General features: G+C 45.2%; 1 protein-coding gene across 1 annotated transcript; it reads left to right on the top strand.

The window, feature by feature from the left end:
* The first annotated feature begins 15,061 nt into the window (after window positions 1–15,061).
* On the top strand, window positions 15,062–24,081 carry mchr2b (melanin concentrating hormone receptor 2b). The gene is made up of 4 exons (XM_063189703.1): window positions 15,062–15,688; window positions 19,712–19,903; window positions 21,130–21,334; window positions 23,587–24,081. The coding sequence occupies exons 1-4, from the start codon at window positions 15,279–15,281 to the stop codon at window positions 23,890–23,892; spliced, it is 1,113 nt and encodes a 370-aa protein (XP_063045773.1). The 5' UTR covers window positions 15,062–15,278; the 3' UTR covers window positions 23,893–24,081.
* The last annotated feature ends 48,008 nt before the right edge of the window (window positions 24,082–72,089 follow it).

The following is a 72,089-nucleotide window of genomic DNA, read 5'->3' on the forward strand; positions in this document are numbered from 1 at the left end:
ATGCATTTCAAAGTCTAGTTCCTGGAGGGACAGCCCTGATTTTATCTTCAGTCAGAACAGTCTGGGTGACCGATGACAAGGACACATGTACCAGACAAACAGAGTACCTGATGTAAATGAGTGTAACAAGTGAATCTATATTACATTAGGTAACACTTTATAATAAGTACCCCTTTTTAGGCATTACTTAAGGGTTAGTTAAGCCTTATTTTACCATTAATCATTATGTAAGTATTATTTCTCATTTCCTAACTATTATCTACTACCGTTAGTAAATGGTTAGTGTGTGCTGATGTAACTTTTCGCTAAGCAAAGTTAAGCATGGAAAGGTTTTCACTTTAAAAGTTCCCCAGATATGCAGAAGTAGTGAGTTGTAACTTCTTGTTAATGCGTAAGCAATGCCTAACAAATCATTTGTTAACGTTTTGTAAAGCATGGAAAGGTTTTCACTTTAGATCAGTTCCCCAGATATACTTAAGTAATGAGTTGTAACTCCTTGATAATGCATAAGCAATGCTTAACAAGTCATTTGTTAACGTTTTGGAAAGCATGGAAAGGTTTTCACTTCAAAAGTTCCCCAGATATGCGCAAGTAGTGAGTTGTAACTTCTTGGTAATGCATAAGCAATGCCTAACAAATCATTTGTTAACGTTTTGTAAAGCATGGAAAGGTTTTCACTTTAGATCAGTTCCCCAGATATACTTAAATAATGAGTTGTAACTCCTTGATAATGCATAAGCAATGCTTATCAAGTCATTTGTTAATGTTTTGGAAAGCATGGAAAGGTTTTCACTTCAGAGAAGTTCCCCAGATATAGGCCTACTTAAGTAGGCCTAATGGGTTTTAAATCCTTGATAAAAGCATAAGCAATGCTTATGAAGTCATTTGTTAATGTTTTGGATAGCATGGAAAGATTTTCACTGAAAAAGTTCCCCAGTTATGCGTTGAAACTTCTCGATAATGCATAAGCAATGCTTATCAAGTCATTTGTTAACGTTTTGGAAAGCATGGAAATGTGTTCACTTTAGATCAGTTCCCCAGATATACTTAAGTAATGGGTTATAATTCCTTGATAATGCATAAGCAACGTTTATCAAGTCATTTGTTAATGTTTTGGAAAGAATGGAAAGATTTTCACAGAAAAAGTTCCCCAGATATGCGTTATTAATGCGTTGAAACTTCTTGATAATGCTAACGCAATGCTTATCAAGTCATTTGTTAACGTTTCGGAAAGCATGGAAAGGTTTTCACTTTAGAACAGTTCCCCAGATATAGCTAAGTGATGGGTTATAAATCCTTGATAATGCATAAGCAATGCTTACCAAGTCCTTTGTTAGTGTTTCGGAAAGCATGGAAATGTTTTCACTTAAAAGGTTCCCCAGATATGCGTTAGTAATGCGTTGAAACTTCTTGGTAATGCATAAGCAATGCTTATCAAGTCATTCGTTAATGTGTTGTAAAGCCATAACAGGTTTTCACTTTAGATCAGTTCCCCAGATATACTTACTTAATGAGTTTTAACTCCTTGATAATGCATAAGCAATGCTTAAGAAGTCATTTGTTAACGTTTTTGGAAAGCATGGAAAGGTTTTCACTTTAGATCAGTTCCCCAGATATACTTAAGTAATGGTTCGTAATTCCTTGATAATGCATAAGCAACGCTTAACAAGTCATTTGTTAACGTCCAGAAACATCCATGAGGGGCAGTCACATGAGCCTCAACTTAGGCCTAGGCCTACTGTTTGCCATGCTACCAGTCATCACACACTAACCATTACAAAAGGGTTAAATAAGACTTCACTGATGCTAAAGCAAGAGTTTACAAACCGTTACCATACATGCCTAATAGTACTTGTTAATGGTTAGGTGGTAGGAGACAACAAAGAGATAATGTTTTTTTCATAAATAAAGGTGGGTTATCAGACATTTTAATGATGGTTTACTAATGCTTATCAGAAAGTTAAATCACCATAGACGAATGATTAATTAACAGTACTTAATAATTTCACAGAAATACATAATGACTGACTCGTGATTCACTAAGGGTTAACTAATGCTTAATTTTGTTTAGCGAGTAGTTACATCAGCACACACTAACCATTTACTAACGGTATTAGTTAATGGTTAAGAAATGAGAAATAACACATACATAACGACTTACTCGTGATTCACTAAGGGTTAATTAATGTTAAAAATAAGGATGAACTAAGGTTTAACTTTGCTTAGCGAACCGTTACATCAGCACACACTAACCATTTACTAACGGTAGTAGATAACAGTTAGGAAATGAGAAATAATACTTACATAATGATTAACTCGTGATTCACTAAGGGTTAACTAATGGTAAAATAAGGCTAAACTAACCCTTAAGTAATGCCTAAAAAGGGGTACTTATTATAAAGTGTTACCTTACATTAAATTGCACTTAGCTGACGCTTTCATTTATTCAAAGCGACTTACAACTATTATTTTTCAGGGTATTGGTTACAGTCCTTGGAGCAATATGGGGTTAGGTGCCTTGCTCAAGGTCACTTCAGTCATGGATGGAGATGTAAGGAGAGGTCAGGGGGGATTCGAACTAGCAACCCCTAGATTGAAAAACCAACTCCCTAACCACTAGGCCATGGCTGCCCCATAGTGCCGCCATGATTACAGTGGTGAGTGCAGCCGTGGCATAATGGTTAGGGAGGTGGACTTAAGATCAGAAGGTTGCAAGCTCAAATCCCACCCTTACCTCTCCCTACACCTCCATCTGTGGCTGAGGTGCCCTTGAGCAAGACACCTAACCCCACATTGCTCCAGGGACTGTAACCAATACTCTATAATAACTGCAAGTCACTTTGGATTAAAGTTCTCGGTAACACTTTATTTTAGGGATACATCTATTAGCACTAATTCATACAATGTTCCTTTATAAGTAACTTGTAAGGCATGTACAAAGCAAAATCAAACATTTGTTAGGCATGTATTCGCAAATGTCTTGTTCATGCACAATAAGGGATTTATTACCAATTTAACCTTAGTAAGGACCTAGTAGGCCTTAGCTGTTGCTTAGTACATGCCTTACAAGGTACTTATGCAGGCATTAACATTGTATGTATTAGTGCTAATAGATGTATCCCTAAAATAAAGTGTTACCAAGTTCTCTTTACCAAGAATACCAGCTTTTACCCTCAATTAGGTGTTTCAGAGTTCCCCGCTTCAACTGCCTTCACACATCAATCGATTCTTTTGCTAAATCAGTCGTAAGACTGAATAGTGTTATCACTCCATGTTGATAAGATCTTCAAGTTTATGTGGGTTGCATGTAATGTATGTATGCATGTATGTCTGCATAGGCCTATGTCCTCTGTTTTTTGTCAGTTGTGCAATAGTCTTGTGATGTGATGCTATGTGTAGGCCTATGTCCTGTCTTAAACGAGTGTTGCTCAGGGACGCAAAAAGGATTTCAGTGAAAACTGTCAATAAAGTATAATTGTATCGTATCGTAAGTGTAATGTGTAATCTAATGATTATTATGTACAAAGTGCAAATAGGCTTGAAATAAACCCTCAGTATTATGGCCATTGATGCTTTAGTAGCTGGCGTCAGGGGTGCTGCCAGCACAGCTACTGACACTATTGTATGGATTAAATGTGTTTTTTTTTTTTTTACTATGACTGTTTCTACTTTACTATCAAAGAATCACATTCATTGTTTGTAATGGGCATTAACTGTGGTTGTACCACCTTCCATGGCCAACCGGTAGGGCACTCGCCTGCCATGCGGCTGACGGTTTGCCATGCGGTTTGATTCCCTGCCCGGGTCCTTTGCCGACCCCTCCCCGTCTGTCTCCTAATTCGCTTCCTGTCCACCTCTCACACTGTCCTGTCAAATAAAGTCGAAAAAGACCCAAAAAACATGAAGGACCCATTGCCATCGATCCTCTAATTATCAGGAAGGTATCTGTCTTGCACATTAGGAGATGGGCTTGGAAACCAGAAAGGTGCTTAGTAGGCCCAAAAAGGAGAAGATAATTGTCTGCAGGGGAAGTAAACGTAATTTAAAATTCTTTGGGACCAGTGCATGTAAAGAAATTGACAATAAAGCCGACTTGACTTGATAATTGAAACACCTGGCCTGTGGAGAAATGACAGAACTCTGAGATGTTTGAAGGCCTCAACCTAACTAACTGATTATCATTTTCTGATGAGGCCTGCTGCTCCCTTTGGCTGCATTGTTGTCACTGCACTGTGAGAGAAATAAAAGTTTCTTAAGCGATCTTCATTTTGGCACTGTGGGGGAATCCTTAAAAGTTCTTCGGTGGACCTGTCAAATTGGTTCTTGGAAAGGTTTTCTTGAGCATTCCTCAAAGAACCCTAGAACCCAACGTTTTTTTTAAAGAACTTTCATACTGACTTGAGGGGAAACTTCTGATACCTGTAGGCCTAGTTCTACAAGGAATCTTGGGGTTCTTCCAAGAACTAATTTGTCACCTGCAGATTTCTGTAGAGAGAACCTTCACTTACATATAGGTCCCTCTCAGTGTGGTCCCTGTAGATCAGGGGTGGGGAACCTTTTTCATTCGAAGGGCCACTTCAAATTCATCCGAGGGCCGTAAAAGTCCTCTGAGGGCCGTACTATGAACAAAAAACAGGTTTTCCCCCTGCACTTCATGGCCTATGGCAGTGTTTCCTGACCTTTTTCGTCTCACATACCCCCTAAGCCTTCTTGTTGTGCCATGAGTACCCCCTCATTCATGGTCTATACTGTATCTCTTGCTATCCCAATGTGTCTATGCCCCATATATTTGTTATTATTACATTTTCCCAAGTATGCCCTCCAGTGTGCTTGCGTACCCCTAGTGGTAAACAACGTACCCCTAGTTGGGAAACACTGACCTACGGTATATTGAAGGCAGTCACCTTTAAAGCAGACACCTTCTCTAGGTCCCCTGAATATAACTTATTTGTATTATTGCATTTATTAAGATTTCTTCCATGAAAATTACATCGGGGGCTGGATAAAACGGCCTCAAGGGCCGCAAACGGCCCTCGAGACATAGGCTCCCCACCCCTGCTCTAGATTTTCATATTAGAACAAATATGCACCAGCTGGTGGTTTAGAAAGTGGTTGAGTGGTTAGAGTGTAGCTTAGCATTGCTCCTGCTGTTCAGCCACTGAAATAATAACTTTATTTGTAAAGCACATTTTCATATACAGAATGCAGCTCAAAGTGCTCGAACATGTGCTCGAAATATGAATGGGAGTTAGAGACCTACCACTTTTACGGCAAAGACTTGCCAGAACAAACAGCTGTTGTGTTTTTAATTCAACACTTTCATGCCCGTTTTTACCATCTGCACAGGAAATCCAAGCAAGAAAACTACTGAAAGGTAGCATCACATCGCACTAGGAGATGAGTAGGGTTCTATTCATTTGCACAGAATGAAATGCAGCCGCTACGTAAAACAGGGAAAGTAGCTTTATCAAATTTCAATTACTTGGTTGGGCTAAAGTTTCACCCCCACAGCTGTTAGCAACTGGCTTCTGAAATTAGAGGTGCATATTAGCATGCAATAGCAGATGGAAATGTGCAAAGTCTTGGGTGCTTTCCTACACAGAAACTGGATGAAAACTCAGATCAAAGTTTTCGTCTCGAAAGTTCCTGTTGAAATGTTTTAAGTAGCTGCCACTGCCTGCTGAAGTTTTACCAACTAAATAACTAACTAAATTCTAGGGGCATACTATACTGTGCTTTAGTACATAGACTAGACATATGCATGCTCATGCACACACACACAAACACACACGTACTGTACATACACACACACACGCACGCACAAACACACACACAGGGCCGCTGCTAAGGTTTTGGAGGCCCTAAGTGTAACAGGTTAGGCCCCCCTGATAATGTAATAATAATAATAATAATAATAATAATAATAATAATAATAATAATAATAATAATAATAATAATAATAATAATAATAATAATAATAATAATGCGCGGCCATGCCCTCCTCAAGTGTATGCTATATGCATGCAAGCTGCATAGAAGAAAAATAAGGTCAAAAACTTCCTGTCTGGTGTAAGTAGAGTTGGCCAGAATCAGAATGACACGGTGCAGTTTATGTGCCGAAGCTGTGAAAGTATAACCTGATTTACATCATCTGGTTGCGTTCGGCTACGTCACGCGGGGGCGTTCCCATGCCTCACACAGGTATGCGAGAGCATATCAGATGGCAAGAGTCAGGTAAGTGAAAGTAGTGTTTATGAGAACTAGAGAGCTATAACGCGGGCCAACCGTGGAGAATGTCGTCCATCCCTCTCTCCTTCTCTCTGGTGCCCCCTCGCATTCAGTCTGTTAAATGCGCACATCGCGTGTTTCCCCTGAATGTGAACACAGCATATAGTGAATGGATAAACAGCCTAGTCGAAAAACACTGGCTGTGCAAGACACAAACCCTGTTTGAAGTAGATTGTTATGGAGTACGTGGACATGATCGCAGTGAGTGTAGCGAATTGTGGAATGAAGGACCATCATCATCATCACAGACATTCGAGTCAATTATCCTGCATGCGTCGTGAATGTCTTTTTTTCTTTCCTCGGAGCGCCTTTGCTAAGGCACGGAGCATTCCTGTCAAAGCGTTCGATAAACACTTTTATTTGGGCACTGTATTTCGTTTTTGTTTTGTGACTAATTTAACTTTGGCTACAGCAGGAAGATTTTCCTTTTAGCTTGCAGCTGGGACTTCTACAATGACGGGAGGGAAGGCTGTCCAACAGCAAATTAGTAGGCTAAACAACAGAAAATGTTGGATTTCCACACCTTGAACAACGCTAATTTAAATCCAATCTTAAACTGTTTTGAGCAGTTCAGATGACCATTAACACTGTGTTACTTAGCCTTTTAGAAGTTTGTCAAATGGCTCGCTAGCGAGTCCCTACACCTAAATTCAAATCACGTTGGAATTTCATTTCCTTTGAAGTATGCACCAACATTTATCTCATTTGTTTCAGCTATAACAAATAATTGGTTTAAGTAAGACTCGTGCTTTGGCTTCATTGTTGATAAGTGACCACTTCTGTTCTGTCGTCTTGTGTCAAAGCTGTAAGACGCCCGACTGGTAGCTACTTTGTTGTTTGCAATGCAATTTCCTATTGGCAACTACCGAAGTTGCTAACTGCTAACAAATACGCTTTCCAGAAATGCACCCCAGAGAAGACGCAAATCGGGCTGTTCCATTTCAGAGCAGTGGGTTTGCGCGAATTGAGTATTGGGATACACATTTTTCAAGGTAAAATGATGTGCCTGTTCATAACTATTAAAAAATATATTTTGCAATGTAATTTAATATATTTGTCACGACAGTTTTGAGTCAATGTGTTGGGAGGCCCCTATTTTGTACCCAAAATGCTGTGGCCCTACGCACTCTGTGTATTCTGCGTATACAGCTGCGGCCCTGCACACACACACGCACACACACACACACACACACACACACACACACACACACACACACACACACACACACACACACACACACACACACACACACAGCAATGTGGCATGAAAACATCCTTCCTTCCCAAGATGATTCTGCATCAAGTCCTGCGGTCTGGCACCAACATGGCCAGGTAAACATGTGGCATGAGGTCCAGCAACTACAAATGTTTATCTCCACATGCCAAATGGTCTGGTGGGAGTGAAAAAAATAACATCATTCGCTCAATCTAGTATTCATCTGTGACCTCGTATTTACAATCCGTGACCACAGACTCGGACATTTACCAACAAACAGTACAACACACAGCACAGTGTAAACCAGTGGTTCTCAACCGTTTTTGAACTAACGCCCCCTGGACCTCATCATAAGATTTACAGCGCACCTCTTAGTATTAAAAAATAAAATGACTAATGACTCCCACTAATGGCATCTAAGTTTGCGACCTCTCAGCTGTCTCCTTCTCAACGCCCCCTCTAGAGCTCCCTAACACCCCCGGAGAAGCACTAGTGTACACCATGTGCAAATGTTAGTAATCCCAGAACATGACTTAATAACCTTAGGTTCCAGATTATGTTTTTTTTTATCCTGTCCTACCAAACTCCAAGTTGACTCCATGCCTTATAGCAGTGGTTCCCAACCTTTGTTGGCCACGGACCCCATTTTGACATCACAAATTTCTGGGAACCCCATACATTTTTTTTTTATCATGAGAAAAAACAAAACATGACTACACTAACTTGCAGGCAATTAAACCCACACATACTTCTGAAAGAGTAAGATTGTATGCAATGTTTCAACCACAATATGATTTTTTGCGTTATGTTAATAACTAAAATGTATGAGTATTTTGTTGTCACACCAAGACATTTCAGGCCAGGGCCGGCCTGAGGCATAAGCGAACTATGCGGTGGCTTAGGGCCCCCAAGCCACCAGGGCCCCCCGTGAGCAGCGAAGTTCCAGGAAGAAATGAATTGTCCTCTTGTTTGCCTAGCCATATTTTCTTCTCATGTGCCATTTACTACGATGAATGAAACAGGAGCCACTATATATCGGGTATGGGGGGCCCCAGATGAAAATTTGCTTAGGGCCCCATAAAGGCTTGGGCCGGCCCTGTTTCAGGCGATCCCATTTGAATTTCAGGCAACCCCACATGGGGTCACGACCCTATAGTTGAAAAACGCTGCCTTATAGGGTAGGGTGGGAGAAATAAACCCATCCTCTGGGTTTATTACACTGGTTTGCACACCGTGGTGTGCACATACCATTTGCCAATCTGTGCCAACTACTGCACTTTCATGGAAGCAACCAGGGCTGGACTGGGGTCAAAAAGCGGCATGGGCATTTTTGCCTTACACCGGCCCATCTCACAAGTCTACAGTCCATACTGAATATGTACCAATGGTCCGAACCTTCTAAATAATGGGCCGATCAAAATACCCAAGCACATGCCGGTGTAACGGAGGCTAACTAGCACAGAGTTGGCGTGGAACGTTGGTAAAACCTCCCTCCGATAGCCTCATACAGTCTCGTGCCGTTGGGCCGAGAGACTAGTCTCTTGGCCCAGCGGTATCGTACTGTGTCTCCCATTGCCGTACCGTTGTAGATGACGAGGTCGCACGTTCGATCCCTGAGGGGGGTGAACAGGTGCAAGATGACCTCCGTCACAGTGGTGCCGCTGACCCAGGATGCGAGAGAGGTTTAAGGGGGAGAGTGTAACGGAGGCTAACTAGCACAGAGTTGGCGTGGAACGTTGGTAAAACCTCCCTCCGATAGCCTCATACAGTCTCGTGCCGTTGGGCCGAGAGACTAGTCTCTTGACCCAGCGGTATCGTACTGTGTCTCCCATTGCCGGACCGTTGTAGATGACGAGGTCGCACATTCGATCCCCGAGGGGGGTGAATAGGTGCAAGATGACCTCCGTCACACCAGCCCCTGAGGACAGTCGGCCCACCGGGAAAATGCCCTGTGTGCCAGACTACCAGTCCAGCCTCGGAAGCAACTCTGGGAATTTGGCTGTGAACACAAACATTCTCAGCGAGACTCTTTCACCCATGCTAAGAGGGTTACATTTTTGTCTGTTTCACTGATGAAAAAATAACACAAAGAAAAGTCATAATGAAGGTGTTGCTCTGAATTACTAACGCCTCAAGGTGATAGGCCTACTTTTCTGGAAAAAACAGTTCGCTGGTTGACTTTTAAATAATTGAAAAGTATTAAAATATGAAAATAATTTCCAATTGGAGTGCTACCTGCAACTCTCCAATTCTTTGAAGGGATGGTGCTCTTTGGTGACAGGCTTACTCCATTTCAAAAGCAGTAAGATATCAAGGCACCCATCTTCTGTGAGGTTAAAATGCCTTTAATTTATGAGCACAGTACAAATACATTTTATTAAAAAAAAAGAGGTATCGCACACCAATAAAGTCTTTCTTGAGGTGCTGGCTTCCTGAGCATACAAATGTTAAAGAAAATGAAGTTTGAAGAAGGCCAGACGGCCGAAACGTCACTTCACCAATAAAACATGGAGCAGAGTGTGCGGCATTCTTTTCATTTTCTTTAACACAGTACAAATAAAGGCATTCAAGTTACAGAAGATAAATATCTTGGTACCTTACTACTTTTGAAATATCAAAACATGTTGAATCCTGCTGACGAAGTGAAATAGAAAAAGAGTGGTAAAGAGCACAACACTCCATTGATTTCTTGACCCAGGTCACGACCATTGCAGCTACCTGCTCTGGAATATATAACACTGGATTGTAACAATAAATCAAGGTCGTCCATCACCGCATACTACACATTCGTGACGCAAATAAGTCATCTGGGGTCTAGTGTCGTGTCTCATCAGTCTGTATGTAACGGAGGCCAACTAGCAGAGTGTGGTGTGGAATGTTAGTAAGCTTCCATCTCGAAGCCTCATACAGTATCGGTAGTACCGGGCTATCGGACTGGCCCTTTAGCTCATCTGTATTGTGCTACGAGCCCCATGCCTGAGCTGGAGTGTTGACTAGGGGGTGGCGGGTTCGAGCCCCATGTGGCAGACTGCGCAGAAACACTCAGTTAGGCCCTTGGTACGCTTGCTGCGAGCTGTAAATTACACATGCCACCGCGAGCAACTGAATGCACATACTTGCTTTAAAAGCGCGTTTGGCTGCCGCATGTGAAATTTACATTAAATATACATGTTACCGCATTTATGCACAAACAGATACAAAAAACTGTATGCACAAACAGCTGTGGGCGTTGAGGGTGAGTGTGGCGTGGAACGTTAGTAAACCTCCATCCCAAAGCCTCATACACCAAACTGGTAGTTTGGCTCAGTGGTATCGTGCTGCGTCTCCCATGCCCGAACTGGAGTGTTGACTATAGGAGGTGGTAGCCGGCCGCGCCCTCCTAATGATGCAACAGCTTCAGTGTTGCTACCAGTCAGGTCAAGCAATGCAAGTACTTTCTGAGTTTCCGCAAATACGGGAACTCCTCCCACTTTGTTGGGAAACAAAAATCATTAGCAAACCTAGAGAGGCCATTTGGGAAATGCCGTTTGGGAAATGTTAATTGTTATGCTCTTGGTCAGACCAAGTCTCGAAGAGATTTGAAAGTCGATGATAATCAGGCTAAGGATGTGAATTGCCGAGTGGCAGAGGAACACCTCAGTTACACACACTGAGGGCTGCACTTTCTGAGTGATGTGCCTGTCTCAAGCCAGTCAAGTGTACTTTATTGTTAAAGTTCTATGCAACAGGATTAGCACAGAAGTTTGAAATTGCATTTGAGCAGTCTCCAATGTGCAGTTTAACTGTGTCTAGTTTAACTGTGGGCACGAATTACAGATATGTGGGCACAGCTTGGAAAAAAACTACTTCCAATTGACAAATGTGTAACCATAGATTAATAAAATAAAGGTACGTATTTTTTTCTATAATCTGGCCCTACATGGACTTTTAGTCATCTGCAGTTCACATCTGCAGTGACATCTGACTGCATTAAACGTAATTTCAACGTGACAGCAGAAATGTAATTTCAAATTCTTTGTATGACCAGTGCATGTAAAGAAATGGACAATGAAGCCGACTTGACTTGACTAAAGCTTCACTACACTCTAAAAAGAGTTGTATCAGTCAGGGGGTGACTTGTGCGTGTCTACAATCTGTGCTCTTCAAATAGACTTTGCACTGCCATCATTTAGACTAGTGTTTCTCAACGGGGGCGCTACAGCCCCCCAGGGGGCGGTGGGGAACCCTAGAGGGGCGTTGAGAAGGACACAACTGAGTGTGGCGGGGTTTAGTCACCATTGGGGGGCATTAGTCTATTTTATTTTTCAATACTAAAGGGGCATTGGCAGGCTTATGATAAGGCCAGGGGGCGTTGGGAGGCTTATGCGGAGGTCAAGGGGGCGTTTGTTCAAAAAAGGTAGAGAACCCCTGATTTAGACGGCACATTAGCATGTAAAGTACTTTGAGGCTCAGTCTCCATGTAGTCTTGACACTGGCGTAACGCAAGTACTTCAGGCCCCCCTGCAAGCTACCAAGAATGGGCCCCCGAACAAAAAAAAAGACGGCCTAATATCATGTGGAGGGGGCTCGTTTCTTCAAGTCAAGGGCCCATGTGGGTCCCCCGCCTAGTATGGGCCCCCCTGCGTCGCGGGGGTATACATACTTTACGCCCCTGAGTCTTGAGTCTGTCTATGCAGTGAAAAAAAAATGCAGTGTTAATTCATCACCTAGAGAGCCGATTTGATATATTCTAGATCAGTGGTTCTCAATTGGAGTGGTCTTGGGACCCACAATTTTCTATGAATATCCAATTATGGCCCAATTTTCTTGACCCTGCTACTGTCAACCTAGCCTGGGCGAAAGCCGACTGTTGACTCTGTCAAAACAGTCTGGCAAAAACTAAGAGGAATCCATCTCCGTGGAGGGTGGGAGATGGTCTGAGCTTACTCTGCCATTTAAATTCATTGGAGTTCCGAATTAAAATTAAAAATAAAATTGGGCTTTATTAGTGTGTCGCAAAAGTATACAAATAACCAGACAAAAGTGTGAATAGTGTTACCATAACCAATCAGTAACAGACTCCGCAGGTGAGTTCTGAGTCACTCTTAACTGTTCGCTCATTGGCTAAACAGTGAGCGAACCATGCAAGCTGGCTTTCGCCAGACTATGTGCGGAGCCAAAATCTTTGGGTGTGAGTACATAGGATGGCATCGCCAGGCTACTGTCAACACATAAGTCAGTCAGAAAGTAGTTTGCTTTTTCGAGCATTTGCATGTACGTAACAGAGGTCTGTTCATTTAGTCCACAAGTTAATTTAATATATAACCATGCATTTGCATTTTATGTAAGGGTTAACGTTCGGCGAGAAGGTCGCTACCGTGGAATAGCAGCACGACAGAGAGAATCTTTAGACCCCGACGCGGAGCGGAGTGGAACACCGCTAGGCAACAGCTAGGTAGCCAGGACAACAGGTGTTGTCTATCACAGCAGCTGATTAGAGTGACAAAAGACCGGACCCCCTGCGGAGTGATATGAAACATTCGCTTTAGCCACTGACTTGTATACAAGCCAGTGGCTTTAGCAGTGAACGTCTTGTTGCCATTGACAGCGGTAGCCAGGACAACGGGTGCTGTCTATCACAGCAGCTGATTAGAGTCTTGATGAAAAGTCGCTTTAGCAGTGAAAAGTCTTGTTGCCATTGACAGCGGTCTGTTATAGACCAACCCGTCCGTTATCGAAAAATAACAGACGTCCGAACGTTGGGGAGCCCCGTTGAAATGAATGGAGCATTCGACAGATGACGTCACAACCATATAATAAGTTGTATTAATGTATTCAATAATGCATCTTGTTTAAATTGTGGGACTGGCAATAAAAAGGGTTAATTGACATTTTTACACCACAGCTCCGTGACCCACCAAGAGGGCTTTCAGGCCGACCAGAATGGAGCCGGTGCCGGTGCCCGCACCAGTTACGTTTAGCACTAAAGTGCTTATCTGCGAATCGTGTTCATACCGGGCTCTGAACTTTTTCCGCACGTGACTGTGTTACCCGGATGAACCTACTGACGGCCACGCTGTCGTCACGGTTCGCGGAGAAAAACCCAGTATTTTGCTGCTTGCATTGCAAACCAACTTTCCGGTTCACGAACGCTAAAAACTGTGGCGTGAACACGACGGCCGGGTCATGATTAGGTGCAGGAACGGACACCAGCACGGTTCTCAGTCAGCCTGAATGCGCTACAAGTGACCATGACCCCTCCATGACCCACTTTTGGGTTCTTCTGACCCACCCGGCCGGTAAGAAACATCGTTCTAGAATGTGTGTGACGCGGGAGCCTATTCCTAACCCTTTTGTGCCTACATATGCACCTATATGGGGGAAAAAGAAAATACAGTGGGGAAATTAGCAAAGACATGTTTTGAAAGTTCTCACAATGCACCTTATGCAATCAGCCTATGAACATAAATAGCAGTGGACGGCGTCAGAGGTGAAAAGTTGGAGGATATACAGTACGTAGGCTACACTTCGACAGTTCCCAGTTGAGCTAAGTTCTGTGGAAGTTGTGGAATGTTGGTATAGCCCTTGAAATTACATAAACATATTCTTTCAGGTCAATTTGTCTTTACTGTAGATATGCAGGCCTACTGTGTGTGTGTGTGTGTGTGTGTGTGTGTGTGTGTGTGTGTGTGTGTGTGTGTGTGTGTGTGTGTGTGTGTGTGTGTGTGTGTGTGTGTGTGTGGAGTAAGTGTTCCAGTGTTCATTCAACACTTAGGGTGTAAGAGCAACTCTATGGGTGTTAAAAGTCAGCTCTCTGAGTGTTGAATTAATTAACACGGCAACAGTTACTGTGTGTGTCTGTGTGTGTGTGTGTGTGTGTGTGTGTGTGTGTGTGTGTGTGTGTGTGTTTGTGATGTGTGTGTCTCTGTGTGTGTGCGTGCGTGTGTGTGTGTGTAATGATTTATTATGTAAGGCAAGATCTCACTCACAAACACAGACAGGTGACCTAAACTTGACGCCACAAAATTCCACAATACATGTCATTACCTTGTAAAGGACAAGACATCGTAAATTATCATAAATTACACCAGTATCATAAATTACACCAGAGCATATAATTTACTCAAGAATGTACTTTTCCTAGAAATGGGATGCATATAACAGGCTGGGGCGGCTCCAGAAATGTTGGGCCCCATGAAAGATTTGAATTTTGGGGCCCTTTCAATTCACAGGCATTTCATTAAGCATCTGCTGACTGCCTCATTATTTAATTCAAATGCGTCCTCCTAGGGATAGGAATAGGAGGCAAATAAATCAATGGGATCATATTAAACCCTTTTTTACACTTGAATAATTAGGCCAACACTTTGGGCCTTGCATTGAATGAATGTAAAGTAGGCTATGTTCTGCATCTTACCACCAGTGTGGGCTCTTCTGATTCCGAAGGAGTGGTCTAGAATGCCTGCCGGTGTTCTGTGAAGGGGAGTTGCCTAGAAATCTAATGAGCTGATGCCTACTATAAAGGAAGTGTTTGAAGAAGGCTTCTTCGAGAGAATAGTGCTGTGTGCATATTATACTTAGAATGTGATTAATTCCAAACGATGGTTAATTCACAGAGCAGACAGTGAGACAGTCAAACTAATGGCAAGAATGTCCATGCCTTCATCCGCCTGACGTAGGCTATACATTAATCCTCCTGGAGTGAACCTCATCAAGGAGATCTGATTAGTGAAGAAGTCTGACAGGGACTTGCGCAGTTTGAGCCACCGGGCGACAACTTCTCGCAAGACTGAGGATGAACTCTTCGGAAATTATATGCATGTACGAGGAATACGGCAACCTAACGACCAACTCCACAAACTCATCATGTATGAACAGAAACATACCATCCTTCATCGACATCGCATCCTTCATGCACATCTTCCCTTCCATCTACGGCATCCTGTGCACAGTCGGGGTGATTGCCAACAGTTTAGTCATTTATGCCGTGGCAACTTGCAAGAAAAAGATGGTCTCGGACATTTACGTGCTCAATCTGGCTATTGCTGACCTGCTCTTCTTGCTTGTGATGCCTTTCAACATTCACCAACTTGTCAGAGCCAGGCAGTGGGTGTTTGGGAATTTCATGTGCAAAGCTGTTGTCGTTGTGGATGTTAGCAATCAGTTCACAACGGTGGGCATAGTGACGGTCTTGTGCATTGACAGGTAAGGGGCACTTTTGTGGTAAATGTTTGGTTCATGTCATTGCGCACGTTTTTGCGCATGAGACGTCGCTGAATTCCTACAACTTTTTATGACTGAAAAGTGTTTTATTTATGTATTTATTATTTTTAAATTCATGTTTACAACATCATTGAAACTGTAAATCTTTAAATCGACACCCACGTGATTGGAAACAAAACTGAAGTCCTGTGCTAACAAGCCCTTGCGCATCTACACTGATCGCCGATAAATAACCCAGCAGTTCCAAGAGTCTGACTTTTTAAAAACATCATGTGCCATCAATTACACTTCCTGGAGTTAAGCCATATCAGCGGATCAAAATAGAAACTGACAAGCATGGAGAGGAAGATTGAAAAGATAGCCCTGTTTGGCTATAAAAACACAATGTAGCAGCTATTGAAATGACTAAGTAACATTTATTGAATTTCAAACAGTATACATTATATGCATTACATTATTACATTAGATAATATATGTATTATATTGCGCGCAACCAAGTCGACCTGTAATGTCAGAACACGTAGGCTACTTTGACAGTTCTTAACCCAAAACATCCTTCACCCATCTCTTGGTCTTGGATGACCCCCAAGGCATGGCGAGTGGATACGCAGAAGTTTTCTTGAATGTTGGTGTTTCTTTTTTTATTACCTTTACATAACCAGAGGGGGGGATTCAATATATTTTTATGAAGCCCCGTATAATAACGTTGACAGAACATAGCATGCTCTTGTAATGGTCATCTCTATCTCATAAGCTTCCCCTCGGGCTCAGGGGCTTCTGTCTGTCCCGTGTCCCTTTATATGGCCGAGTCATGTGCTCCTCTATGCACAGCAAACACAACATTGTACTGTCATACCATAAATGATTCGTGGAGGACAGCGTTATGGTCTGGCACTGACACTGTGAAAGGTGAGGCAGAGAATCAACTAACAGACATGATGATCATGTGGCTCTGATTTGTTTATCAGGGGGTGAAGCAGCTTGTTGTATTGTAAGCACAGTGAAACAAGGGCACGATACTGAAACATTCCAACTTAAAATCCAATAAGACACAGCCTGTGATATGAACAAGCTGTTAGCAGAATGGCAATAACCGAGGAGTAATGTACTACCAAAGGCCCTGTGTCATAGTGGTGTAGTACTATGGTAGTAAAGGTTTTTAAGTGACTATTAGCCTACAGTGTTTCACTGGTGGAATGGGGATACACAAGTATTTACCAAAAAGATCTGCGCATCACACTGTAAGGATCCCTTGAAATTGGTTCTTTTACTCATCACAGGATGCTAATGTGGTAAACTAAGACATTTATTCATTTTTAAAACTGTTAATTGCAGTGATTTCTGTCACATTACGCATGAAAGAAAGTGTTTCATCAGGAGTCTACGGTAATGAAGCATCATAATTGTAATCAGTAAATTAATTAAAAACCAAAATGGCAATCAAGCAGCAGAACATTGTCAGAAAGGACTCCAAAAATACACAACACTCAGGGAAATGGCTGTAAGAAATGTCATAGAACACTGAAGTTAAAAATATTTTGTTGGCCTTGCGAACAAAACAAAACCTCATTTCCCCACAGGGACATATAAATATTACGCCCCCAAGATAACATCCTCCTCCTAACTAAATAACGTGTGTGAGTGAGTGAGGTGGGGGGGCACTCGAATGGATAGGCAAGACGCTAAGAAGCCAAGCCTTTCTCTTTTTCTTTTTTTTCATCCTGGAAGCTGGATGTCTGTGTTGTTTTAAAAAGCCATGAAGAATGGCTTTGTTGTAGCACACAGCCAGAGGTCAGAACAGTAAGGCATCACGCCTTCCCTTTTTATGATGATACATCACCCTGATGAAATCAGCGTTTGTTTCAGTCCGACCACAGGGGGTACAAATGGGCATTTCCAGCTGACCCTGCTGTACTACAAGAACATGGCTAAAGGTGATTGCTTTGAAAAAAAAAAAAGGCCAAGGCTTCTTGCGGTCAATGTTGGAGGAAATAACTTGCAATGGCAAACAAAGAAGGGTCCCTTTGAACTCTGGCTGTTGCTCCTTTTTTTTACCCCTGACTTGACATGAGCAGTGTTGCCAGATTGGGCTGTTTCCCGCCCAATTGGGCTGCTTAGGATGGCCTTGTGTGGGTAAAAATGGCATTTAGCAGAAAAACCCGCCCAATTTTCGCCATAGAAATCAATAGAATTGGGCGGGATTTTGTGCTTCTAGGCGGGTTTTGAGCCTTTTTTGGGCTGGAAATCATCAGCCTCATCTGGCAACCCTGGACATGAGTCTATATGAGGGAGTCATATGAATGAGGGGTATGTTGGAGTGCTCCTGTCAGCTTGGTTTAAACTTTGAAAGGCATTTGGAAGAAAAAAGGGCAAGTTGGATGGATCTTCTGAGCTTGTGAAAGCTTTGCTGGAGCAAGTGTGTGTGTGTGTGTGTGTGTGTGTGTGTGTGTGTGTGTGTGTGTGTGTGTGTGTGTGTGTGTGTGTGTGTGTGTGTGTGTGTGTGTGTGTGTGTGTGTGTGTGTTTGCGTGAATGCACGGGTGCGTGTGTGTTTTAAGGGGGTAATAGTAGAACTTTCTTCACTGATGCAACGTTGTGCAACTCTTTTATTTACATCTATTAAAAAACACATCTACATCATCCCACTCAAAACCCAGCATCTGTGCTATGTTAAAAAAAAGACCTCCAACATCTGTGCCTCCACCTCTATCTCCATCTACCTCTGAGGTATGTAAGCAAGAAACTAGTGAAATATTATCCTGATTTACTCCTTAGAGTTTTCCATAAGAAACTGCAGCACAACTAAGTGTTCAGTGTTTCCCATACACACATAGCCCAATCTATGGTATGGTACTGCACCACAGAATTAAAACTGCCACAAACCGCCACAAATTCGCTTTTGGGTTGTTTTTTCTTGGGTCATCTTTTGTCTTAGATGCCATTCTGCATCCACAGTATTGTGATCATACTTGGATTGTGTTTTCCATGTTTTTATAGAACCTAGGGTTAGGTTCTTGAGTCTGTAATGAATATATTCAATTCACTCGAAACCAGAAAAGAGAACACACTGCAGTGGACACACTGCATCTCAAAGTCAAGGTCAAAGTCAAAGTTCTTTTTACTATTTGTGCATGAACAAGTAGTCCATGCATATAGGAACTCTGGTGCAGGACATCTGAGTCAATGAATAGACATAAATAGAAAGAAAGAAGAAGACAAAAGACATTCCGGTGATCCATGTAGAACAATCAAGGAATTTAAAAAAGATCTAAGAAACCGAAAGAATCAAAACATGATTTTTTTTTTTAAGTTATTATGCAATTTTGCCAGTAATGCAATTTTGTCAATCAGTCTGACTGTAGCGGGGGAAGGAGGTATAATAAAAAACCTTGCTTTTTTAGAAGGGGTACTGTCCGCTCTACTGTGTCTCGGGTTGTATGTGCAGTGCTTGTGTTTGAGCAGAGAGTTAGCAGGATGGAGAATGATTGTCTCTGCTCTCTTCTGGCACACACAGTACATGGAGGGAAGTATTGTGCCTATAATCAGTGGTGTAGTGGGGGCTTTTAAAGTGGGGGTACGCAATTTGTGAGTCATCAATTTATTAGGGAACTTATGTCAACCCCCCCTCCCTAGTCCCTACTGTCCTACTGTCATTTCTTCTCCGTTTTCATCTGTTTGGTCCATCACCTGCAATACTGTAGTGTGCTTATTCTATTCTTTTTGTATTCAAACATGGACAGAAGGTTTTTTTTTTAAATCCCACCTCAGGAGAAGTGGGTGGATAGCGTATCCCTAGGGGTTTGTTGTCCCGGACCCAGGGAGATAGGGGGCCCAGAATTGGGTCTCCATTACGTTGTATGTATTGGGTAGGGGGCCCTTTCAGATGATTTTACCCTGGGCCCAGCAAAAGCTGTCACCGGCCCTGTGTATGTGTAAACTTAAAAAAAGAAGAACATCTTCAACATCTGAGCCTCCATCCACCTCCCCCTCTCTACTGTACTCTGTAGGTATGTGGCCATAGTGCATCCCACGTCAGAGAAGAGGACCATCCAGTGGACCATCGTCATCAACCTGATGGTGTGGGTGGGCAGCTTCCTGCTCACGGTGCCCGTCATGATCTATGCCCGCGTCATCCAGGGCAAGAAGAGCACGCACGCCATCTGCATGATGGACCTGGACGGGCCCCAGGACATGTACTGGTAAGGCACCTTACATTACATTACATTACATTACATTACATTCAGGTCTCTAAATTAACACCAGCCAACCCGCCAAATTCTGGTGAAATTTCAGTTTGTCTGGTAGAAAAGACCAACTTACTAGCCACTTTGACCCACTGGTGCGTGTGTTTGGCTTGTGAGATTTACATCTATGAGCCATTTTGGCTGGTGGTGAAAAAAGGTAGATTAGGGCCCTGATTACATTACATTACATTACATTACATTACATTACATTACTGAAAGGGGCACAAGGTAGGATGACGTCGTTTGCGCGGCGCCCGTGGCATGGCTGTCTCAAAATCTACACTGTAATGAAAGAATGCTGTTCAAATAAACTGGCTGTGAGAACGTTTTTCATCATGGAATGCCAGCAGTTAATACAAAGTGTTTCCCACGACACTCGTTCGGACCGCTCTGTCAAAAAGTTGCATTTTGGGGTTTTCTGACAGTGGACCGTGGAAGTGGTTGCGAGAGTCATCGTTCACTTACGAAAGATTCACATAACCATCGGCTGACTCGGGATTGAGTATTAATTACACTTTTACTCCTACCTGGAGCCCCTTTAAAGGACCAGTGCACTCTTTTGAACATCCAGCCCCTTTTCTGAGTTGTCTACAATGTTTTAGAGTAGAGCCCCCCTAACTGTTTAATAAAAAAAAATTTCTGTCTTTATTATTTGGCTTATTTGGATGTTGTGTCAATTGGCTTTACAATGGCCTTCTATGCTCAAATATGTTCTCAAAAACCACCCTAAAAATTTGTTTGCGAAAGTATGCATCTCACTAAGTGGTGAGGGCTGTTCACTGGTATTATCTGTGTGAAGTTTCAAGGTGAAATATGGCTTCTGTCATTTGCCATTTTGTGAATGAAAGAAAAAGAATGTATTTACAAAATGCTACATAAAAGGGGACAGAATCAATGTTTCGCTACAAAAAATGTTATGGAATACCAGTGAGTACCCCTGAACACTTGGTGAGTTGCATTCTTGAAAACAAATGTTTAGTGTGGTTTTAAGAACAGAATGCTCTATTTATGATAGGACAGTGACGTAGGGACATACAGGTAATGAGTGGGGAGAGAGAGAGAGAGGTGGGGAAGGACTGGCAAATAACCCAGGCCGAAATCGAACCCGGGTCAACCTAGCGTAGTTACCTACCAGGGCCAATTCGATTTGTTATTTAACCAACTCCCTACCCTCCCTCCAGGTACACGCTGTACCAGTCGATGCTGGGCTTCATCGTCCCCTTGGTCATCATTATCACCTTCTACTCGCTGACGCTGTACCACGTGTTCCGCTCGGTGCGGCGCGTCAAGCGCAAGCAGTCGGTGTGGGCCAAGCGGGCCACCAAGACCGTGGTGATGGTCATCGCCCTGTTCCTGTGCTGCTGGTCGCCCTACCACGTCATTCAGGTCATTAACCCTTTCCATACATACCTTTTTTAACCCCTTAAGACATGGCATTATAAATTAGCTGTTACCAGCATGGCAATGACCAAGTCGTAATGTATTACTAAAGGCCCCGTGCACTGTCATAGTAGTGTAGTACTATAGTAGTTAACTTTCAATGTCTATTACAGCATGCCACAGGAGGTACGGCGTGCATTAAGGGGCTACAAGATATATACATTTCTTAGGGCTTTTTGACTTTATTTCTGACAGGACAGTGGAGGAAATGAGTGGGGAGAGAGAAACAGGGAAGGATCGGCAAATGACCCGGGCCAGAATCAATCCCTGGTTGCCAGCATAGTAACCCAGTGCCCTGCTGTTAGGACATGGCAGGGCCTTCCACACTTACTTTTACTTACTTACCAGTTCACTTCTTTACTTCAGAACCAGGCAGATCCATATCACAATAAAAAAAATCATCCATTTGACCACGGTTGGGACATAAGGCAAATCACAACACTGCTACTGACCTCTGCTTCATACAAAGAGAGACTCTCCAACCCATTCCTGCAGAGCCTCTATTAATGTTGGTATTAGAGATGTCCCGATCCAGGTTTTTGCACTTCCGATCTGATACAGATATTTTATTTCACTTCCGATCCGATACCGATATCAGCTGATACCGATACCGGCCTATCAGAGTATTTAAGTTGAAAGTAATTTAGCCTGCCTACTTTGATGTCACAGTCATGTTGGAAAGGGTTTTTACTCTTAGTAACAACTAGCCAACTGAATTAGGTGAATTTGAGTAATACACAATGGTTTTTAATGAGAAACTGACCTGTTTTTTCAGATATCAATTAACACAAAATAGGAAAATGGATCGAAATTCTGGATCAGATTTTTCCGTGCATGCCGATCCGATACCGATTCACATTTTTTGCCAATATCCGCAGCCGATCCGATCCATCCGATCCGATACGACAACCCTAGTTGGTGTTACCAAAATGGTGCCCTGAAATGTCCTAGGCCTGGGGAGATCTGTCAGTGGCCCCACAACTATGTAATGTGGTGTACTAGTGTTGCACATTACATTTAGTAGATGCCATTATCCAAAGCGATTTTTGGTGCAAATTGTTGGTCTACACCTTCAAGGCTATCCACAATCTTGCCCCTCCTTATCTGTCTAATCTTATTCAAATCGCTATTCCCTCTCGCTCCCTCCGTTCCTCTTCCTCCATTCTCATCTCTGTCCCCTCTGCCCGTCTCAGTACCATGGGGAAAATAGCTTTCAGTTGCTCTGCTCCTCAGCTCTGGAATGCACTTCCCCCTGACATTTGCAATATTGACTCATTACCCCAGTGCAAATCCAGAATAAAAACCCATCTGTTTTAGTATTCTTCATGACTTTTTGTTTTATTTTTGTTTTTCAATCTGTTTATGTGTCTTGTTTTATTATTGCTTCTTTGTACAGTGTCCTTGAGTGTTTTGAAAGGCGCTTTTAAATAAAATGTATTGATATTATTATTATTATAATCTTGGCATATGCCATTTTGGAAATAGAGATTTTTAGAAGATTTTTGTTGACCTCATAAGAGCAGGGTTAGTTTTTCTACATGAATTATAAATGTACTGTATTATAGTGACAGAGGGACAGGAAGCAAGTGGGGAGAGTGAGACGGGGAAGGACTGCTTCTACTTTGGTCCCCTCTCTCTGTTGCCCTGGACTGTAGGGTATAACAACCAGGAAATTCATCTGGTGCACTAGTCTTGTTTTGTACACATACCCAGGGTGCGATTTGAAGTGGGGATGGGGGGTCAATGTCCCCCTTCTGGTTTTGATATCTCCACTTTTTCTACATGATTTTAAATCACCGTTTAATGTAATTTCATTGATATTGCTTAAAATCTGGAACATATCCCCCCTTCTGGTTTTCCGACAAATTGCACCCTGCACATACCGTATAAATGTACATTCTATGTACTTTTATGTTTTATATTAAAAGTGTGCTTATTGATTTTCAAAGTACTTCATTCATAAACCATACAATTGTCTTCAATCTATACATTCAGTCATAAAATCTATCGACAATTTTTGCTTGCACTTACAACCTATAGGTATGTCGAACTATGCTATGTGTAAACTATGTTATATCATGTGAACTACGTATGTTACATGTGAACTGTTATATAATGCGTTGCACGGCACAGCACTTAAATGCTGGAATTTACTGCTTGCTTTTGAACGCCTCTCTCTGTCTGTGCTGTCTCTGCAGGTCATCAACTTGGGCATCAACTCGCCCACCAACGCCTTCATCTACGCCTACAACGTCAGCATCTGCCTCAGCTACTCCCACAGCTGCATAAACCCCATGATGCTGCTGCTGTTCGCGCAGAACTACCGCGAGCGGATCTGCAGACGCCGGGAGCTGCGGGGCGGAGGATCCTCGCAGACCAGCGCCTCCACCAAGACCACCGCCACCGCCATCAAGACGGACGCCAACTCCGTTGCCATGACGACTACTACTACTACTGCTGCCACCACCAACGTGGACTCCAATAACCGCTGCACGGTTATTTAGGGACTACCTGCGGCTGCTGCTGCTGATGATGACGATGAGGAGGATGAGGAGGATGATGATGATGATGAACATGGCAATTGACAAGAGGGAAGGGTTTTGGTGTTGGGTTGACTGTGAAGGTTCTTGTTCATTCAGGTCCTTTTATCCAAAAGGGTTCATTAGTAAGCAACTGGACTTCTTCTTAGACTTCGCAGCTTGGGGTTGGGTTCTGTCTGTTGATAGGATGGATGGTGTGGGGAGAGGTGATGAGGATGGGGGCAATAGTCAGTAGCCTCTTAGAGCAGATGGGGTCACCGGCGGGCCTCTTCACTAGTTGCTGAAAATACTCAACTACATCATAACAACATTGCTATGACATTACAGAGAGCATTAAGTAACAGACTAAGACATGTGGTGACGGTAAGGTTGTAACATAGGCTCTGCACTAAGGGGTTAAGCTGTTGCCATGGTGATGTTATCCAAAAGGGTTTGCTGGTAGTTGTAAGCAAGTGGACTTCTTGTTGGAGATTGGGTTTTGTGGTTGGTTGGTTCTGTTTATTGATGGGGAGGGGTGAGGTGGTGGGTGTTGGGAATTGGGACAATAAAGGGGGTGGATTGGCACTGTTCATTTAGGGTGGTGCCATGGTGTGTCAAGTTGTTTGGTATTTTTAGACCATTTAGAGAGCCCAGAGCTTTCTGTGACCCACCAAGGATTATGATATTGTTGGTGTTGGGGCCCCAGAATTATTTTCTTTTGAGGTGGACCACAATGTATGTGCTTCTGTTGGCCACTTAAACCAATAAGAGGGACGAAGGTGTTATTTGGCGGGTTTGGCTGAAGGGATGAGAAAGGTTGTTAATAACAACAAGGGAGGGGGTGGGCAGAAGAAGTGCGTGTTTGTTTTTTGGGATGGTGGGTTGGATTTGGGAGGGTGAAGACTCAAGACTGGTTTCTCCTATGTTGAACTTGCTGCACCTTTTTCCCGTTTCAACTGACCGGGGCTCCAAGACAAACTCACTCACTCATGACAAGGGCAGCCCGCCACAACAAGCGCCAAAACCAAAAGCTAAAAGCCAAAAGCAAAGAGCCAAAGTCAAGAGCCAAAGCCAAAGCGCAGATGGATGGATGAAGCCAAATATTTGCCACTGCCACTGAGACATACGCTGATGGATGGACACTGGCAGCAGCACTGTGCTTAAAACATACGGCTTCCTGGTTCCTTCCTGGTTTCCTTTTTTATTATTATAGAAATGATAAATGTCTCTTGTCTTGTTTTCTATTTCACTGTCGGGAATTTGATATTCTGGGGAAAAAAGAAAAGACACTGTACTGTTGTTTTTCCCCCCTCTTTTTGCCTTCCTTTTGCATATTTTTGCATCCCTCTACGTCCGTCTCAGCTTGACACCAGTGTATCTTGGCGATGGCTGCAGGTGCACCATTGACTTTATCAGAGACTCTGTGTGCTTTTTTTTTTAGAGGATTCGTCTGAATATTGATGAATATTATTCTGACTTTGGATTGATATTATTTTTATATACAGCCATCGCTATATTTAGTAAACGTTTGTACTGAAAACTGAGACAATACCACTTTGTACCTATATGCAGTCAGACAACTCATTGCTGGTGCAGTAGGTTTTTGCAGAACAATACTTAACGTCCAAAAGTGTCTTTTTTTAATAATGTACTTTCTGAGGTACAATATGTATGTCAAAGATCTGTCCAATACTCTTTTAGATACAAAAAAATTGAGAGAGATAGGCGTAGTAGAATATAATGTGTTTGGAAGCAGCTTACACAATAAAAAACTGGGTGTTAATGTTCTAGAATAAACTTGTTACTCCAGATAGTGTATTTACAACACTGTGAAGAGTCAAATTACTCTTAACAGCACAGTGAAACGTCAGTGTCCAAATTTGTAGATGGTCAGCGTAATTTCAAATCTACAGCAAGATCATTACCCTCCCACTCTTCAATATTTTTTCACAAAAAAACCCACAAAATGTGAGAATGTTACCAATGAGTATACAATTAACACTATTTTTGAATGGGACCAGATATTATCTGAAATTAATCTGGAGTTAATTTCAACTCTGTCAGAGTTAAAATAACACGGGTGTTTTTGCTGTTTAGTGCCTGGATGAATAGCCTTCAGTGCTTCACAAACGTTTTGGTCTTGTACCTGTTGAGCCTTTTTTTCTTATACCATGAGCATCACCTCACTCATGCTCTAGGCCAGTGATTCTCAACTGGTGGGTCGGGACCCAAAAGTGGGTCGCGGAGGGTTCCTGGGTGGGTCACGGTGCTGTGATGCAATGCACTAAAATGACGATGACGTCGAAGACAGAGTGAAACATGGTTAATGGGCCTTTTCCTCTCCACTACTTCATAAGACACATTGCATATCAGCATACAATGCAAATAATAATGCATATTATGAAATGCATGGTAATATTTTGTATTATTATTGGAAGAATCTGACGGTGCGACACAGTTTGGGTCACAACGTATTGACCATGGGAAATTGTGGGTCTCAAAACTATTCCAGTTGAGAACCACTGCTCTAGGCTGTATCTCATCCTCTATCCCAATGTGACTATGCTCCATACATTTGTTGTTGCCATACATATACCCTGCAATATGCTCATGTACCCCTTGTGGTATGGCTACCCCTGGTTGGGGGACTGCTCTACATTATTTAAAATGGACACTTTGGCAGGTACTGCAAAAGATACTGCTCAACCAACTGTCAGTGCCCACTTTCGTAAACAGCTGTATACCCCCATTTGTCTGTGACACTTTGCGAATCGTATATTATTATTGTTAATTTGTTATGATAATGGTATAATGTTATTATTATGCTGCAGAATAAATGTGTAGGTCCAAAGTGCACAATTCCCAGACTTCCATCAAGCCACAGCACAACACACACAGGAGTAGGCAATGCATTATGGGTGCCCTGTCACGTCAAAAAGCCAAGACGTTGGCCCAGCAGACGCGGCTTAGTCGGGGACTGGACTGCTACGCGGGCGACCCGGGTTCGTTTTCCAGATCCTCCCCCGTCTCCCTCTCCCACTCGTTTCCTGCCCCACTCTTCTCTGTCCCGTTTAAATAAAGTTGCCCCCCCCCCAAAGAAAAAGGCAAGATGTCATCAATAACGTCACATCATGTCACAGTTGAAAGGAGAAAGGGGGAGCCCTACGCCCTACGGTGTCCACCCTGGTGAACTGGTAATGTATGGTGTAGGAATACAGCATTACGTATACAGTGTTATATTATACTGGAGTGATGAAACAACCTCAGTTCATGTATATGCAAAAGTAAAATGTCAATGCTGTAAGAATACTTGCCATTGATGGTGGGGAAATATTCATAAAATAGGGGCCATTTGTGAATGGCCACACACTATTGTTGGGGAAGGACAGCTGTAAAAGTTGCACACTAGATGTTTAAAAAAATGTCATTATTATTTCTTGTCAGGTGATAGTATACACTAATAATAAATGCAGTGTTAATTCAACTCTACTCTGGGACCAAATAAACTAGAAAATGTTAAATTGACTCTAAGAGTTGAATGAACACTGCATTTTTTTTTTACTGTACAAAGACCCACAGCATAGTTACAAAACCAAATGGATTTGTGAATTTAATCATATAGATCTATACATCTATTTCATGGTAAATTCACCATAATTGTTCATGATTGGTGGCTCACAATGTATGGCATTTTTTTCCCACACAAATGGCTTCGCCTGTGCTATTGTGCTTCTGTACCTCAAAAGCACTGCTCTTATTGCGCCTTTCAGAATGTGAATATAAACTAGATTTCATACAATCCATCATCTTTCATACATTTTTATGTCTCTGAGTTGGAATTTGTATGGCTCTCTGATGTGGGGTTTGACCGTGAACAATGGCATTTATCACAAGTTGTTTTTCTGACCTTGTGACTGCACTCCGATTGGATGAACAATCTCTGGGGGTACTCAGGCAGACTCAGGGACTGAAGTTACACGTTGAAAACAATGTTGTACACTGTGGCTCCCTATGTGTATAACCCCACAAATCATCCAAACACATATACAGTAGTACTACTGTACACACATAAAGACTCTCTCTCTCTCTCTCTCTCTCTCTCTCTCTCTCTCTCTCTCTCTCTCTCTCTCTCTCTCTCTCTCTCTCCCCATCCCTCTCTCTCTCTCTCTCCCACACACACACACACACACACACACACACACACACACACACACACACACACACACACACACACACACACACACACACACACAGGGGTGTCCACATGGGGGCAAAGGGGAGAGGGGGGCCAGAAATGGGTCTTCATTACATTGTATGTATTGGGTGGGGAGGGTGGGCTTTCAGGCCAAAGCTGTTGGCGGCCCTGCACACACACACACACACACACATTCACACACACTCACACACTCATACACACACTCACACACTCATACACACATTCACACACACACGCGCGCACACACACACACTCACTCACACACACACACTCACTCACACACACACACGCAGGCACGCGCACACACACACACTCACACAGCAGGCATCTCTTCAATCTCTGTAGGACTCTGGCTGCCTCCCGCTGTGTGTGCCCCGGAGCGGAGCAGCAGTGTGTGTGTGTGTGTGTGTGTGTGTGTGTGTGTGTGTGTGTACAGCAGGCTATTTTGAGAGTTAATATGTGACACTTTAACAATGTGTGACTGGTCACATTTTAGTCTGGTTTAGTCTCATGCCCACAATCGCTTGCATTGGAAGCTGCTCAATACGCTGTCTTGATGTTGTTGGTTGTGTGAAAGAAAGAAAGAAAGAAAGAAAGAAAGAAAGAAAGAAAGAAAGAAAGAAAGAAAGAATGAATGAAACTACATCGCATTCTCACAGAAAATGCTGGAAGCGGGCTTGCCTTTTGGGGCAGAGCTGAGCAGTTTTATTTTTGATATCTCTATACCTAAATTAAAAACGAACTACTATTGAGAAAACAAAGCTAAAAGAAATGTTGGAAAAATCCATCCACCCAGTCAGAAGTTATGGGCCAAACAATTCAGCCATCTTGGATTCAGCCATCTTGAAAGTGTTGTAGCTCCGCGTTTTGGGGATATACTAAATGACATACATGCTATTTTAAATTGGCTAAGGAGCACTGTATATGATATAATTTTGAAAATCAACATGGGTCCGAGTGGGATTCGAACTCACAACCTCCATATCTCTAATCCAGCACCTTTGCCATTGATACTACATGACATACATGATATTTTAAGTTGGCTAAGGAACACTGCATATGATATAATTTTGAAAATCAACATGGGTCCGAGTGGGATTCGAACTCACAACCTCCAAATCTCTAATCCAGGGGTTCGTTTCTCGAAAGCGTCTTTGCTATCGTTGTTAGCAAAGTCCTTTGTAAGAACGACTCAACTCTCTCTCGAGAGCGACGCTCACCACTAAATCCAAGGGAACGGTAAGACGGTCTTAAGGCGGTCTTAAGACAGTTAGCAACGACAAGAATCGAGAAACGGACCCCAGCACCTTTGCCATCGATACTAAATGACATACATAGTATTTTAAGTTGGCTAAGGAACACTGCATATGATATAATTTTGAAAATCAACATGGGTCCGAGTGGGATTCGAACTCACAACCTCCATATCTCTAATCCAGCACCTTTGCCATTGATACTGAATGACATACATGGTATTTTAAGTTGGCTAAGGAACACTGCATATGATATAATTTTGAAAATCAACATGGGTCCGAGTGGGATTCAAACTCACAACAATATCTCTAATCCAGCACCTTTACCATTGAGCCAAGCAGCTGGCTGTCATAAACAGCAAGACAATATCACATTGCATTGAAGAGCTGAATAATAGAATTCTAGAATGGTAGTGCAGGTGCTTGTTAAGAATAGAATGTTGAGAGAAAGTGACAGTTGAGATGGAACCCTTTATTGGCAATACCTGTTCTGATTGTCTGTATGGCAGTTAGTATTGTGCTCTAAGGCAGAGGGCAGAATCAAAACAGTTTCTAGTTTTTAGATCGCTGTTGTTAAAAAACTGAAAAGAATTGGCACATGTCCTGCTCACAGATTGGAGTCATACGTGTGATCTTTCTAACAGTCCTTGAATGAAGTTTATAGGTTAAACGGTTCAGTCACAAATGGACCTCTTGTTGCAGATGACCTGACCTCTTCAGAGAGACATTTCAAAAATGAATAGGACACAGCCATTGGGGTGTTTTACAAACCTGCCATTTAAAAAGAAATGGGAGTTGGGACATGATCTTTTCACCGTTTGGAGTCATCTTCTAGAGCTCGCTAACAATGCGTCAACGTGAAAGTGTTAATGTTTTATGAACAAAAAAAGCTTCCTGCACTCTGATCCCTAGAGGGGTGGAATGCCTGGCATGAAGGTTTCGTCCATTGTTTTGTATGGGGAACCAAACTTGCACAAAATCGCCAAAAACGGAAAAACGACAAGAGACACGGACACGCTATATCAGAACAAATGATCTCCAAGCCGAGCTGGTCGTTTTAGTGTTTGAACGGTGTCTCTATCTCGAAAGGCCTAGGAGGAGATCCATTTTCTATTTTTACTGACCTGCACAAGAGAAGCAAGCAAGCAAAATTGTACTTAGAGATTACTATAAGCGTGGCAAGCCCGCTAAAAAAGAAAGACAGAAAGAAAGAAAGAAAGAAAGAAAGAAAGAAAGAAAGAAAGAAAGAAAGAAAGAAAGAGAAATAAACAAAGAAACATGGAGAGAAAGAAAAAGAAAACACTATGAATTTTGCTCTGTTAATTCACTACTTGGAGAGTATAGGACCCAGACTATTATATTACATCTGGCCCTGTAACTGTTGAATTCAATTCACTGTGTGAAAAAGAAATAAAGACGCAAAGACTAAAAGAACAAAAACAGAGGGTAATGAAGCCGTGTGTTGGATGTAAGAGTACGTTGAGTGTGTGTGTGTGTGTGTGTGTGTGTGTGTGTGTGTGTGTGTGTGTGTGTGTGTGTGTGTGTGTGTGTGTGTGTGTGTGTGCGTGCGTGCGTGCGTGCGTGCGTGCGTGCGTGCGTGCATGAGTGCGTTGGATGTAAGAGTACGTTGAGTGTGAGTGAAGGAAATAGGAAGTGAATGTGACAAATAAAAGACATGAGAGAGCAGACAGTGTCTGGCTGGCTACACAGGCTACTTGAACACACACTTGTCTATTATGCTCAATTTGCCGTTGTTCCTGTCTGCCTTGTCGTCTGTGTTAGAAGTGTGTCCAAAAGACTCCGCTGATGAGTGGGAGTTGGAAATAAAAAGCAGGTGACTGCTGGATTACAAAGACAAACAAAAGAAGAAGACTGCTTGTTTTTTTGGTCCCTCTTCAGTTAAAATGAGGAACAAGACTTGTTTTTTAAAAAGAAATAAAAAATTTCTATATAAAAGGGAGGGATTCTTTATTCATCTCACAAAAGCCGGAGAAATGTGAGAGGCTTCGCTTCTCAAAAGAAATTAATATCCGGCTAAAATAACAGGCTTCTCAGAAGATAATGAGATAGCTCTGCCTGCCTGCCTGCCACCATCCAACCTCCCACAAAAACTCTTCAGGTGAAAAGACTGAATAACACGCACGCACGCACGCACGCACACACGCAGGGAGGCACGCAGGCACGCATGCACACAGACGGTTTTGTGAAGTTTTGTCAAATATCTTTTTTGTATTTCAAGCTAAGTGCACCTCAGTTCCTTTTCGACAGAGCAGTGTTCCATTTGAAATTCTTTTACACTACTAGACACAGTAGGCCTATTGGTTTTTCGCTGTGTCATCTTTATTGAACAGAGACGGTGCCAGTGCCAGGCAGACGAAAGCATGCACCGGCAGAGCCGCTGACAGCTTTGGCTAGGCCCAGGACAAAGTCATTTCAAAGGGCCCCCCAGCCCAATAGATACAAGGTTATGAGGACCCAATTTTGGGCGCCCTCTCTCCCTTTTGTCCCCCCCCCCACGTATACGTGTGCGTGCATGAATATGTGCATGCACATCTGTGAATGTGTGTGTGTGTGTGCGCACGCATGCATGCGTATGTATGTGTGTGCGTGCATGCGTTTGTGTGTGCGCATGTGTAGGCTACACCTATGCATGTCAATGAATGCACATCTCCATCTGTGTTGACTTGTGTTGCCACATTATATGATTATATACAGCACAACATAAGGAGAGAGAGAGAGAGAAAGAGAGAGAGAGAGAGAGAGAGAGAGAGAGAGAGAGAGAGAGAGAGAGAGAGAGAGACAGAGAGAGAGACAGAGAGAGAGACAGAGAGATTGAAAAAGTGTGCGTGTGTGTGTATCTGTGTGTGTGTGTGCGCGTGTGTGTACGCGCGCACGCTGTCAATGAATGTGCATCTGCATCTGTGTTTACTTGTGTTCACGTGTTATTTAATTAGGTATAAACATCACATCATAACAGAGAGAGACAGAGAGAGAGACAGAGATAGAGTATGTGTACGTATATGTACTGTATACGTGTGAGTGCACAAATATGTGCATGCACATCTGTGAATGTACATGGGTTGGACAAAATAACTGAGACATCTGTCATTCTAGTGTCTTTTAGTTCCTCTTGCATCCACAGTTAATCCTGTTGGAGGTGGTTCATCCGTCTTGGTGGGATGCAGACATTACCTTGGATACCATGGCTCTTGATACGGGTCCCACTAGTTTGACGCCCTCTCGTGACTTCACATGGTAATCAAACATTTCAAACAAGCGATTTAAGGTTAGGGTTAGGTTTAGGGTTAGGTTTAGGGTTAAGGTTAGGGTTCGGGTTAGGTTTAGGGTCGTATGACGTAAGCGGTAAGTACCGAAAGGGCGTCGAACTAGTGAGTCCCCTCTTGATACATCACAAAGACTTTACTGTACAGTATAGGGGACACAAGAGAGACCAGCATCACCTGCCATTCTATAGGGGACACAATAGATTAGATTAGATTAGATTAGATTAGATTAGATTAGATTAGATTAGATTAGATTAGATTAGATTAGATTAGATTCTTTATTGTCCCATAGTTTTCACATTGGACTGTTCAGTTCTATCAGGTTAGATCTTGTAGTACACATCTCATTTGCTGTACATATAGACACCATTTTCACATAGACACATAAACATCCTCAGACATTCACATACTGGTGCAATACATATAGCCTAGGCCTACATACATCTATTCATTTACACTCCAATATACACTCCTCTACATACATTACATTTCTCTCCTCCACATTCAACCCATCCATTTTTATTTATTTATTTTATTCTATTTTATATAGAATAAAATGGAGACCAGCATCACCTGCCCTTCTATCGGGACACAATAGAGACCAGCATCACCTGCCCTTCTATCGGGACACAATAGACACCAGATGAGCTCACATGGTTGGCTGCTTAGCATCTTGCCCCTTCTCACAGCACGATTGTTTGTAAACGAAAAACCTATTGTAACGGTGCCACCGACTATATTTTAAAGATTTAAATTATTTTGAGTTGGGCGCCAGGCAGCGAGAACACTGCCGTCGGTTTACTGTAACTGTAACTGACCAGAAAAGAGCTCAGTTTGGCACAAAAGTAATTTTCTTATTTTTAGTGCACTTCTCAATTTTCAAATTGCACAAAGCATTACTTTCAAATCATATACAGTTCATACAAAACAATAATGTCCTTACTTGTTTGTGTGTAGGTGTATGTTTGTGTGTGTGCGTGTGGGTGCGCGCGAGTTATGCATGCACTAGTTGAACGGGAGAGATGGTTGGATGAAGCGGATGAGAGCTGTGAGCAGGAGCGAAGTAAAGAGTTTAAAAGAAGAGCCAGGTGCGCGAAGATTGGAGACCCTTTTTTTTTAACCGTCCTTCTTTACCGATGCATTCCCCAGGTCTGGAGGTGTCCAGACAGCGAAAGTGGTTGGTTTGGGAATTTCCTCCACGTGTGCCTGGAACAAAGCTTGTGTTGTCAACGCCCTTTTCGGTACGCCCTGGTCCACACCTGTTCTCAGACGAGGATCACTTTACGCAGACATGCCCGCAACACCGTTGAGGTCCGAGCTTTTCAGTCTTCACGCACTGGGTCCGGATAAAGGCAATCTTCTTGGCTGCACACTCTTTGCGATCTCTCATGCTGCTTGCATGTGGATGTCTCAACAGCCTCACCGCCATTGAGCTTGAACTTGGCCTACTTATAGACCACACCCGTGATCAGGGGCGCTGCCAGAAATGCTGGGCCCCATGAAAGATTCGAATTGTGGGCCACCTTAAGGGCCCCTCTCAATGCTTGGGCCCCCTTAAGGGCCCTTATCAGTGCTTGGGCCCTTAGAATCTGTACCACTTTTCCCCCCCTAGCGGCCCCCATGCCCGTGATTACGGTTTGCGATGTGGCATGGGAAATGTAGTGAGGAAATGGTAACACTGCTCTCGCTTGAAGAGAAGCAGAGGGCAGTCCGTTACACACTATGAGTGCGTTATAATATGCGACCTTGCCTCCTCCACTTGTGCTTGTGGCCTCGCCCCACCTCCTGGCCCCTCCTCCGTGGAGAAAACGATAAAGTTTCCCAGCTGTCAGCCTAGCCACAACAACTTTTGAGGGACAGTTTTTCATTCACCACCCAATTGCAAATGAGAAGAAGGCTTTACAATTGAGCTTTTGCAAGATATTTAAATATAATGCCGTGGTCAGTGATGTCATCATGACATATTTCTTCCTGGTACGAGGAGACAAGCACAAGTGGAGGAGGCAAGGTCGCATATTGTAATGCACTCAGCGTATACGGAGACACAATAGAGACCAGCGTCATTCATCCTACTACACAGGAGGACGCGAGAGAGACTGGCATCAACTACTCTTCTATACCTGGGTTTACCATTTGTAAAAAATCCTGGTAACACTTTATTTTAGGGATACATCTATAAGCACTAATACATACACTGTTAATGCCTGCATAAGTAACTTATAAGGCATGTACTAAGCAAACGCTAAGGCCTACTAGGTCCTTACTAATTGGTAATAAATCCCTTATTGTGCATGAACAAGACATTTGCGAATAGCCTACATGCCTAACAAATGTTTGATTTTGCTTTGTACATGCCTTACAAGTTACTTATACAGGCACATTGTATGTATTAGTGCTAATAGATGTATCCCTAAAATAAAGTGTTACCCAAATCCTTGGTCGCGCGACCCTGACTGCACACTGTTCTACTTGTCATTGTTGGAAATTGCTGTTGGTCAAAAAAATGAGCTTAGCATCTTGCCCCTCCTCACAACATGAATGTTTCTTAACGACAAAAAACCTATGCATACGGACGGAGACACAAAAGAGATCAGCATCACCCACTCTTCTATACGGGGACATGAGAGAGACCAGCATCACCTGCTCTTACAGTATGTACGAGAGGACACGAGAGAGACCAGCAGTATTTTTACATTCCATCCCATTTGGCAGTGAGCGAGCAAGCGCAGGGTTAATGACCCGTCTCATGCAAGTGGCCCTAAAGGGTGGCCTTGGCGGAAGACAAACACCACACAGCTTTATGTAGGCATATGTATGTATATGAACTGTATCTCTCTCTCTCTCTCCCCCTCTCTCTCTCTCTCTCTCTTTTTCTCTCTGTGAACATCCACCAAGGCATACAAAAATTGACACGAATTATAAAGCATCTCCTTATGCATGCGCACACACACACACACACGCACACACACACACACACACACACACACACACACACGCACACACACAAGGAAGGCTTGAAAGAGCCCTTTATGCTTATGTGACTTCAACACCTCCCAGCGCTTATCCCTCTCTGCCAAATGGAGGGCAAGAGGCGACAAGGAGGTGACGCTCCCATTTGGACACGTTGTCACGCACACACACACACACACACATACACGCACACGCACACGCACACATGCATTCAAACACACACACAGACAGACTCACACGTACAGACACACACACACTGACTGTCACACCACATTGCACACTAGCTACCATTCAGATAAGCACCCACCACGACCACTACCACAACCTCCATCAGCACCCTAGAGAGGACAGTAAGTGTGCGTGTGTATGTGTGTGCATGTGTGCGTGCGTGCGTGCGTGAGAGTGTGTGTGCGTTTGTGTGTGTGTGTGTGTGTCATCTTCACACTACATTACACACTTGCTAACATTCAGATAAGACGCCCCTCATATAAAGGAAATTGAGTGTGTGTGTGTGTGTGTGTGTGTGTGTGTGTGTGTGTGTGTGTGTGTGTGTGTATGTGTGTGTGTGTGTGTAAGAGAGAGAGAGAGAGAGAGAGAGAGAGTTCTTCACACTTCATTGCATGCTTACTACCATTGAGATAAGCCGGCCTCCAAATAAAGTGTGTGTGTGCATCTGTGTGTATGTCTCTGTGTGTGTGTGTGTGTTTCATTTTTACACTACATTTCATGCTTGTTAACATTCAGACGCCCCCAACAACCACCAACCTCAAAAATGTCTGGGTGGTTTTGCGTGCATCTCCAGTATCTCCAGTTTGTATGCTTGCATGCATGCATGTGTGTGTGTACTTTGTATGTGTGTGTGTACTTTGTATGTGTGTGTGTGTACTTTGTATGTGTGTGTGTGCATGCATGCACGTGTGTGCGTGCCTGTGCATGTTTATACGGTATGTTTTTGTCAGTATGTTTGTGTGTGTGTGTGTGTGTGCGCATGTGTGCGTGCCTGTGTATGTTTGTAAAGTATGTGCGTGTCAGTATGTCTGTGTGTGTCTCCATCCTCCTGATGAAGAAAGCAAAAACATGCTGGAGGCTGCCAGGCTGACCCAGGGTAATGGGCAGTCATGGGTAAGCGGCTAGGGCGTCAGACTTGTAGCCCAAAGGTTGCCGGTTCGACTCCCGACCCGCCAGGTTGGTGGGGGCCATAATTAACCAGTGCTCTCCCCCATCCTCCTCCATGACTGAGGTACCCTGAGCATGGTAGCGTCCCACAGCACTGCTCCCTTGGGGTGCCGTTGAGGGCTGCCCCCTTGCACGGATGAGGCATGAATGTAATTTCGCTGTGTGCAGTGTGCAGTGATCACTTGTGTGCTGTGGACTGCTGTGTCACAATGACAATGGGAGTTGGAGTTTCCCAATCCAGGGGTTCAGTAGCCCTTCCATCTTACTCCTCCAGAAGGAAAATCATACCTCGCATCCCATTATTTATATATATCACTAAATGTGCAACATTTTAAAGCCAAATGAAAATAGAGACTTAATTGTACATGAAAACATTGGTTTCATCAAGATAATTTGGATATTAACTTTGTTTTGCTATTTTTCCTTCTTCTGGGATGTTGTGTAGAAGTCTTGTCAATATGGCCGCCATTTTTTCACCTAAAATGGTGAATTGTGCAAGGTCACCACACAAGGTGATATGGGCAGTGTGGACAAAAAATGTGTTGTCCTCATATGAGACCGCAGGATCTCAGGAGGATAAATACAGTCAGGGCCGCTGACAGCTTTGACTGGGCCCGGGACAAAGATATCTTAAAGGGCCCCGAACCCACTCAATACAATGTAATGAGGATCCAAGCCCCCTCTCTCCCTGGGCCAGGGACACGTGTCGTGAACCCTTTGTCCCCCCAGACCCCCACCTACCCTGTCGGCTTCCCTGTATACAGTAGGCCCCTAGTCTCCAAACAAAGGCCCACGGGCCAAATCCGGCCCGGGCATGGCAAACATTTGGCCCGCCATGAGGTCAGAACAAATGAAAACATAAATGTGTGTGATTTTCGATCACTAAAACTTCAGTGGGTCATATCTCTCCAAAGCATTCAGAGTGAGATCTTATGCTAACACTCTCATGACAGACATTAACAAGAAGAGAAAACGGAAAAGCAAAAATCTGTTCTCTGTCCAGACATCTAACTTGTTTCTCAATGGGTTGTGGCGTTGTTTTGGCCCGCAGCCTCGCTTGCTACATACTGTAATTTGGCCCTTGGAGAAAAATAATTGGAGACCACTGCAGTAGGCCCTATATATAGTATATACGAATATAGTAATATATACGATTATATACATCCATCGTTGTCCTCCAGAAGCAATATCATCCCTCACATGTCTCGTTGCTGGAAGGAAGCCCATCTTATCATCTTCATCACTTCACGTCCGCCGTCCGTTTCCTGACAATGGCAGCACTGTAACGTCAGCCTTCACAGCCACCAAGCAATCATTAGAGCCCATAAAACACACACAAACGCGCACGCAGGCACGCACACGCGCATGCACGCACAGCACGCACACACACACGCACGCACGCACAATATACACACACACACACAATACACACACATACACGCACATATACATTTATGATTCAAGCCTCAATGCGTTTAGTTTAGTAGGGGCACTTATGACTCAAGTGGGTGCCTCACGGGGAACCAACAGAGGGGGGACAAAGGGGTCAATTGTTCCGAGCCCAGGGAGAGGAGGGGGCCCAGTATTGGGTCCCCATTACATTGTATGTATTGGGTGGAGCTGGGAGGGGCCCTTTCAGATTAATTTGTCCAGGGCCCAACCGAAGCAGACAGCGGCCCTGGTGCCTCGTCGTAATCAATGAGATTTATTTGATAACCGGGTTGGGTAACAGCAAATGTCAGCTGTCTGTTTAAGACTGATAAGACGCTCGTTTCGTTTGTTCATCACGGAAAGTGGATCTTATGATGTCATGGGCGTGATGATAATGGCGTGTCATTTATTCACAAGGCAATTAATAGTCAGTGATGTAATAGGATGATGTTAATGGTGCTGGTATATTTGTTATGGCTCTTCACAGAGTCAAAGACATTAAGTGTCTGAGCCGTTATGGGTGCGGAGTATGATGGTTTTTAAGTGTTCCTTTAAAAAAAAAAAAGATATATTTTTTTGGTCTTTTTGATAGGACAGTGAAGGTGGTGACAAGAAGCGAGTGGGGAGAGAGAGACGGGGAAGGGCCGGCAAAGGACCTGGGCCAGGAATCGAACCTGGGTCAGCCGCATGGTAGTTGAGTGGCCTACCATTTGGCCACGATAGGGCCTGTTTTTAAGTGTTCCTTATCTGAATTTTGTCTTGCCTGTACACAAACTTGTCCTTTAAAATGAATATTTGACCTTTCCATTGTTTGTAAGTATTCCTCCACTAATCCTTATTATTTTACATCTGTATGTATGTTCATTAAGGAGGGTTCAACCTCCATAGCTATCCATCCTCAACGATGATACTTTATCCTGACTTACGCCCTGTGGCTGCGTTTTGCCAAAATACACGCAAGGAGGGCGTTCTGGTCAGAGACAATCTACATGAGACGAAACACTCCACAAAACATCAATAGAAAGGAATGGGGGCGATTCATAACGGCAAGAGAAGAGGTGAGTTGGTATGAGCGACAGTTTGTAGTTGTACTTCAGCGAACATTATGCTAACGGCTAGGAACAGCCAATTGGAATGCTGGCATGCTTGCATTTTGCCTTTAATGGTCATGCTCTGTTGCTTTTGTCGCTCGCGTGTCGCTCTTGCTATGTACTCTTCTGATGTGTTTGCGGAGTTACTGCATGCTACACAATTCCAAATTTCTAGCTATTGGCACGCCATAACGCCAGACCTGTCGCCAGACCTATTTTACAGGGGCACATGCCTGGGCATTGATTTACTGTGCCGGTATGAGTTTATAAAAATAAAAAAACCTTGCTACCTTGGAATTTAGCTCAAGTTTAGCATATGGAGTAATTTACAGAATGTGCACAAAATAGCACACAATAATAATTAATTTACAAGCTTTTTAAAATAATTTACTGCAAATGTTTTTTATCTTGCCCGCTTCCGCACGCTCGCATTATTTCTCATTGCCCTACTGTGCCCCTGGCCACAATCAGTGTTGCCAGATGTGTCTGATCAAATCCCGCCCAAAAAGGTTCTCAAAAACCGCCAAAATGCACTAAATTCCGCCCAAATTCAACAAATTACATTGACTTCTACGGGCCCAAAACGGTTAAAAAAACAAAACGCCAAATGGCCATTTTCCCCCGTTTTTACCCGCTGACACTCATCCCAAGTAGCCGAATTGGGCGGGCACCCATCCAATCTGGCAACACTGGCCATTACATAAGGAACATACAACAGCTACTTCATTGTTTATGCCCCTGCCAGTTTAAATAAGGCAGTTATCGCACACTTTGGACCTTTAGGAGAGCTTCAATGGTAACGACAGACAGCCCTAATAGTGAACACGACACCCGTGATATCCAAACACTGAACACTTGATGGCTCTTGGCATCCCAAGTGCATGTTAATAACATGTTAGCACAGTGGTTTTCAACGTGGGGGCAGGAGACCCCTAGGGGGCCGCGAGGAGGTGCTAGGGGGGCCGCAGCAGGATGGCTGGGAAAATATAGCACAACAAAAAATAACATACAACAAAAATAAGCTAAGCAATATTCCTATTCACATTCCTATTGATATTATTTTATATCCCAGTGAGACACTGGATCACAGGCCCTCCACTATGGTTGTGAAAGGGGGTCCACAGAAAAAATAATGTGGCACGACCTTGACTGGAATCTACTGGTATATGGGGGGCCTTGTCATGGTAAAGTTTGGGAACCCCTATGTTAGCATATTAATGAACATCCCAGCTAAACAGCTCTCACCAAACCCTTTTCTCTTCTGTTTACCTGTTCATAGTTTAATTATTAGGGCCCTACTGCTCTGTGCTGTGTACCGTATGGCTTCCTCTCCCCCCCACGTAGTCTTGACAGCCGGGGTCGAGGAGAGCGGCAGAGAGTCAATAATTACTCAGCGACGTGTAGTGCGGTGGAGAAAGCAGGCTAGCTAGCCCCGGAAAGGCTCAGATTAAAGCTGACCAACCCACCAATCCCCTCTGTGGTGTGTGTGGTGGGGCAGGGCTGGACTGGCTATCTGGTATAGCGGGCGTTTCCCGGTGGGCCCTGCACCTTCGTAGGCCCCTATTTTCAGAAATGTGCATTTAATTATTTTTAGTTAGTTTAATTATTTTTTTTAGATTACTGAAAATAGGGGCCTACGAGGGCATGGTGCCGACCGGTGAGTCAGTTCTGCGCCACTAATTATGAGGGGCCCCGTTAAGCCAAAAAGTACCCAGGCCCTATTTCTCCCCCAGTCCAGCCCTAGTGGTGGGGGGGGGGCAAGTCTGTGGCATGCTACACGCTAAGTGAAATAACCAGGGAATGGAATGAGAGAAATTGATTGTGCTGTAACGGAACAGCCCCAGGGGTCCCGGGTGTGCCACTGCACACACACACCTGCCTGTCCGCACACACACACATCACATGTACACAGACAAACACAGACATACAGGCAGAGGGACATACACAGGCACAGATAAAGACACACACATATACTGTACACACACACACACACACAAACACACACACACACACACACACACACGTGCACACACACGTGCGCACACACACACACACACACACACATACACACACACACACACACACACACACACACACACACACACACACACACACACACACACACACACACACACACAGACCTTCCACAGACCTACTCCTGATCTTGAAAGTGAATGACAACAACCCCTCCCTCCCCACCCGGATCACCCATCCAACCATCACGGACGAAGACACACACAAACACACTCCTCCACGCACCTCCACCCAGGGCTGCTGACAGCTTTTGCCGAGCCCAGGACAAAATCATTTGTTTGGGCCCCCGATCCAATACCTACAATGTAATGAGGACCCAATTTTGTGTCACCCTCTCTCCCTGGGCCCGGGACAACTGACCCCTTTGTCCCCCTCTGTCGGTCCTTGTTCTCCTCCCATCCCCGGTCACCGTGACTTCCGGATCTGTAGGTAGACGGCCGGCGAGCCCCCATATAGTATCCGGTAGAACAGCGGGGGGGAATTATCCATGCATTTCCGCCTGTCAATAATAGACCAGATAGGCCTGAGGAACTCAGGAAGCCGCTGAGGCGCATGCAGGACAGGTCTGACCCCTGTAGACACCAGTAGAGTCAATCATGCAGATAACGAGGAAGTGGAATCCGCTAGGACTGGGCGGTTAATCGAGTTTTACGGTTTCTCGAGAAGTCTTATGAAATCGATTAGTATTTTGACATATCGAATATATCGAGTTTAGACTGTAAATGCGTAAGATTTCGCCACTCTGATTTCCCTTCTGTGCTGTGGAGCGGTCCACCCCGCCTCCTCCTTGCGTGTGTTTCCCCCCAACAGAGCTGGCTGGCTCTCCCCTCCCCCTGCTCCTCCTCCTCCCCCTCCCCTTGCGTGTAGCGGCGTGTGTTTGTGTTGATAAACTCTTTCAACATGGCGGCGTCCACAGAAGAAGCTGAAACGGCAGAATTTGTTCCAAAGAAAAGGACGAACGGCTCAATAATATGGCGTTATTTCGGATTTAGAGCCTCTGATGAGTAGCATCTCTATAAGAGGCTTTGTGCGTTGGTCCGTCCGTCCGTGACGCTTTTTGTCAGACATATTTGTCCCATACAACCAGAGTGGGGTAAACCGGCTGTGCTAATACAGCCGTGATGCGTTTCCCAATCATTGGAAACCGCTTCGAAATGATAATAAACAACTAAAATATGATTTAAGTGTTTCTAGAAAGTTACCGCTGTTTTTATAAGTGCATACAGTGACACTAATAAGCGTTTATTACTGCCGTTTTCTCTGTTTATCACCGCTGCATACTGACGAGGCACCCCTCGCTTCACAAATAGTGCCGTCTAGGAACAAAGACCGGTTTATTTTCATTCCGCCTGGAAGCGGTCCGGAGCAACGGGCCTGACTGCTGTCTGACTCTAGCCTGGGAACTCCCATACTGCCTTTAGTTCTACACAATTGTGATTAGGTCTGGTCAGTGTTAGCCAGGCAAGTCTGACTCTAGTCTAGCCTTTGATCTCACATGGTTTAAGCATTTTGATGCTTTGTTATATTTTTTATTTTTGTACATATTATCTTCCTTAAAATAACAAACAGAACAAAAAATGACATTGTAATTTCAACATTGAACATCTTTTGGCTAGATAGCCACCGAGCTTTTTTAAAAAAAGGTTTTTTTTTCCCCTTGCATAGATATCGAGATATATATCGTATATCGAGATATAGCAGACACTAATCAAGATTATTGTTTTTCTCAATATCGCCCAGCCCTAGAATCCGCCCAGCTGTAAATCTGGACATGAGTGTTTGCTGTGGTCTTTGCTGTGGGCAGGGCCGCTGACAGCTCTGGCCGGGACAAAGTCATCTGAAAGTACCCCCCCACACACACACACTCAATACATAGTACACTGTAAAACAATGCAGCCAGTTAAACGTGAAAAGCGTAAGCTGCCCTGCTGCCTTGAGTTTGTAAGTTAACTCAACTTGAGAAACCCTCGAGTTGAGTTAAGTCTCGAGTTGAGTTAACTTACAAACTTAAGACAGCAGGGCAACTTACTTTTATACGTTTTACTGGCTTGCAAGGTTTTACAGTGTACGTACGAAGTCCCCCCACTGACTGGGCCCAGGACAACTGAGCCCTTTGTTCCCCACTGTCAGCTATCCTGCCTGTGGTGATTGTGGATGTAAATATTATGAACTATGCCATACGATCAGAGGTTTATGAAGTAGAAGTAGAAGTGAAGAGTTCAGTTGCAAACCCCCCTAAGTGCCTTTTCAGAAAATAATCTTAATTCATTTTTGTTTAATACAAAGCTATCAAAATTTCTCATTTTCTTATTTTATTTAGGTAATATAACTATTTATATGTATTATCAAGTTCATAAATGTAAACTAAACCAACAACGGGGTTCTCTAAAAATATAGAAGCGCAGGTCTTCAGAAATGGAGTTAGGGGGTTTTGCATCTGAACTCTTCAAGTGCTCATACTGATGCAATTGCAATAGCACATGAGCTAGATATACATAAACAGTAATAGTAAGTAACTTCTACCATACTTTTATGCATATCACTTTTATGCATAACATCGCTTTACAGTACATACCATATTCAGATTTGTATCAACTGCAGGCATTCCGGGATGAAAAACAGTCTCACTGTGAGTTTATTTAAACAGCATTTTTTCATTACGTGTAGATTTTGAGACAGCAATGCCAGGGGCAGCACGCAAATGATGTCATCCTACCTAGTGCCTCTTTAACATGCACAACCAGTGTTGCTGTAGGCATAGTGTATGCAAAGAAAGTGGATCTAACAAGAAGCGTCATTTTATTTATTTTCCGGTATCCACTTTATGTCGGGTGAACGCCCCTTTAGGAGACCTTCGGTTAGGAGACCTTCGGAGTCCTGAGGTTGAGAATAAATCAAGTCCCCTTAGCGCTGTAGATGGCGGTAGCGTGCGTCTTGAGCAAACACCTCAAAAATAGAAGAAGAAGGAGGGGACAACGCCCCCTTAGGAGACCCAACTTGAGCCCACGCTTTTGCATTGAGTGGGCGTGGTTTGCGTTATCTTTCTCTTATCCAGTATTTTTGGTGTATGTGTTGAAATGCATGGTGAACAAGGTGTTGAGCTTACCAAACTCATGCTGTCACTAAACTGAGAGCATGACCATAACTACCATTGAGGACACAGAGGTCATGACCTCTGTATTTTTTTTCAGTAATGTAAAATGTATATATGCTGAAAATCGATCTATGACCAACAATGATAAATTCAGTCTGTATACGCCACCCCCATTTATCCTCAAGGCAGTGGTGATTCATGAAAACAAACTTAAAAGTTTGACTGAAGTATTTGAAGCATTCCCAAATGTAGAGTATGCAGTACAGCATGCAGTATTTTTGACCTCATTGTTTGAAAATGTCTGGTTACGGCCCTGACTGAGAGCTTATGCGTTGATGGGTCAGACGGGTCAAGAGTGGTGGGCTGACTGGGAACCAGAGAAACGCGTCTGTGCACAAAAATAAAGAAAACAATTGGATGTAAGGTTCGCTTCCTTTTCTTTGATTCACAACATACATTGTTAACATGCACAAATGTTGCTGTAGGCGTAGTGTATGTGAGGAAAAGCATGTTGAACAAGGTGTTGAGCTTACCAAACTCATGCTGTCACTGAGCCGATAGCTTATGCGTGGATGGGTCAGATGGGTCAAGAGTGGTGAGCTGAATGGGAACCAAAGAAATGACTCTTTCTGTTTGTCTGCCCCCTTTCCCTCCTTCTACCCTCTCTCTTGCTCTCTCGCTCTCGCTTCACTATGCTAGACCTGGCAAACGCCATTACACGCTGAAGGACAGCACTCTTCAGATACTTTCTTTGCTTATTCGGCCACGAACGTTTCGGGCAGAGCCCTTCTTCAGTGTGTAATGGTGTTTGCCATTAACAAACATGCAAACGCTATTACACATTGAAGAAGGGCTCTGCCCGAAACGTTCGTGGGCGAATAAACAAAGAAGAAATCTGAGGAGTGCTGTCCTTCGTTTCATTCATTCAATTAAGTTTTGTGTGGGATTCAGCACCCAGTTAAGAACTGTTAAAATGAGCCTATTTAGGCGATAGTGTGAGCGCGTCTTCTCTTTTTGAAGACCTGTCTCACACCCATATCTCTTTCTCTCTTTCTGTCCTTTCCTTCTTTCTACCCTGTCCTCTCTCTCTCTCTCTCTCTCTCTGTCTCTCTACCCCTTCCCCTCTCTCTCCATCTCTCTCTCTCTCTCTGTCTCTCTCTCCACCACTCTCTATCTCTATATCTCTCTCTCTACCCCTGCCCTCTCTCTCTTCACCGTTCTCTCTATCTACCCCTGCCCTCTCTCCACCGCTCTCTCTCTCTGCCTTTCTCTGAACCCCTGCCGTCTCTCTCTCTCTCTGCCTCTCTCTCTACCCCTGCACTCTCTCCCTCCACCACTCTCTATCTCTATCTATCTCTCTCTCTCTCTCCCTCTTTCTCTCTCTCTCCACCTCTATATCTCTCTCTACCCCTGCCGTCTCTCTTTCTATCTCTTTCTCTCTCTACTCCTGCCCTCTCTCTCTCTCTCTGCCTCTTTCTCTACCCCTACCCTCTCTCTCTCCACCGCTCTCTCCCTCCACTGCTCTCTCTATCTCTCTCTCTCCACCACTCTCTCTCTCTCTCTCTCTCTCTCTCTCTCTCTCTCTCCACTGCTATCTCTCTCTCTCTGCCTCTCTCTCTACCCCTGCCCCTCCCCCTTCTCATTAGTATTCATCACATTAATGTGGCATTTTAGGGGCCTGGCTGCCATGATGATTATAATCTTTAAGTGGTCTTAATGAGGACTGCTAAACAGACCGGTAGCGATACCGATACGTATAGGAATCCCCAAACAGCTACTAAAACAAACATTTACAGCCGAGCCACACAGTAAAAAGAAATCCAGCCTTAATTCAACACTGAGAGAGTCCATTTAACATCCTCTCTAGAGTATATTTGATCCCAGAGTACTCTCTAGGAGTAGAATTAACACTGCATTTTTTATTGTACACTTCATACATTAGTCATCATGTATATGAAGAAGTTTCACTTGCAGCATTAGACACATTTAAAGGGCTACTGTAAGACCCTGTGAGAAACTTACCACCTATCTGAATAAAAATCACACAATAAAAAATGCAGTATTAATTCAACATTTAACAATGTATGAAACATTGTCTAGATTGTACCGTATTTGGTCAGTCCGCGGTCCTCTAAAAATGCAGAATTTTTAAATTTGAATTTGAACTGAATTTTTTTGTCCACTGACCACTTTAGCGTGAAGTCTCCATCAGTTCTGAATCTTTTGTCGAAATAAAATGACTGACATTTGTATTCAACAACAGCCATCCAAGGACATTTTCTCTTCCTGGGTTTTTATAGTGCAACAAAACAGAACACTGTGAACACAGAATCAAGGGCGGAGCTATAGGGGGGGGGGGGGGGGGGGGCAAGCAGGGCATTTGCCCCTGGGCCCAGAGCCCTCCAGTATTGTTGGTGGGGGCCCTATTATGACCATGGCAAGCTGTTTGAGGGGCCCTGTCAATGGTTTGGCCTGGGGCCCTGTGTGAAATTGTTCCACCACTGCACAGAGTAGTACATTCCCCACCCTGGCCTCCTTTAATCCACTTCATATCCTTTTACTGGGTCACGAATTACGTTGCCAGATGATTACCAAGCACCAGATGGCTGTTTGTTTGTTTGTTTGTTTGTTTGCTGATGTGCTTGCTGATGTTTTTGATTACATACCAGACAGAGAGAGAGAGAGCGGGTTGGAGGGAACCGTGGGGAGCAAACTGTTGAATGCTGAGTGTCCTCATACAGGAGGCTTTTTGTACCACGGCACGGCACGGCGTAGCACACATGGTGAGGTGAAGTACAGACACACACACACACACACACACACACACACACACACACACACACACACACACACACACACACACACACACACACACACACACACAGTGAGGTGAAGTACAGACACACACACACACACACACACACACACACACACACACACACACACACACACACACACACACACACACACACACACACACACACACACACACACACACACACACACACACACAGTGAGGTGAAGTACAGAGCTTGGCACAGTCATGCGGCACATTACACAGGTGACCTCCCCAGGGGCCATCACAGCAGGTGTGTGTGTGTGTGTGTGTGCGTGTGCGTGTGCGCGCATGTGTGTGTGTGTGTGCATACGCGCATGCGTCTATGGATGTCTATTTGTGTGTGTGTGTCTGTCTGTTTGTGTCTGTGTGTGTGTCTGCGTGTGCATGTGTGTGTGTGTGTGTTGCATTGCCTGATGGCTGTTCCGATGTGGCCAAATTGAATAAAAATGAATGAAGCACTCTGTGCCTGGCGGAACACATATCTCTCTCTATTTGACCGACCATGACAAAGCCAGATTGTTTCACTTTCAGTGGTCTTGGACACATTTTATTATTCATTGTTTTGTTTTTTTTTCATTTAAAAAAAGAGGGTTTTTTGACCTGATGTTATGATGTTTTTGTGTCTGAAAGAGCTCCATGCTGAGGGAATAGAGAAAAGGTCCCAAAGCATCATGACTGCTTTTACTCAATATCACTGCCGGAGAGAGAGAGAGAGAGAGAGAGAGGGGATTGTACAGGTAGCTGTTAATACCTGCTGGGCATTGCTGCCTGTCGCACCTCCTCCGGTGCCCATGGGTCAGCGAGAGAAAATAAGACTTGTGACACAAACATCTTTATTGTATCAATTACTAGACAAACATAGGCAATACACATTCATAATGCCAGCAGAGGAGGTGCCTTCCTCAACCACCTTCGCAGGTAGCTGTAGCCCTACGCCAGAAACAGATATCGTCAGGTGGTGTCCAGCTTTCTCTGCGGTGTTTCGGCCCTGAACCACAACACCGCCAACTCCAGCCGGTGGGCCGACAGTGAGTGGCCAGTCTCACTGCCAATCTGCTCCTGGCGTACAGCTTGCACCAACAATACATACGTTCCATACATTTGATAAGCATAAAAATAAAAACAGGAAAATAAGGCAGTTGAGCTGTTTGGTGTTCGTTGGCTGCTGGCTTTAACCCCTTCCTAGCAGCTGTGCTCGGGTGCGTTGGTTGCTGGGGCGGCAACAGTGCTGCGTGAAAGGTGCCGAATGCGCTGAATGCTTACTGACGAGTTGTTTGTGAGGCAGTTGAGCTGTTTGGTGTTCGTTGGCTGCTGGCTTTAACCCCTTCCGAGCAGCTGTGCTCGGGTGCGTTGGTTGCTGGGGCGGCAGCAGTGTTGAGTGAAGTGCCGAAAGCGCAAGATGGATGGGAGATAGGCTTGCCGTTCCTTGCAGCTGCTGTCTGGGGGTTAGGTGTTCTTCCCCCAGTTTCTGTCCTTCCTCCGAGGGAGAGAGAGAGAGAGACAGACAGACAGGCAGAGAGACAGATAGAGAGACAGAGAGACAGAGAGCGCGAGAGAGAGAGAGAGACAGAGAGACAGAGAGAGACAGAGAGACAGAGAGAGAGAGAGAGAGAGAGTGTGCATGCGTGCGTGCATGCGTGCGTGCATGCGTGCGTGCATGCGTGCATGCGTGCGTGCATGCGTGCGTGCGTGCGTGTGTGTGTTATACATTATCCAAAGTGTGTGTGTGCTCTTCAGTGGCTTTCTTGCTTTGCATGACATCCCAGTGCTACATAGTCTGATGTGATCATGTGATGTCATACTGTGATATGGATGCTACTGACCATACAAGTCTGGCAGGATGGCAGGCCAGGCAGCCATGCATATAAGCCAGGCAGGGCAGGGCAGGGCAGGGCAGGGCAGGGCAGGGCAGGGCAGGGCAGGGCAGGGCTGGGCAGGGCAGGGCAGGGCAGGGCATGGGTAAGGAGTTAGAGGATCAGACTTGTACCCCAAAAGTTGCCGGTTCAACTCTCGAGCCAGGCTGGCAAGATATGCAGGCAGGCAGGCAGGCAGGCAGGCAGGCAGGCAGGCAGGCAGGCAAGCCATACAGGCTGCAGCAGAGATGCAGACAGGCATGCACTGAGGCAAGCAGGCAGACAGGCAGACAGGCAGGCTGGCAAGCTATGCAGGCAGGCATGCACAGAGGCAGGGCTGGCAGGCAGGCACGCCATGCAGAGAGGCAGGCTGGGAGGCAGACAGGCACGACATGCGTGCAGGCGGGCAGGCAGGCAGGCAAGCCATGCAGGGCGGCAGACAGGCGCCTGGGTGTCCCCCCTAATAAGGTGGCCCAGAGGGCCTTTCTGGCGCATTGATCGCCACGGCCCCCACAATAGCCCGCTAGTCCGGATGATAAATCATGTGAAAAACGTTTGCGGGTGGCAAGAGACACAATTAAATTGGAAGTTTGTAGAGCAATCTGTAAACAGGAAAGGGCAATGGTTCCCCCTGGACCTGCCGACGCTGTATGAGGCTCTCGAAAAAACGGCGGAGTGGGCGAGAGAGAGAGAGAGACAGAGAAAGAGAGAGAGAGAGAGAGAGAGAGAGAGAGAGAGAGAGAGAGAGAGAGAGAGAGAGAGAGAGAAGCAGGCCTGCATGCTTGAAATGTGTTGTGAAACAAAATAATGTTTGGTCAAATAAAGTGAGTAAGAAGAGGGAGGTGTGGGTGTGTGCATGCGTGCGTGCGCGCGTTTGCATGTGCGTGTGGGTGTGCGTGCGTGTGTGCGTGCGTGTGTTTGCGCGCGCGCGTGTGTGTTGTCAGTGTGTGTGTGTGTGGTGGAGGCGGCAGTAGTAGTATCACCATGAAAGGCTAGTACGTAGTCTAGTCTCGGAGGGTTTAATCTTCACACGAAGGGGGACGAGTGTAATCATCTGTCTGTGCTGCTCATGGCCCACAGGAGGCCTCTCAATCCGCTGCTGCTGTGGAAGTCAATTGAAAAGAAGGCCAGCCCAGGGGTGCATTTCAATATGCGACCTTGCGTCCTCCACTTGTGCTTGTGGCCTCGCCCCACCACACCTCCTGGCCCATCCTCCGTGGAGAAAACAAATAAGTTTCCCCGCCGCTGTCAGCCTAGCCAAAACAATTTTTGGGGGACTCTTCTTCATTTACCATCCAGTTTGCAAATGAGAAAATTGCTTTACATTTGAGCTTTTGCGAGATATTGAAATATAATGCTGTTGTCAGTCATGTCATCACAACGTATTACTTCCTGGTACGAGGCCACAAGCACAAGTGGAGGATGCAAGGTTGCATATTGGAACTCACCCCAGGTCTACAGCAAGCCAAGCAGAGCAGCTGAGCAGAGCAGGGGGAGTATTCCAAGGACCAGGCTACTGTGGAAGTCTGTTGATAAAAGCCCAGCCCAGGTCTACAGCAAGCAAAGCAGACCAGACCACATCAGCTGAGCAGAGCAGGGGGAGTATTCCAAGGACCAGGCTCAGTAGTGAGTCCATTGACAAAAACCCAGCCCAGGTCTACAGCAAGCAAAGCAGACCAGACCACATCAGCTGAGCAGAGCAGGGGGAGTATTCCAAGAAGCAGGCTCAGTACTCTAGGAAGTCGATTGAAAAAGCCCAGCCCAGGTCAACAGCAAGAGCAGCTGAGCAGGGGGAGTAGTCCAAGAACCAGGCTCAGTAGTAAGTCAATTGAAAAAAGCCCAGGGTCCTCATGTGCGAAGCTCACTTACGGACAAAAAAAACGACTTAAGTTGTTTTCCACGGTCACGTTCAGATGTACTAAAACAGACTAGCCGTGGAAAACTGCGGATCTCCACGCGAATTTCAGTGCTGCTGTGGAAGTTGCCGTAGGTGTGAAAGTTGCCGTAACTGGTGCATTTCATCTTTTTGGCGGCACACAGAGGCATGCAGCGGAACTACATGTGCTGTACACCGTCGGAAATATCGAAAAAATGCAGCCAGTTAAACGTGGATTTGAATGTTGAGGCCCGTGATTTAAAAAAGAAGTAGAAGAAAACCACCTCAACCATATTATTGTTGAGGCAGCTGGTTAAAATGAAGTGGACTCATGAAACTACCCTGGAATTGCAACGAAATTGGATGCCCATCATATTATTTCAAGTATTTGGCAGCTATTAAACATTGAATATTTTCTGGACTACGACGTCTGCGATGTGTCTTCTCGCATTTGTTGGGAACGTCCTCAGCGCAGTGCTTGTCTTTCTCTTTTAATAAGGCTACTGTAAAATCAGTCCATCCATTAACAGGTGAATTTCCAACTGAGTATTGGCTGCAGGTTATTCATACATGTGGCGTATGTGTGCATGCATCATCTTTCATATTTATACCCGACATAAACGTCCTCGGCAGCCTTGGCGACTGCCTCATCGCAATGTGTTTTGATGTAATGCCTTGTAAGTATCAATTGGCGGGATAACATGACAGGTTTTTTTCTGCAGTCCTCACATTAAGTATTATCATTGCCTGATTTTATACACATGAAAGAAATTTTGTTAGGCTATTGCGCGCAGCCTTTTTCCTTTTAAATTTGCTACCTCCGAAACAGCGCCTTCACCTCGCATCATGGAACGTATTTCCTGCGTCCCCCTTCCCGCGTTCCCTTTCCCATTCTTTCAACCAATGAAGGCACACGAATGGGTCTGTTCATACTAATTAGAATATTCATATAGAATATGTATGGGAGGAGGCAAGGCGGAGACTTGGGCCCGCGTGTGCTCGTGCATGTGTGCAAGATTTCGCGGCAAAACCTGGTTACGCACTTATTGATACATTCTGGGTGTTTTTGTCCGTAAGTAACTTTCAAGATTTTCGCGTCCGCACTTTTTTGGTAGGAAATCCACACACTTCTTAGTACATGAAGCCCCAGGTCTACAACAAGTGGAGCAGACAGGGCCGGCGCTAGGCATAGGCACACCAGGCAGTCGCCTAGGGCGGCAGATGTCTTGGGGGCGCCAAGTCCCACCGAATTAGAACATTAAACGCTGTGTCGTGCCTATTCAAAAAGCAAATAGTGGCGGCCGAGTCGCGCTATGTCGAGCTGTAGGCCTACCAGAAAAAACGGCAGTAGAAAAGAGGCATAAGTGGAACAGACCAGACCAGAGCAGAGCAGCTGAGCAGAGCAGGGGGACTATTCCAAGGACCAGGCTCAGTATTAAGTCCATTGATAAAAGTCCAGCCCAGGTCTACAGCAAGCAAAGCAGACCAGACCAGATCAGCTGAGCAGAGCAAGGGGAGTATTCCAATTTCCAAGAACCTGTAGTAGTTAGCATGCTCCCCCAGATCCCTGTACAACATTTTGGCTTGGCTCACCAGGCTAGTGCGTGGCAGTTCTGGGGGTAGAAATGCCCTGTTGATGCCAGACGGCAGACTGATTCGAGCTGATAGAAAGGCAACAATAGCTCAAATAGTCACTCGTTACAACAGAGCTATGCAGAACATCTCTGAATGCACAGCATGCAGAAACCTAATGCAGATGAGCTACAGTAGCAGAAGACCATACCAGGTGCCCCTCCTGTCAGCTAAGAACAGGAAACTGAGCCTACAATTTGCATGGTCTCACCAAAATTGGACAATAGAAAATCGAGTCTTAATTTCTGCTACAACACTTGAGTAGTAGGGTCAAAATTTGTCGTAAACAACATGAAAGCATGGATCCATCCTGTTTTGTATCAACGATTCCGACTGGTGATGTAATTTTGTGGGGAATATTTTCTTGGCACACATTGGGCCCCTTCGTATCAGTTGTCACTATGTCACAGCCTACCTGAGTACTGTTGTAGACAGTTAAGGCAGTCCTGAAGGCAAAAGGGGGTCCAAGCACATACTAGCAAGGTATACCTATAAAAGTGGCCAATAATGCCTGTTTTCCACTGCCGTTTTTCTGATAGGCCTACAGCTTGACACAGCGCAACTAAAGCCGGGCATACACTGTGCGATATTTTCGCTCGTGGGTATTAAGCTCCTGCTCACACTGCACGATGGAATTTCACTATTTAAAAGTTCACATCTCACGACTCACGTCCTCACACTATACGAGCCGACAGTCGGATGCGAGCCAAATGCTTCCACTGCGCGACGTAACAGACATGTTTCCCCGGTCTGCAGAGGTCGCGCTCAACAGCAAATCGCACGGCCCTATTAATTTGTGCATGTGAAGTGTCAAATCGGGTCGTAGCACTGCTTTAACTGTGCGATTTACGCACGAGCCACGACCAGGATTTCAAACAGTTTTGATTTTCTTGCGACCCTGCGATTGCACAATCGTGAGGCGAAATCGCTTGCCGTTACCCCATGTACACTGGACGATGCGAGACTCACGATTGACCTGCGATTGAGGAGGAAATCGGCCCGACTCCCAAAAAGTCGCACGAGTTCCAAATCGGGGTAAAATCGGGGCAAAAGTCGCACAGTGTAAGCCCAGCTTAAGCCACCACTGTTTGCTTTTCGAATAGGCATGACACAGCTCAATCGTAAAGCAAAAAGTGGCGGCCGAGTCGCACTGTGTCGAGCTGTAGGCCTACCAGAAAACCGGCAGTGGAAAAGTGGCATAAGTATAGCCTATATTAGCAGGTCACTTCCTGTAGCTAACTACTCATTTTCACACACCAGTCGGCTAAAGAAAAGAGGAGGTGGAACAGGGATCCTGATCAACAAGTATTGGAGCTATGCCCCCCTGCTGCCTGCCAACAACTACAGCTGCCTGGAATTCCATGCAATCAAAGTCACAGCCCCAATCAAGGTGTCTGTACTTGTGATCTACCGTCCCCCAGGAACACTGGGCGACTTTATTGACGAATTGGATACGCTGATCTCCTCCATCACGGACCTAGGCGGCCCGCTACTTGTCCTCGGCGACTTCAACATACATCTAGAGAAGCCGTACGCCACAGACTTCAAGGCCCTGATGAACTCATTTGACATTCAACTAGCCAGCTGCCCCCCCACACACAAGAGTGGTAACCAGCTCGACCTAATCATGACTAAGGACTGCCAAGCGGACAACATCAAGGTAACACCAATGCATGTTTCAGACCACTTCTTCCTCCATTTCACCACCTCCCTACCCGACCCTACACCCACCCCCCCTCCCTTGGTCACATATAGGCGGAATCTACGCAACCTGTCACGCACTAGCTTTGCATCAGTGGTGGAAGATGCCTTGCCCTCAGCAAGCGTGCTCTCCTCACTCGATGTTGACACTGCTACAGATTCGCTCAGCTCCACACTGACCTCCTGCCTTGACAACCTGTGCCCACTAGTCACTAAACCTGCAAGACCTTCAAAACCGCGACCATGACTGACAGAGACCATCCGAGCTCTACGTACCACCCTCAGAGCGGCAGAAAGGAAATGGCGCAAAACCCGCAACACATTTGACCTCGAAAAACTTAGATCTCTACTAGCCTCCTTCTCCGCCTCAGTAACAGCTGCCAAGACGACCTACTACGACAAGATCAGCAACACTACAGACCCACGTAAGTTGTTTTCTACATTCAAGTCACTGCTCAACCCTCCCCCCCCTCCTGCGCCCACAGACCTGAACCCGGAGAACTTTGCCACCTTCTTCACGGAAAAGACAGCAAATATTAGCAAGCAATTCTGTGAGCCGCCCTCCCGCCCTGAAGACACCCCCCTGGAAAACACGGCGACTCCTGCAACACTTCATGAATTCACTCTGCTCTCTGAAGAAGACTTTTCCAAACTCATCACAAGAAGCCGTCCCACTACCTGCCTACTAAACCCAGTGCCCACGAACCTTCTTCAAGACATTGCCCAAACAGTGGTACCAGCAATCACATCCATCATGAACTCCTCACTCTCCTCCGGCACTGTCCCCTCCGCCTTCAAACAAGCAAGGGTGACACCACTACTGAAGAAGCCTACACTGAACCCTGCTCATGTCGAAAACTACAGACCTGTCTCACTGCTTCCCTTCCTATCCAAGACGCTAGAAAGGACAGTTGCAAAGCAGGTCACCAACTTCCTAAACTAGAACGGCTTACTGGACCCAAAACAATCTGGTTTCAGAAGTGGACATTCAACTGAAACTGCGTTACTCTCAGTGACTCGGAAGGACTATCCTCGGTCCTCATACTACTAGACCTGTCTGCAGCCTTTGACACAGTCAACCACAAGATCCTCCTGAGGATACTCACAGCCATGGGAATCAGAGGCGTTGTCCACTCATGGTTCAACTCCTACCTCTCTGGACGCACCTTCGGTCATGGCATGGGAAGCTGTCTACGACTCACACCCTCTCCACAGGCGTACCCCAAGGATCAGTGCTGGGACCCCTTCTGTTTGCAATATACACCTCCTCCCTGGGACGTGTCATTCAAACACATGGGTTCTCCTACCACTGCTATGCTGTTGACACCCAGATGTACCTGTCGTTCCGTCCAGAGGACACCACGGTTTCGGAACGCATCTCTGCCTGCCTCACCGATTTGTCATCATGGATGAAGGACCACCACCTACAGCTGAACCTGGCCAAGACAGAGCTCCTGGTGATCCCAGCTAAAGAGTCGCTCAGTCACAACATCAACCTCAAGATAGGCTCCACCATCGTGACCCCAAACAAAGTCGCCAAAAACCTTGGCGTCATGATTGATGATGAGCTGTCATGCTCCAACTACATCAACTCGGTCACCCGGACCTGTCGACTCCAGATGTCCAACGTACGGAATATCAGACCTGTGCTGACACAATATTCTACACAACGACTGGTCCAGGCCACGGTCCTGTCCCGCGTTGACTACTGCAACTCACTAATGACAGGTCTACCTGCTTGTGCGCTAAAGCCTCTGCAGATGATCCAGAATACGGCGGCACGGTTGATATTCAATCAACCCAAAAGGACCCATGTTACTCGCCTACAAAACCATCGCAGGAATGGGCCCAGCTTATCTGAAGGACCTACTAACGCCTTATGTTACTGGAAGAGAACTGCGCTCATCCAGCACAAGCCGTCTGGCTCTGCCATCCAGTCGCTCTAGGTACTCCCAGTCAAGATTGTTCTCCGTTGTGGTACCCAAGTGGTGGAACAGTCTCCCAGAGGCAGCAAGACTAAGCACATCTCTTGCAGCCTTCAAGAAACAACTAAAGACCATCCTCTTTCGAGAGAATCTACTAGGTCCAAAAACAACTGCCACCACTGACCATCGACGGTGATGCTGTGGAGAGAGTGAGCAGCACCAAGTTCCTTGGAGTGCACATCAGCGACGACCTCTCTTGGACCACCAACACTACATCACTGGCGAAGAAGGCCCATCAGCGTCTCTACTTCTTGCGCAAACTAAAGAAGGCAAGTGCTACACCCTCCATCATGACAACATTCTACAGAGGAACCATAGAGAGCGTCGTGTCCAGCTGCATCACAGTGTGGGGAGGAAGCTGCACAGAGAAAAACAGTAAGACACTCCAGCGTGTTGTGAACACAGCGAAGAAGATCATTGGAGTACCACTCCCCTCCCTGCAGGACATTTACACCGCACGCCTCACCCGGAAAGCACTGATGATCATCAAAGACACAAGCCACCCTGCACACAAACTGTTCAGCCTCCTGCCCTCTGGAAAAAGGTACAGGCGCCTCCGTTCCCGTACCACCAGGCTTGCAAGCAGCACGATGCATCAAGCAATCAAGATACTGAACACTCAACCCACTCTCCCTCCACTGTCAGCCTCTAGCCAGCCAGGCCACTGACAACCCTCCCCCCCTCATCCCCACCACCATATCTGCGACTGAACATTCCACCTGCACTACTACATCTGTGACTGAACTTTCAACCTGCACTAACTCAAAACATACACATGCACACACACACACACACACACACACACACACACACACACCACACACACACACACCACACACACACACACACACACACAGACACACGAACACACACACACGCACTTTCTGCACTAAACCCAAACATACACACACTGACACACAACTCATACTCACACACACACACACACACACACACACACACACACACACACACACACACACACACACACACACACACACACACACACACACACACATACACAGACACACAGACGCACACCGCACTTTCTACCTGCACTAAACACACACACACGCACACACGCACACAAACACACACAAACACACACACACACACACACATACTGCTGCTGGTGTATTTGATAAACCTATTTTAATTATTTATTTTCTTCAAATGCTACTATTACTATGTCAGAACGCTATAAAAGACTTTTAGAAAAAGCACAACAAAATACCTCCTCTTAATGTATGTTCTCTACAAGTCTTCTGTTGTCCAGTCTTGCACTTTAAATGTCTGTATGAGCACTGTCTATGTCCATACTGTCTTATGTCCATGTATGAGTACTGTATATGTCTATACTGTCTATGTCCTTACCTAGATTAGTCTATGTCTGCATGGGAGAGCAAGAAACGCAATTTCAAATTCTTTTTATGACCAGTGTATGTAAAGAAATTGACAATAAAAACTTGACTTGACTTGACTTGACTAGACTAATGCTTGAACTGGCCTTGCCCCAGGGCAGACTCCTGACATAATGTTTAGTTTAGTTTAGTTTGTGTTTGTGTGGTTGTGTGTGTGTGTGTGTGTGTACTCTTATAAAAAAACAAAAACAAAAAACAAAAACAGAAAAAAACCTAACCCCTATTTGCAACTGCACTTGTTGTTCTGTATATCTCCTGTGCACTTTGTATTTGCTTGTGATGTTGGCTTGATTATGTCCTCTGTTGAAAGTCCCTTTGGTTATAAAGCGTCTGCCAAATGCAATGTAATGTAATGTAATGTAATGTAACTTAGCCAGGTTTATCACCTCACCATGTTCTTGGAATACACCCCAGGTACCTGTACTGTTTGGTGTGGGAAGTCCGATTTTAAAAGGAATGGTGGCAACATCTGGTTTGGGCATGGGCCATGTAAACTATCTATTCATTCTGAATGTGGCCACGTTTTGGGAATTTTCTAATTGCAGAATGCTGTTCCACTCATGTAAATGGAATATTCTGGAACATGTTTTAAATATTGTACTGTTAATATTCTGTTTGAAACCGGAATTCTCTCTACTTGTAACTGCTTGATGCTTTCGGTTGGAGTTTCTGTATGTGGACATTTAGTTTTTGTGTCAAAATAAATAACATATAACTATGTTAACTGTTTCTTTTTCCCCTTCACTGTAGGCTTACTTAATTAAACCCAACCTTAAAGAAAAGTGCAATAATGTTATATGGTGTTACATGCTTTGATACGCGTGTGCCCACATAGAATCTAAAAGAGACTGTTAAATTAAGTGCAAATAAAAATTCTGTACAGTACATGAGTGAACAGGGAATCTAGAAGAGAGAGAGAGATAGTGTGTGTGTGTGTGTGTGTGTGTGTGTGTGTGTGTGTGTGTGTGTGTGTGTGTGTGTGTGTGTGTGTGTGTGTGTGTGTGTGTGTGTGTGTGTGTGTGTGTGTCTGTGTGCGTGTGCGTGTGAGTGTGAGTGTGTGTTGTGTTCATGCACGGGTGTATGTGTGGGTGCATGTGTGCCTGTGTGCCTGCGATGTGATTTCTGTCAACACTTAAAATGCCATGGCATTTCCATGCATTAATTGGTCAACTAATTACAGCATATACGATGACAGTTTTTGTGGATGGCTTTGTTGTTGGTGTGCAGGGAAGCCTGTATTTATTTTTATTTCCTCCTCCGCCCCTGTGTTCACAGCAGGGGTGTTGTCAAGTGCTACGCTACTCACAAAGAAAATGCATGGGGAAAAGAAATGAACATTAAAAAAACATGTAATGGGGAAAAAACACAGTTTACTTCAGCTTTACGACTCTATAGGCCTTGTTTGCTTTGTAGAGAATGCAAAAGTTGAACTGTGGAACTGTTGAAAACTCTAAATTAACACCAGCTGCTGGAGACAACTCAGTTTGGCTAGTAAAAAATGAAACTTACCAGCCACTTTGAGTGGTAGAGACTCGAAAGGGTATGTGTGGCTTGTGAGATTTAACATCTACTAGCTAAATTGGGCAGCGATGTAAAAGGTTAACCCTTTGATGCCTAAAGCGCTAAGAAGGAATGGGTCATTTTTGACACATGCATTGTGTTAAGGTCATTTTAACATATAGTGTATGGAATGTGACACAAACTGTGTATTATTCAGTTAAAATGTTGTGTTTGGAACATTTTGTCAAAAAATTGCACATTAATAACATTAGTAGTAGCCTATTTAAAATTTTACAATGTAGCCAATTCAAATGTGTTGTCTCTGAGCACATTTTGTGTCATTTCTGACACAGTACTTCTTAGCATCTGCAAAAAATGCCTGCTGAATGCCTAAAGCCCTTGTTGGAAAAGTTGCCCTCAGCATAAAAACCTAAATATCTTCGCCTCTGATGCTCATAAAAGCATGAAACATGATTGCATTTAAACCCTAAGACCCTTATCTTGCATTAGAATGTGTTCATTCAGCTGTAACATAACCACATTTAAAAAAAAAATCAAACAAATCTCAAGAGCCGGAATGCAGTGTATATGTGTCTCCAGGCACCAAAGGTCAAAAAACATATACGAGTCATCAGGCTAAAATGGGTTAATTTATAGCTCTGCATACATTTATTCACATAAAGACCTGAGACATGTTGGTAGCTAGTGGATCACTGTGTTCAAGAAATGGGCATTTTTAGCTGCAAAACGTACTGTCCTTTGGTCACACTAGTAAACATTGTTTTATTATTTTTTAATATTCATGAAAAGATCTGATTTGGCAATAGGCAGCACCGTTTCAATGAGCAGCATAGTTGCACTACCTACTCTGGCCACAATCTTACACAGTGCACCTTTAACATTCTATATTCACCTTTTGGCTACGTTTACAGAACATGGTGACGATCAAAACAGAAGATCCAAAAGTGGCGTCTCGTCTTCAATTTTTTTATGGCTTTTATACCTGGACGACTGTGGGTGACTGACAAAATACACAGCAACTACGCCGACGCCGGCAGGGTGTAAAGCTACGTACACACACATCACTGCTATTTACTAGCTTCTCGCGTGCTCGCCTACTCGCCATTCTCTCATGGAACGTTCACGGTATGAGAAGTACCGAACTCTGCATTTCAATTGGTTACTCGCCTCGCTCGAAGTTAAAATATTTTCAACTCGGGATCCGCACTCATCGTATCGCTTGTACAGTACTCGCCTGCTCGTTTCGCTGGAACACATTGACATTCTATTGATGTCATTCACTGAGCGAGTAACTGGTAGCGACGTGTGTGAACCTAGCGTAATCACACAAATCTGAAGAAGTGTGAAGTTCATAATATTGACTTAGCTAACCCTTCATAAAACATTTGTTAACCATTATCTCTTTATTATTTCCCATTACTTAATCAGTAACATACACTGTTAATGGTTTTTGATACTGATACATGTGTGTGAGAGAGTTGGGGAAGGATTGGCAAATGATATAGAAACCATTCATCATTTGCCAATGGGAAATATGAAGAGATAATGGTTAACAAAGTTTTACAAAGGGTTATCTAAGGTTTGAATAATGCTTAACAAATGCATAACTAATGCTTAAGAAGTGAAGTGAAAGCCTATTGGGAAACTCCAACTCCCATTGTGACACAGTACTCCACAGCACACAAGTGAACACTGCACACAACGAAATTGCATTTTTGCCTCACCCATGCAAGGGGGCAGCCCTCAGTGGCGCCCCATGGTTAGCAGTGCGGTGGGACGGTACCATGCTCAGGGTACCTCAGTCATGGAGGAGGATGGGGGAGAGCACTGGTTGATTACTCCCCCCACCAACCTGGTGGGTCGGGAGTCGAACCGGCAACCTCTGGGATGCAAGTCTGACGCCCTAACCGCTCACCCATGACTGCCCTGAAGAAAGAGTCGGTATTGAAGTGGGATGTCAAGGTGAATGCAAGCAAGTGATTTCACGGATGGAAAAGGTGGGCTAGCTATTGATCAGCTAGTTTCAGTGTATGAAGTGTGTGTGTGTGTGTGTGTGTGTGTGTGTGTGTGTGTGTGTGTGTGTGTGTGTGTGTGTGTGTGTGTGTGTGTGTGTGTGTGTGTGTGTTAGCGAGACTTTTTCTTTCTAAACCCAGCATATCGGCTTCTGTATCAACCTAAGGAAATCTCAGAGAGAAAGCCCTCACCTGTCGATCTCTCGGGGTCTGTGATGGCTGTGAGAGCGTTGCAGACTGTTGCTTTATCGACCTCAAAAGCCATCATAAGCAGCATCACGTACGTGTGAAGGGCACATTTTCAGAAAATAAAAAACGAAAAAAAAAATGTCCAAGTCCACATGGCTCAGGGCGGCTGTGATTCTGAAGTATTTAAACTCCTCTCTGTAACCAGAGACGCCCCGAGCAACCATAATAAACAACAACCAGCCATACAGTTCACACACGCACGCACACACACACACACGCGCACGCACGCACGGACGCACACACAAACGCACGCACACTCACACACACACACACAAACGCATGCATGCACGCACGCACGCACACACGCACGCACGCACGCGCGCACACACACACACACACACACACACGAACGCATGCACGGATGCACGCACACACGCACGCGCACGCACACACACACACGCACACTCTCTCTCTCTCTCTTTCTATCTCAAGCCACCATAATAAACAACAACCAGCAATACAGTTCACACACACACACACACTCTCTCTCTCTCTCTCTCTCTTTCTATCTCAAGCCAGAAGCCACCATAACAAACAGCAACCTGCAATAGTTCACACACACACACACACACACACACACACACTATCTCTCTCTCTCTCTCTCTCTCTCTCTCTCTCTCTCTCATCTTATTCTTATGGGAACATCTAGCCAAAGCAAACGGAGCACTTATAACATTTTTTCATCCCTTCTTCAGCAAGACATAGCCTATGATGTTTTTTTTATATAATGGCCACTACAAATGTGAACACGGTGTGTTGAAACACATGCTAGACTACTGTATCTCATGTCCGTGTCATGTGGTGTGTTTTGTTTTGTGTTTTCTTGGGAAGCGTCATGCGGGCCCCCGGTGGGAGTGTATTTATATATTTGTTTATGACTTTGTGTTGTTTGTTTATGGCTTGGTGTGATTTGCTGCCTTTTTTTCGGTGGCACATGCGTTTCATTGCATATTTAATGGCATGCGGTTAAGTGCCGAATGACGGGAGCTGAAAGAAATCATTATGTGCAAATACAGTTAAGAAGAAGCCTAAGAAACACAGTTGAGTACGCTGTTATGTGTTGATCTAGCCACGGGAAATATTGTTTAACAAGTGTTTATGTGGCTTGGTTATCTTTTATGGGGGCTAGATGACTGCCGCCTTTATCATGTGTTTTTATTGCGTTTTTTGGTCGCTGAGTCCTTGAAAGTACCGTGAGAAACAAACGGGAAAATGACACTTTAAGCCCACTCAAAATACAAATGGAGCATTCGGGGGAAAGACTTTCTTTGAAACCATTGTTGGCAATGCGATATAAACACATTCAACACTTTGTCTTTGTCTACATATGTAAGCTGTCAGACACCTTAATTTCCCTCGGGATTAAACCTCTGGTTGTGTTAGAAACATGGTTACGTTCATGGTGTTAACGGTCAAAATTGACCGCCTACACACAAAAGGTAATAATACATTGATTAAAAATGTGATTTGCATATTTTGTGATTAATACCTTTTAGACATCCTTTTTAAATATTTCTAATGTGATTTAAATCTTATTCTGCTTTGTTTTAGTGATTTGTAGGCTTTTTTTCTTATCTTGTACCAATTCGCTTTATTAGCCCTCTGGAGTCTAGGGCCACTCAGTGTCAGACAGACAGACGAAGGACCCAGATGCGTCACGTTACACAGAGTTTATTAGGGGTTCAGGGGGTTGGGAGGTTTGTGTCCGAGAACCTGCGTGTGTGTGTTCCCCAGTGGCCGAGAAGGTTCTTGAGGAGCTGGTGGTGGAGGTCCGGGTTCTCTGGGTCCTGGGGGGGAACACACACACAACAGGGCAGATCAGGCAAGGCAGCAGTACCGTTCAGGGCAAATCAGAAATCTTGGTCACAAGGCAGAAGGCAGGTCAGAATTACCGGGGAAGTAGAGAAGTCGGAGTCGAAGGTTCAGGCACGGGTTCAGAGTTTCAGGTTTCAGGATTCGGGGTTCAGGAGCCAGACGGGAAGAAGCCAGCAAACAGGAGTTCCACTTGCAGACGATCTGACAGAGAGGTACTGGAGGACTGAGGTTTATATGGACAGAGAGAGGCAGCAGGTGACAAGAGACAGCCAATGGTAGCCACAGCTCATTAACGAGAATCAATTAAGGTCAATAGGCAGCAGTCAGTGATGGTATGCAGGCAGCAGAGTTAATGCTCGTTTAGTGGCAGCAGGTGAGCCTGATTGTGGGAATGACAAGTGAGAATGAGAGGAAAGTTACCAGATGAGAAGAGAGATTTGCAGGACCATGACAGAACCCCCCCCTCAAGGGACGGCTCAGAAGTCCCAAAACAGACTCACCAACACGGGTGGGAGGAGGATGGTAGCCGGCGGAGGGTCAGAACTCCTCAGACTGGTCAGTGTCCTCAGCCTCAGGATCAGAATCAGGTCCCGGTCCAGGTACAGGAGTGGACGGAGCAGCGTCGCCACGACGAGGACCCCTCGGCCGACCCCTCAGGATTGCAGGCTGGTCCGGGTGCTGGCGATGGAAATCCGCAATGAGAGTGGGGTCCACAATCCTGCTGGCGGGCACCCACACCCTCTCCTCAGGACCATAGCCTTCCCAATCCACAAGGTATTGGATGCCCCTACCCCGCCGTCGTGACCGGAGCAGCCGTCGCACAGCGTAAACAGGACCACCATCAATGAGTCGGGGGGGGGGCGGAGGTGGCGGCACAGCGGGCACCAGAGGGCTCTTGTGAACTGGCTTCAGACGTGAGACGTGAAAGGTTGGGTGCACCTTCATGGACCGGGAAAGCCGGAGTCTGACAGCCGACGGATTGATGATTTTCTGGACTGGGAATGGACCGATGAACCTGGGGGCCAGTTTGCGTGACTCCACGCGCAGAGGCAGATCACGGGAGTAAAGCCACACCCTCTAGCCCACCTGGTAGGCGGGAGCAGTAATCCTTCGCCGGTTGGCACTGGCAGTGTAGCTGGCAACGGCTCTCAGAAGGGTGGCACGAGCTTGAGACCACGTCCGACGACAGCGGCGAGCACAGGCAAGGGCAGATGGACAGGAGGCTCCTCTCTCTTGACTGGCAAACAGGGGCGGCTGATAGCCGTAGACGCACTGAAAGGGGGACAATCCAGTGGCGGAGCTGGAGAGAGAATTGTGAGCATATTCTACCCACAACAGATGCTGAGACCAGGCCCGGGGATTACGGGACGCCATGCACCGCAGAGACTTCTCCAGCTCCTGATTCATCCTTTCAGTCTGTCCATTTGACTGCGGGTGAAAACCTGACGTAAGACTGGCAGTAGCTCCGAGAAGACGGCAGAAGTCTTTCCAGAAGGCTGATCCAAACTGCGGACCCCGGTCAGACACTACATCCCGTGGCAAGCCGTGGATGCGGAACACCAGCTCAAGGACCACCTGGGCCGTCTCTTTGGCAGAGGGCAACTTTGGCAGTGGAACAAAGTGCGGCATCTTGCTGAACCGGTCTACGATGGTCAGGATGACAGTATTACCATCAGAGGGGGGAAGGCCGGTGACAAAGTCCAGCGAGATGTGAGACCAGGGGCGCATGGGTACTGGCAGAGGCTGTAGTAACCCGGCTGGTGGTCGGTTGGAAGTCTTGTTCTGGCAGCAGGTATGGCACGCTATGCAAAATTCGCGGATATCCTTCTTCAACGATGGCCACCAGAACCGCTGAGAGAGAAGACGGAGAGTGCGTCCGATACCAGGGTGACAGGCCAGGTTGGAATTGTGCCCCCACTGGATGACCTGGGATCTCAGGTCTGCCGGAACGAAGAGGCGGTTGCTGGGGCACGCACTTGGACTTGGCTGGTTCCTGATAGCCTCTCACTTCCTCCTCGATGTTCCAGGTCAGGGTGGCGATGACGCAGGGGTTTGGGAGGATTGGTTCTGGGTCCTCAGATGACCGGTCATCCTTCTGAAACATGCGTGACAGGGCATCGGGCTTAGCATTGCGTGAGCCGGGACGGTAGGAGAGGGTGAATTTAAAGCCGGTGAAGAACAGGGACCAGCGACTTTGACGGGGATTCAGTCTCTTTGCTGACCTGATGTACTCCAAGTTCTTGTGGTCCGTCCAGACCAGAAATGGAGTCTTGCACCCCTCCAGCCAGTGGCGCCACTCCTCTAGGGCAAGTTTGACGGCAAGTAACTCTCGGTTGCCGATGTCATAGTTCTGCTCGGATGTTGTCAGCCTCCGAGAGAAGAAGGCGCATGGGTGCATCTTGCCATCTTCTGGTGATCGCTGGGATAGCACTGCTCCAACACCAACGTCCGAGGCATCTACTTCCACCACGAACTGCAGGTTCTCGTCTGGCAAGCGGAGGATGGGAGCTGAGGTAAACCGTGTTTTCAACGTCTGAAAGGCTTTGTCAGCAGCTGGATTCCATTTAAATGGCTGTTTGGTACTGGTCAGTGCTGTGAGTGGGGCTGCCACGGTGCTGAATCCCCGGATAAACCTCCTGTAAAAAGTTGGCAAAGCCTAAGAACTGTTGCAACGTCTTACGGCTCTCTGGGGCTGGCCAAGACATCACAACCTTGGTTGGGTCCATCTGTATGATACCCTCTGCCACAACATACCCAAGCAACGACACAGAGTTGACACAGAGCTGACACTTTTCTGCCTTGACATAGAGTGAATTTTTAAGAAGACGGCGAAGTACTGACTGCACATGATGAACGTGTTCAGATTGGTTCTTGGAGAATATTAAAATATCATCCAAGAAAACAAAAACGAACCTGTTCAACATGTCACGAAGGATGTCATTAACCAGTTCTGGAAAACAGCGGGTGCATTGGTGAGTCCGAAGGGCATGACCAGATATTCGTAATGGCCGGTGGGTGTGTTGAATGCAGTCTTCCACTCGTCCCCCTCTCTCATCCGGACCAGGTGGTATGCATTTCTGAGGTCAAGTTTGGTGAAAATGGTGGTCCCTTGGAGTAGTTCAAAGGCGGAAGACATCAGTGGCAGAGGATAGCGGTTTTTCACAGTGATATCATTCAGGCCTCTGTAGTCGATACAAGGCCGGAGGGAGCCATCTTTTTTCCCCACGAAGAAAAAACCATCTCCGGCAGGAGAAGATGATGGTGGAATAATTCCACTTGCCAGGGATTCGTTGATATAGTCCTCCATGGCCAGCCTTTCAGGAGTGGAGAGCGAGTAGAGGCGGCCCTTTGGGGGTGATGTTCCGGGTAGGAGGTCGATCGCACAGTCATATGACCGATGAGGAGGCAGAGAAGTGGCTTTGGTCTTGCTGAAGATCTCCTTGAGATGAAGGTAACAGGCAGGGACGCCAGCTGTATCAGGGGCAGGACAGGTAGCTTTTGAATTGATGGGTAGTGTGGCTCGCTTAAAGCAGGTCTGGTGGCAGTCTCCTCCCCACTCTCGTATTGTGCCAGATCTCCAGTCGAGTTGAGGGTTGTGACGGATGAGCCAAGGATACCCCAGGATGATGGGTTGTGTAGGTGAATTGAGCAGGTGAAAGCTGATGGACTCCTGGTGATTTCCTGAGAGTTCCATGGTAACAGAGGATGTGATGTGGGTCACTGTGCCGAGTTGATGACCATCAAGCGCCCGGACGGGAACAGGTGGTGACAGATGCTGACAGCCCAACCCCAGCTGACGTGCAAGTTCCACATCCATGATATTAGCTTCGGCCCCAGAATCCACTAGGGCAGCCAGGGTGTGTCTGGAGTCAGGAAGCAGGAAACAGACCTGGAGCATGGGCTTTCGGGTGGAGGGAGACTTGATGTTTGTCGAGCTCAGCCGGATCTCCCCTATGACCGGTGAGCTCTGGCTTTTGCTGGACAGTTGCTGACTCTGTGATTCTCGCCGCCGCAGTAGAGGCACAGCTGGGCAGTAAGGCGACGTTGCCGCTCTTCTGGGGAGAGGGAGGTGCGGCCAATCTCCATGGGTTCGGTCTGGTCAAACTGGTTCTGGGGGTTAGCAGGAGGAGGCAAGGAAGTGGCGTCACGCCGAATGCTGGTGGCCGATTGTCTCGGTTCACGGCGCCGGGTCTGGATCCGACGATCGATTCGGACTGCCAGGGCGATGGCTTCATCAAGGGTCTTGGGTGGTTCGTGGGAGACCAGTTCATCCTTGATGTAGCCCGCAAGACTGTGGAGGAAAGCATCCGTCTGTGCGGCCATGTTCCATGTGCTGCGTCTCGCCAGGGTGCGGAAGTCAATGGAGTAATCCGCCACGGTCCGGTTCCCCTGGCGAATACTCATCAGCTCTTGGGATGCTTCAGCCGATGAAGACCCCAGGTCAAAAACTTTCTCCATCTCCTCAGCAAAAGCGTTGAATGAAGCGCAGGCCGGAGTCTGGCGGTCGAATTCTGCAGCTCCCCACAGCCGGGCCCGACCAGTCAAGTGGGTGATGACGTATCCTACCTTGGCCCCCTCTGTAGCGAAGGTCCTGGGCTGAAGGTCAAACTGGATTCTGCAGCTCGACAGAAACGCCCTCACTTGTGTATGGTCTCCGTTGAAGCACTCAGGATTTCCCACCTTTGGCTCACGGTCTATGGAAACTGAAGATTGCGCCTCTTGACTTGGGATGTTGGGGTCAGGAGCGGGTACTGGTGCTGAGTGAAGCGCTTGCACAGATGGAGCAGATGGAGAAGTTGCAGGCTGGCCAGATGAGGTGGTTGGGTTGGAGAGTAGCTGAAGCACTCGGGTAAGTTGTTCTTGCTGCTGTTGGATCATCTGCTGGTGTTGCAGGAACTGCTGCTGTTGGTGATGGCCTAGTTGAACCAGAGACGCTATGTCACCGGACATCCGAGCAACCGCTCCCTCTGTGTGCTGCAGACGGTCGAGAGCAGTTGGTTCGGGTGCTGAAGTCATCTCGGGTGTGAGGTCCATGTCGGTTGGGTCGTGAGCTGGGTCCATGCTGGTCAGATCGTACTGTCAGACAGACAGACGAAGGACCCAGATGCGTCACGTTACACAGAATTTATTAGGGATTCAGGGGGTTGGAAGGTTCAAGTCCGAGAACCTGCGTGTGTGTGTTCCCCAGTGGCCTCTGGTTCTTGAGGAGCAGGTGGTGGAGGTCCGGGTTCTCTGGGTCCTGGGGGGGGAACACACACACAACAGGGCAGATCAGGCAAGGCAGCAGTACCGTTCAGGGCAAATCAGAAATCTTGGTCACAAGGCAGAAGGCAGGTCAGAATTACCGGGGAAGTAGAGAAGTCGGAGTCGAAGGTTCAGGCACGGGTTCAGAGTTTCAGGTTTCAGGATTCGGGGTTCAGGAGCCAGACGGGAAGAAGCCAGCAAACAGGAGTTCCACTTGCAGACGATCTGACAGAGAGGTACTGGAGGACTGAGGTTTATATGGACAGAGAGAGGCAGCAGGTGACAAGAGACAGCCAATGGAAGCCACAGCTCATTAACGAGAATCAATTAAGGTCAATAGGCAGCAGAGTCAGTGATGGTATGCAGGCAGCAGAGTTAATGCTCGTTAAGTGGCAGCAGGTGAGCCTGATTGTGGGAATGACAGGTGAGAATGAGTGGAAAGTTACCAGATGAGAAGAGAGAGTTGCAGGACCATGACACTCAGAGGCTTTCAGGCCGTTTGGAACACTTTTACTTTTTTCAAGTATTTCAACTAACTGTAAACGTCTATACTAATGTGGCACATAAGGTTGTATTCTGAAAACAAAACAAAAAAGAATATGAGAGTAAAGTGAATGTAATATAACTGTATATAACTTTGGGAGATGTAAATTAATGGTCTGGTCATTTTTGACCGAAACACCATGAATGTAACAAGTTGGTGTATCTTCCATAATTCTTTAGGAATTTCATTATATTTCATTTTGATCATTTTAACAGGTTAGCTGGAGGATATCATGAAGTGTCATTTGTGTATGATGAAAAATAAAGAAGTTATTTAAGAATGACGTTTCAAAAAGGTCATTTTTGACCGTAACACAACCAGAGGGTTAATGAAAGTACTCTCTACTCTACTCTACAATAAAATGATTGACATACATATATTTATGCATAGTTAACTGTACTATAAGGTATTAAAATAGTGTGTAATTAACCTGCCTTATACTGTGTATAACCATTCTTTGATCTCCTAATAATGACCACAATGTAATCCAGTGAATTCACAATATACTGCAGTGGTGTAGTCTACTTTTTAATAGTGGGTATACTGTATATATTTGTGCTATTCAAAACAATGGATCAATCTATTTTAAGTGGGTATACTGAGATCCCTGCAATTTAGAAGTGGGTATACTCCGTATACCCGCGTTCTACGTAGGCTACACCACTGATATACTGCAATATAGCTCCAAGATTGATGTGGGGTTTCATAGTCATAAGCCAATCATTCTCTAATTATAAATAACTGGGTTCCTGCGTGGAACTTAAAAGATGCTTAATTCCTCAAGCTTCATCAGTTTTTGGCAGATGAAGGGAAAGGTATAGGGTGGGAGTTATATGGTCTACCTCTCCACCTCCCTCTCTGTGACAAAGGTTACATGGCAAAGGTGTGAACTGGAGATAAATGTCACAGTACATCTACAGTTTTGTACACAGAAATGAAACACGTTTGTTTTCTTTGGTTGCTAAACAGGGTAAGAAAAATATTGCGTCCACAAAGGAATGGATCAGTAAAATATCAGATAATCATGACCGCAGAACACTTGCTGAGAGGGTGTAAACTACTCTGGTGGAGCCTGGCTATATGATGACCTCTTCCAAGCTTAGTCTGGCCAAGCTGCCGTTACTTCAGTGCTCTCAGAGGGAGCCAGGCTGCAACCAATCAGAGCATTTGTAACCGAGGTATTCCCACGCAGTCCGTCCCCCTCGGAGCCGCAAACTCACCACCTAGTCAACGCATTGGTTCGGGTATGGGTGTCACAGCATGATACCACTGGACAACAGAACCAGTCCGATAGCCCAACGCTAATGATACCGCATGAAGCATTGGGAGGGAGGTTTACTAACGTTCCATGCCACACTCTGCTAGCCTCTATTACAGTCACCTAGCCTGATTATCATCGACGTTCAAATCTCTTCGAGACTTGGTCTGACCAAGAGCATAACAATTAGCATTTCCCAAACGGCATGGTTGACCCGCCTCCCTTGGTTTGCTTATACTCATGAATGGCGTGACGTTTTCCATGTGCGTTACGCCCATTTGTGGGGGAAAACAACCCATGCAAGTCAATTGGTGATGTTGGGGTTTAATAAACGAAAGATACGGACCTGTAGACTAGCGTTGTTCACGCGCAACATGCCGAAAACGTGTTGTGTTTCCGGCTGTTCAAATAATATAGCCAACCAGCCATGGCTGAAGCATGGACTGTGTTCATTTAGACAAGCCGATGCATGTAAGTTGATGACACAATCGGTTTGTTTTCACCCATAAAGGGGCGTAACGCACATTTACGAGCAAAGTACCCGGATGGCCGTTCACGAGTATGGTTGCTTGCTTACCCACAAAGTGGGAGGAGTTCCCGTATTTTCGGGAACTGATAAAGTACTTGCATTGCTCTTGACCTGACTAGTTGCAACCCTGAAAGTGTTGCGTCACTAGGAGGGCACAGCCTGGCTAACACTCACCCCCCTAAACCTCACTCCCATCCCAGGTCAACGGCACCGAAATGTTCCCGCGCAGTCTGTCCCCCTCGGGGCCGCGAACTCGCCACCTCCTAGTCAACGCTATTCTCTACATGTTTTTGCACAATTGCCTTGTTTAGTCTTTATTTCTATACCTCAACTATTACCTGTGTTATATGTATCTGAAATGTCCATGTGGGCATTCTGTTTGTGTATTTTATGTAAGCTACTTGACACCTTCATTTCCCCCCAGGATCAATAAAGTTACCCTACTCTACTCTACTCTACTCTACTCTACTCTACTCTACTCTAATACCAGTGTGCCTTGCAACCGGCCTCGAGATGTTGAAAGCACTTTATTTCCACTGGAGTGCAGGTATTACAGACAGACATCGCACATCACAAACAATATGCCAAGTGGACAAGTAATTCGTTAACAGTTTAGTTTGCAAATTTAGGATGACAATTTGATAAAATTTAGGATGACAATCTTTTTTCTGTATACAGAAAGCATAACGATTTATTTGATCAACCTCAACCAGCTTTGGACTTCTCATAACATGTGAACTGTGTCACAATGACAATGGGAGTTGGAATTTCCATATTGGGCTTTCACTTCCCTTCCACAACATACAAACTCATCTTAGCTACTTCAAATGGATTGTCAAGCTGTTATTGTCTTCTTTTTCTTATTGTATAGCTGTTGTTATTGCTATTATTTGATAGGTCAGAAATGGATGAAAAAGGCACCCAGAAGAACTCATAAGACGTTTTATGGTGACTCACCACCAGCAGCTCTTTGGAAATGTCATCAAGCCTGAAGGCCTTTCAGAGATAACTTCCCCCTTACACACAAAAGCCTTGGTGCAAGAATAGAACTCCTTTTTCTACCTATTCTTGGATTCCTAAGAGATACTCTGATACCTCTTTTCAGTACATCATATATCTTTACCCCTTTCTTCTTCCACTGTTTCACAAAATCTTGT

This window comes from Engraulis encrasicolus, chromosome 23, assembly GCF_034702125.1.
Source record: "Engraulis encrasicolus isolate BLACKSEA-1 chromosome 23, IST_EnEncr_1.0, whole genome shotgun sequence".
Classification (NCBI taxonomy): domain Eukaryota; kingdom Metazoa; phylum Chordata; class Actinopteri; order Clupeiformes; family Engraulidae; genus Engraulis; species Engraulis encrasicolus.

Coding starts and splice junctions, on each gene's coding strand:
- mchr2b (XM_063189703.1), top strand. CDS start 15,279: ATGAACTCTTCGGAAATTATATGCATGTACGAGGAATACGGCAACCTA. Junction 19,904..21,129: donor GGGCCCCAGGACATGTACTG/GTAAGGCACCTT, acceptor CCCTCCCTCCAG/GTACACGCTGTACCAGTCGA. Junction 21,335..23,586: donor CGCCCTACCACGTCATTCAG/GTCATTAACCCT, acceptor CTGTCTCTGCAG/GTCATCAACTTGGGCATCAA.